At 29.2% G+C, this 72,089-nt stretch overlaps 4 protein-coding genes across 4 annotated transcripts; 1 reads left to right on the plus strand and 3 right to left on the minus strand.

Annotated features, from left to right (window-relative positions):
* Positions 1–5,006: 5,006 nt before the first annotated feature.
* LOC124946292 (early nodulin-like protein 1) lies at positions 5,007–5,734 on the minus strand. The gene is made up of 2 exons (XM_047486855.1): positions 5,563–5,734; positions 5,007–5,482 (listed from the first exon to the last, which is right to left on the minus strand). The coding sequence occupies exons 1-2, from the start codon at positions 5,732–5,734 to the stop codon at positions 5,007–5,009; spliced, it is 648 nt and encodes a 215-aa protein (XP_047342811.1).
* A 21,479-nt stretch (positions 5,735–27,213) lies between these two features.
* On the minus strand, positions 27,214–30,442 carry LOC124946293 (early nodulin-like protein 1). Its single transcript, XM_047486856.1, has 3 exons — positions 30,271–30,442; positions 29,754–30,190; positions 27,214–27,291 (listed from the first exon to the last, which is right to left on the minus strand). The coding sequence occupies exons 1-3, from the start codon at positions 30,440–30,442 to the stop codon at positions 27,214–27,216; spliced, it is 687 nt and encodes a 228-aa protein (XP_047342812.1).
* A 9,986-nt stretch (positions 30,443–40,428) lies between these two features.
* Positions 40,429–42,726, minus strand: LOC124945220 (probable 3-hydroxybutyryl-CoA dehydrogenase). The gene is made up of 4 exons (XM_047485610.1): positions 42,488–42,726; positions 42,097–42,318; positions 41,916–42,028; positions 40,429–40,878 (listed from the first exon to the last, which is right to left on the minus strand). The coding sequence occupies exons 1-4, from the start codon at positions 42,671–42,673 to the stop codon at positions 40,509–40,511; spliced, it is 891 nt and encodes a 296-aa protein (XP_047341566.1). The 5' UTR covers positions 42,674–42,726; the 3' UTR covers positions 40,429–40,508.
* Positions 42,727–53,898: 11,172 nt separating this feature from the next.
* Positions 53,899–54,354, plus strand: LOC124946294 (S-protein homolog 3-like). Its single transcript, XM_047486858.1, has one exon. It carries the CDS (start codon positions 53,899–53,901, stop codon positions 54,352–54,354), a length of 456 nt encoding a protein of 151 aa, XP_047342814.1.
* Positions 54,355–72,089: the final 17,735 nt, after the last annotated feature.

A 72,089-nucleotide genomic window follows, 5' to 3' on the forward strand; every position in this document is an offset into this window, starting at 1 on the left:
AATTTATTATTATTATTAACATATGATATATAAATACTTTTTTTAAAATAAATGTGTTTGTTATGTCCATAACATCTAATTTTTAAATATTTTGTCATTTTTTCACAAATTTTATCATTTTAGGAAACCATAACAACATTCTATCTTTTGAATTCCATCTTGGTTAAAGTGAGTAATAATTAAAATATATTAACATTAATTTCTCTATCAACATCATTATTTCATTCAATAATTAAATTGGTAATATGTTATGTTTCACCAATCTATTGTTCATTGTTTTTTTTCCAGGAATTTGATCATTTTAGGCCGTTGCAACAATGTCCTATCTTTTGATTAAATTTTATGACTAATTAATAAAATAAAAAATTTAAATACATATAATCTCTTTATTCTTAGCATAATATTTTTTTTTCTATTTTCTATTTTTTTTTTAAATATTATTATTACTTATTATAACGTTTAATTAATTTATTTATTATTCATATTATTTTATAATATTTGTCATATTTAATATATTTATATTATATTAATAATCTTTTTATTATTATTCAATCTAAATATTTTTAAAATTACTTTAGTTTAGTTGAAGTTATCCAATATAATATTCATCCTTCTTTTGAGTCAAAGTAAGAGTAATGACTATATTTTATGATTTAATAAAATAAAAATAATTTTTTAGGTTAAAGATATTTAATTTTTTTTAAATACATATTGTTTTATTAGTTGAAAAAATATGATCTCTATCTTTTGAGTATAAGATTTTTTTTCTATTCCAAACAATTTCACATGATAAAGTTTAATGTATTTAATAATATTTATTTTTAATCACAAAAGAAATAAATAATTTTTTTTGAAATATTATTATAACATTCAATTAATTATTTATTATTTCCCATTATTTTTCAATATTTATCTTTATTCTCATTTTTAATATATTCATATTATATTAATAATTTATTATTATTATTAACATATGATATATAAATACTTTTTTTTATAATAAATGTGTTTGTTATGTTCATAACATCTAATTTTTAACTATTTTTTCACATATATTTTCGTTAATTATAACAATCCAATTATTCACTTAAATATTTTTAATGTTTTTATATAAAAAATGTTTTGCATAATATATTAAATTTTCATAAAAATAAATAACTATTTTTACAGAAGATGGTAAATTTATTAAAAGCTAATACAAGATATTTATTTTTAATCATAAAAGAATTTTTTTAAATATATTATATTTATTATTTCTCATTATTTTATAATATTTGTCTTTATTCTCATATTTAATATATTATATTATTTAATTTTTTATTATTATTCAATCTATATTTACATATAAATATTTTTAAAGTTTTTTATTTTTACTTTTTTTATTTTAAATTTTATTTTTATGTTAATATTTTATACTAACTATTATAATGTCAATTCATATCAAAATATCAGAAAATGGACACACAAGCCTCCATTGGATTGGAATTCTAGATTTGACTACGGATGACAACTACAAACATTTAGTTGCAAGAGTTATGTACATGTGGGATGCAATAAATACTAAAAAAAATAATGAATTGCTAAGTGTTGATTTCTTATTAATAGACAAGGAGGTAAGTGTGTTTAATATTTTGTTATATATTAATGTATGTTAGTGCAAACTAACATGTAATTTATAGGGTGCGGTTATTCACGTCAGCATCGATCGTCAATTTGTTCCAAGACATCAAAACTTATTAAAGGAGGGTAACATGTACATATTTCAAAATTATCGAGTTGTCAAGTCAAACGCTCAGTACAAACCAGTTCCAAACTCTTTGAAAATTTTGTTTAGCTACTTTCTGAGATTCTAAATATTCCGAGATATAAATTTAATTTTTCTGATTACAAGGAGGTTATTTCTAGAAGTGACAATTGCTCACAACTAACAGGTAGTGTTTTGATTAACTATTGTCTTTCATTTAAATTTTAACTTACATTTTCCTTTTTTATGTTATAGTTATTATAGCTCGTCTTATCAGTTTGGGCTCTAAAACTTTTAGCAAAACTGGATATAACACAGTTGCAAAACGTGGTTTAAACCTTCAATTTGATAGGTTGGTCATTTATAAATCTATAAGTTAAATGAGTTCTTTTGTTTTTTTACTCTATTAAATATTTTAATTTATTAAATATTTTAATTTTTACCTTTTCTATGTGTTATTTTATAGTGGAGAAGATATTAATCTAATTTTATGGGGAAACATAGCCGAAAAATTTAAATTTGTTGAAGGATCTAACAACCAAGATCCTATCGTAATAGTTGTGACCGACTTTCTTGTCAAGTTATACCAATGTATGAATTGTAAAAAAAATATGTTTATGTCTTAATATGTTTGTGTTAACCATTTTTATGTGCTTTCAATAGGTCATCATGTCCTTTCTTCAACAACGGCCACACAAGTTTTTCAAAATCTAATGATTCCAGAGGTGGTGACTATGCGAGAAAGGTTGACTATTATTTTGTGCCACCTTCACACAATACTCTTTGTTTAAATATTTGTTGTTTTAATGACTATTATTTTTGTGCCACCTTTACTCAACTAATTGTAGATTTGCTGTCCATCCATCTCAAGTACGTTTGTTGGATGATACTGTTGAAAGTTCGATGTCTTTACAAGATGAGATGATGAAAGATCGACACACAATTGAGGAATTATACAACCTATTGTCAAATGAGGAAAGCAAGGTTGGTAAAATTGGTATTTCAATATTCTTATAGTTATCTTACTGGTTTATTGGTTAACAGGAATGTATACGTACCGTTGAAGCGACAATCAATAATGTATGCAACTACAATGGTTGGTTTTACTACTCTTGTGATGATTGTCGCAGAAAAGTAACGCTCGAAGGCGATGTTTTTTTTTGCAACTCATGTGTTAAAGTTACAAAAAATCCTACTCCGATGTGTTTATTTTTGTCTCTTTGATCATTAACAAACTATATTCATATATTTAATTATAACTATTTTGTTTTTTCATTAATTATTTTGTATCTATTTTAGATATAAATTAAAGATTGAGGTTGGTGACGAGTCATGAGCTGCACTATTTGTGCTTTTTGATAGAGTTGTAAATAAGTTAGTTAATCTAACTGTTTCAGATTTGTTACAATTACATCCGAGTTGTGACAAAGATTTACCATTGCCGTTATCATCAATGTCATCGAGAAAACTTGTGTTCCAAGTTAAAATTACTGATTAAACCTCAAGAAAAAATCACACAATTTTACAATTATAAAAGTGTTTGATCCAAGTCAATCACTCATTACTCAACAGGTAAACATATTTTGGATATTTTTATGCTCAACTTTGAAACGTGTTTTATATATTAAATTAAATTTTGTTAAGGGATGAGCATCAATTTCAGACAAAATTGTTAAAGAGGTACCTTTTCAATTTTTTTATCAAATAAATTGTTTTTTTAATCTATTTTAATGTCTTATTTAGATATTTGAAAAGTTTATATATATTTAATTAAATTTTATTAGGGAGGATCATTCATTTCAAACAAAGTTGTTAAAGAGGTACTTTTTCAATTTTTTGTGATCAAATAAATTGTTTTTTTATTATCTATTTTAATGTTTTATTTAAGTTTTTGAAATGTGTTTTATATGTTAATTAAATTTTATTAGGGAGGAGCAACAGACAAAGTTGTTGAAGAGATAGAACAAAAAGACAAAAAATTTAGTTTTTATTTTTTATTTTACAATTTTTTAATTTCATTTTATGGAAGTTGTTTTTTTTATTAGTATACATTATTAACTATTATTATAATATAGGATATCTTAAATTATACTAGAGTTATACATTTATTTTTTTTATGAATGTTTGTTTAATATTGTTATAACTTAAATTTAATTTTGCTTTCAATAGTTTAAATTAAATCAAGCCTTTTGGTTTGTATTGTATTATTATTATTTTCAGTTTTAATCAATCATTCTTTTTTCTCACATCATGTATATATTTCATAATTAATTTTATATAAATATATTTTTCCTTATATAATTTTTCCACAATTATTTATATATTATTTGTTTATTATTTATTTTTATACAATTTACTTATATTATGAAACAATTAATAATAATTATTTTTTCTATTTTTTTCTCTAATTATATATATATATATATATATATATTATATTTTCTCTTCATATAAATATATTCTCTTTTATTAAATTAAATATTTTATAAAAATTTTGTTTATATTTTTCCCGTACAACAACGTAGGTTTCATACTAATTTGAATAAAGTTACTTTTACCATAATAGTGGTTTTTTAAAACTCATATATTAGTTGCGTTTAAAGATATTTGTTAGTCACTTCTTTTTAACCATTTTTTCTATACACATGTTTTTCTTTTATATAAAAACAAAATAATTATTATTATTTGGTTTGAAATCATATTTAATCTTACTAACAATATTTTACCGCTATCATTACTCCTTTAATTTAAGAGATTCTTAGTATCACTCAAATCAAATATTTTTTGATTAATTAAAAAACAGTTTTTTTTTTTTTTAATTTGTAAATAGGATACAAAACAAATTTTATCTATGAATGATAGATAAATAGGTAGAAACTATTACCCTCTTATAGATTAGTACAAATATAAATTTGATTTCTAACCCAACAAAAAAAGTTTAAAAAAAATATGATTTAAAAAAAATACTAACCAAAACATAACAAAAAAGTTGTAAGAAAGGTCAAACATTTATTACACCTTTTTAAAAAAATGAAAAACATTCATTAACAAACATTTAATATCTATAACTGAATAATTAATTAAATTATACTATTAAAAACTAATCATCCAAGCATAATATATATATATATATATATATATATATATATATATATATATATATATATATATATATATATATATATATGATTATCACCACTAATTAACCCAATCAACTAAACAAATAATTAATTAATTAATATATCTTAAGAATAAAAAAAGATTAATAAACATTAATTATCGATATAATCATCCACATCACCACCACCCATTGACGTCCGCTCACTCCACTTGCTGCAGATTTATGTGCCGGCGGAACTGAAATAGTTGCCGGAACCGGTCTTGAATCATCCCCACCCCGAGTCGCCGGAGCCGGTGATGAAGTCTGATCCCCTCCCTCATCTGCCGGTGCTGGAGCAGGTGTTGTTGTCTCACCGCCGGAAGGCGCAGGAGCATGATGAGGAAATGACGGCGGCGGCGGATACTTGGTTCTGACGGCCAAAACAACGATGATTAGTTTTTGTCCCTTCTGACAGTTATCATTATGGCCGCTGATAAAATAGAAAGGGCCTGATCGGTAAAACTTGAAGACGGAATGGCCGCCGTCGATTTTCTCGATAGGGTTGTTTATGTTACAGCTATCATAATCTCTTCTGTTAACGATCAAAACATTGTCTTCTTTGTTCTTATACTTGAAAACTACATAAATCAAATATCAAACCGATCAAGAACAAAAAAAAAACATATTTTTTGTGTTGAAAACATAGATTTCTTATTACCTAAAGTGTCGTTGACTTGAAACCTAGTCCTCTCAGCCCAGTGATTGTAATTCTCAGATGGGTTTATGATCCAACCGGATTTACCTCCAACGACGAATTGGTGAGCAGTTGATGAGCCGATTATGGCGGCGAGAAATGCAGTAAAAACGTACAGAGATGATTGTGAAGCCATTAGAGAAAAATGGAAGCTTTTTTAGAGAGAGAGAGAGAGAAATGGAGAAGTAAGGTGTGGAAAGGAAGAAGGGATTAGTGGTGTTTATATACTGAATTATTTGGAGACTGTTACCGTTGAGTTTAGGGTTTATAAGGTCTTCTTGCTTGCTTGGGATAAAGTTTAATTAATTTTAAATTATTTATGTTATCTTTATCTTAATTATTTGGGATTGGGTTTGATTCAATTTATACTTATACTTTAATATCTTAATTACAATTCAGATAATTCACATTTTATTATTAGTTAATTGTGATAGTAATTGAATCAAAAGCAAAAAAAAAAATCACTAGAAAACGGTTTAATTCATGTTATTTAGAATTATCTAATCATTCAAACGATAGTAAAGTATTAACAATTACAACTAATTAAGATGAATAAAAAACACGCATCTACTTAAAATTTAAAATTACTATTCAAAATTATCAAAGTAAAAAAGTACTAACTTTTTTTATTTGGTAAGAATTATAATTAATTTTTAAATCTGTCAAAGTAAAAAAAAGTGAAAGCGACAGTTATTATAATTATATTTGTTGACAAAATTATGATTCAAAAATAGATAATATATATATATATATTTTATAAATTTTGAAAATTTTATTGATAATATTTATTAAATATCGAGAACATAAATTCATATTCTCGTGCAAAAGGTAACTCTCATTAATTGACCTTTCAAGAAAATTTTAATTTGTTATGAATATACTTTTTTAAGGTACCCATGTATTGTTCAATTGAATACATTTATCGATACTGGACAGATCCCTAGCAAAGTCTCAAATGTCAAGTGCACAGAAAAATGTACCATTATATCAAAGAATGAAGGTGAAAATATATTTTCCAATTTACAAAGGATCAAAACAATATCATCCTACAACTCTTCCAAATAATCTCGATTTAAGAATTTTTGACACAACAATTGGAAGAACCTAGACAAGTGTACTAAAGCATCATACACATCATCTTGAAATATAGCACGCGTGACAAGTGGAATCAAATATATTGTAAGAGGATATGTCAATCGTGGATCTTAAGTTCAAAAAAGTTTTCAAGTAAAAGGATCAAAACAATATCATCCTGCAACTCTTCCAATTCATCTCGATTTAAGGATTTTTGGCACAGCAATTAGAAGAACTTAGACAAGTGTACTAAAGCATCGTACACATCATCCGAAAGTATAACACACTTAGCAAGTGGAATCAAATACTTTAAGAGGATATGACAACTGTGGCTCTTAAATCCAAAAAAATTTATATCATTGACATTTACACACCCTCCAATATTGGAGCAAAACCCTTTAGAAATTTCTACATCTTTAAGAAATATACATAAACTTTTTTTTTTCTGATCCGAGGAAAGTGTGTATGTGGCTGTCGGACATTAAAGAACACAATCGACCTCAACGGGATGCAATGAATGCTTTATGTTCAATAATTCCAAATCATTACGAGCTTTGAGTCCAACTTTCATTTTTTAAATCCATTATAATGCCCAACACGCTATCATAAATGTTTTTCACAATATGCATCACATCCAAATTATGCATCAACAACAACGTTTTCTAGTATGATAGTTCGAAAAATGTGTTAAGTTTATTCTAATTATCACCTTGAGATTGATGGGAAATTTTAATTTTTTTTGAGATGATATTTAGTCAAACAAATGCCTTTTAAATCTCTTGCATGCATTATCATTTCAGTTCCAAATAAAAGATCAGGTGCTAGTCTTAACTCAATATTATTGTAAAAAAATCTATTTTCCCAGGCCATCGATGAATAGGTGGAAGAAACCTTCGATGACTCATGTAATAATCTTTCTAGGAGTGTATTAATCTGAGCGAAGTTGTATTCTTATTACAACACGAACATGCAAGTTTTTCCTTCGTACTCCATTGAAATAAATTTGAATATGCCGGAAAATTATTAATTGTCCATAACATAGTTATCCGCATATTAAAATATTCTTTACGGCTCGCATCATAAGTCATCACACCGGTATGTCACAACTCATTTAACTCGTCAATCAATGGCTCGAGAAACACGTCAATCAAATTCTCGGGCCTTTTTGGCCTAGGGATTAATATTGAAAGAATGAAGTTACTTTTATCCATATATATTGTAGGAGGGACGTTGTAAGGAATAATAATAACAAGTCAAATTCTATAAGATGTCTTTCCATTTGCAAATGGTTGGAACCCGTCACTTGCGAGAGAAAGTCTTACATTCTGAGGCTCGGAGGAGAACTCTTTAAACTTTTAATCGAAGGATCTCCATGTCACTGAATGAGTTGGATGCCTTAAGACTTCATCGTCAACATTAATACTATATTTATGCCAAGTCATTTGAGGAGCAGTTTTGGAGCACATGTACAACCTTTGCAACCTTGGTGCAAGTGGAAAATATCGTAACACCTTATTTGGAATTAACTTCCCATTCACCTTTGTCCGAAGTGTGCCACTTGATTAGTTGATTTTCCATCTAGACACACCACAAACTTTACACTCTTAAAAATCTTTATATTTTTTACGAAAATACATACATCATTCTTACAAGCATCAATTTTATCATAAATTAACCGATGTCTGTAATAAATTTCTTACACTCATAGTATAAACTTGGCAACTCAGAATTAACTCATAAATTTTTCACTTTGGGCAACTTTAACAATAAGTCAAATGATGTGTTGGTCCATTGACCAACATTTTTTACGTGAAGTAATTGAAGTAAGGTTGATGCTTTTGAAATTCAGAATCCTTCGTACAAGGGATGTTTTGAATCACACAACAATCAGTAGAATGCCTTAACACCGTCAACATCACATTCACTATTTGAGGCTCAAACGGTTGGATACAATCTTTGATAATATCTTCCATAAATTGATCATATTGATCATTTTCTTTGTTAATTTCATTATTAACATCATTCTCTCCTGCACCCTGATTTTCATTTATAAGGTCTTCTAATTCATCATCCTCATCAACAGTACCTACATTAATATTGTCCCTATTATTTGAAGATCTCGTTTCCCCATGAAAGTACCAAAAATTATAATTTTGATAAATCCCAAATACAATTATATGATCTCTAACCACTATTTTATTCTCAAAAGTTTGATTTCCATACTTCACACACGGACAAGAATCAAATCTCTATTAATAGACCTAATCGCGAAGTCTATGAAAATTTCAACCCTTGAATATAATTTGTATCATTTCGGCATATAGTCATCCAACTTTATCGAAGATTTTCATTTTAACTAGTAATTAACAAAAATTGTTGAGATGTCTTGAATTGATGATGCAAGAAAAGGGAATATTGAACAAAAGGAAAATATATTTTTTTGGTATGTAATCTTGATTTAAGAAAATAAGATTAACACAAAAAGAAATATGATATTTTGTTATGATAATATAACTAGGAAAGTATTGTGATAATATTTTGGAAATTATTTGTCAAAATATTAGTGTTGACCAAGTTGAAGTTTATTTAAAGGTGTAGTCGGATACTTTAAAAAGTGGAAGTCTTTACCTTAAGAGCATCGTTTCTAGTCCCCAATTTTGTATCTGTTAGGATTTCGGAGGACCGAGTGTTATATAAACTCGTGTCATAACCTTAACTTGTCTTGATGTAATCTCTATTCCGTTCTCCTAATAATATTCTCTCTTTCTGGTGGATGTAGCCAAGTTTTATCTTGGTGAACCACATTAAATCTATGTTTGTTCTTTATTGCTTACATCATCTCACGCATTCCGTTATAATAAACTAGTATCAGTGCTTTAAGTTATTCGATTATTTGTTCTTTCATTTGAGATGGCAGTAGCAAACATTAAGACGACAAGTTCTAAAGGAGAAGGCAATGTGGCAAATCAAGATACGGGCTCTACTAAAACAACAAGGCTTATGGGATTTCTGAAGTTATCAGTATGAGAAAAACAACCGTTGAGATTGTCATTCTGGAGGAGAATATAATGTGGCAGATCAAGATGCAGGCTTTACTAAAATGAAATGACTTATGGGGTTACTGAAGTTATCGGTAGGAGTAGAAAAACCGTTGAGATTGTCATTCTAGAGGAGTATATAATGTGGCAGATCAAGATGCGGGCTCTACTAAAATGATAGGGCTCATGGGGTTGCTGAAGTTATCAATAGGAGCATAACAACCGTTGAGATTGTCATTTTAGAGGAGAAGATAATGTGGCAGATCAAGATGTGGGCTCTACTAAAACAACATGGGGTCGTTGACGTTGTCGATATGAGCAGAAATAACCGCTGAAATGGTCATTCTGGAGGTGAAGATGAATCATACATTTTTTGAGAGAATGATGTGCATGTTCTATAATATAAAGCTCGATGAAAGGTTTTGGGAAGCGACAATCATTACAACATGTTATTTGCTAAATTATCGAGATTAAATACAAACACTTAACGGGGTGTGGTCGGACAAGTTTGCGGATAGCTCAGGTCTGAAAGTTTTTTGTTTCATAGTTTATTGTCATATTAATGAGGGTAAACTAGAGTAAATAGATAAGATTGAAATATTTGTGGGCTACAGAGATAGTATCAAAAGAGACAGACTCTATTATGAGGTCTGTAGCAGAAAGTGGTAGTGTTGATAAATAGGTGGAGTTGGAGTTTTTACTACAAGAAGAGAAGAACACCACGTTGAGGCTGAGTTGCCAAAGCCTGAACTATTAGATTCTCAACCACTAAAGCTATTCATCAAAGTGTAGTTGAATGTTGTTAAAAAGAATTGGAATTAGACCACATTAGAGATACAGTTATGAGGATATGGTTGATTATGCACTACATGTTACTATGGAGGAGGTGGATACATCAAAACCATCCACATACAAAGAACTGTATTTGATTATGAAGTTGCGCAATGGTTTGTAACAATGGGAGTATTCAAGTCAAGGTGGATATTTGTTGAGTAGACTTGAATATTTTGGTTAACAAAGGAGTTGTTAAGTTATCTTGGAGACAACTCTAAATCTAGAAGAGAGAGACGGTAGATCATATGGGCCACCACTAGCATTGACTAATGCATTCGGGCTACCTCTAACATTGACTAATGTATTTGGGACATTTTTAGCAATGACGAATGCATTTAGGCCAAATTTGACATTGACTAATGTATCTAGGTCATCTCTGGCATTGAAAAATGCATCAGGTCCATCTCTAGCATTGACGAATGCATCTGGTTAATCATTGGCATTGACTAATGTATCTAGGCCACCTCTAGCATTGCCGAACGCATTTGGGCCACCACTAGCATTGATGAATGCATCTAGGTCATCCTTAACATTGACTAATGCATATGGGCCACCTCTAGCATTGACTAATGTGTCTGGGCTACCTTTAGCATTGACTAACGCATTTAGGACCACATTTGGAATTGACTAATGCATATGGGCCACATCTAGCACCGCGAGTGCATATGGGCTATCCAACACCGATGAGTGCATTTGGGTCATTCGACACAACATCTGGGCCATCCGACACAGCGTGTACATTTAGGTCATCTAGCACCGGTGAGTGCATCTGAGTCATCTAGCACGACAAGTACATATGGGCCATCCTTGACATTGACTAATGCATCTAGGCCACCTCTAGCATTTGCTATTACGTCTGGTCCACCACTAACATTGAATATTTCGTCTAAGATCACATCTATCATTGACAAATGCATATGGACTACATCCTACACTACGAGTGCATTTTGGCCATCCAACACCGACGAGTGCATCTAGGTCATCTGATACTAGCGAATTCATTTGGGTCATCCGACACGACGAGTGCATCTAGGTCATCCAACACTAGTGAGTGCATCTGGTCATCAGGCACCCGCGACTACATCTAGGCCATCCGACACCGGGAAGTGCATATGGGCCATTCGACACTAGCGAGTGCATTTAGGCCATCTAACATCGACGAGTACATTTGGGCCATCCAACATAGTGCATGCATTTGGGTCATCTAAGATGGTGAGTGCATTTGGGCCATCCGGCACCGGCGAGTGCATTTGGGCCATCCGACAATAATGAGTGCATCTGGGCCATCCGACACCCACAAGTGCATTTGGGTCATCTAGCACCAGTGAGTACATCTAGGCCATCCGACATAGCGCATGCATCTGGGTCATCTGGCACCAGCGAGTGCATTTGGGTCATTTAGCACCGACGAGTGCATCTGGGCCATCTGACACCGACGAGTGCATTTGGGCCATCCAACACCGGTGAGTGTATCTGGGCCATCCGGCACAACGCGTGCATTTGGGTCATTCGTCACCGATGAGTGCATCTAAGTAATTTGACACGGCGAGTGCATTTGGGCCATCCGATACTCGTGAGTTAATACGGGCCATTCAACACCCGCAAGTGCATCCGAGACATCTTGCAATGGCTAGTGCATCTGAGTCATCTGGCACCGGCGTGTGCATCTAGGCCATCTAGAACTGGCGAGAGCATCTAGGCCATCTGGCACTAACAAATGCATTTGTTAAGTTGTCTTATGACAACTCTGGATTAGAGAGAGGAGATAAAATATTTGGGCATTGATTAAACATTTGGGGTATTTGAGGGAATTCAAGTCAAGGTGGAGATTTGTTGAGATGTCTTGAATTGATGATGCAAGGAAAGAGAATATTGAACAAAAGGAAATTATATATTTTTGGTGTGTAATCTTGATTTAAGGAAATAAGATTAACACAAAAGAAAATGTGAACTTTCGTTATTAAGTATTGTGATATTATTTTAGAGATTATTTGCCAAAATATTAGTGTTGATCTAGTTGAAGCTTATTTAAAGGTGCATTCAAGCACTTTAGAAAGTTGAAGTCTTTGCTTTGAGAGCATCATTTCTAGTCCCAGTTCTGTATCTATTAGAGTTTTAGGGGACCGAGTGTTATATAAACTCGTGTCATAACCCTAGTTTGTCTTGATGTAATCTCTGTTCTTATCTCCTAATAATATCATCTCTTTTGGGTGGATGTAGCCAAGTTTTATCTTGGTGAACCACGCTAAATCTGTGTTTGTTCTTTATTGTTTACATCATCTAACATATAATGAAATTAACATATACTATTTAATTACTATCAACATATAATCAATTAATCAACATACTAACCAATTAATGAAATCGTTACTTATGATACATATCAACTAACACCAAAACACATTGAAGAAACCTAACATGTTAATCCAAATAAGTCATTTCTCTAAACATGCAACACTAATAATTCAAGTAATTCATTTATCTAAATATGCAACCCTAATAATAAAAAACATAGGAAAATTATCACTAGTAAAAAATGTGTATTAGTGGCAAAATTTAACGGCGGTTTATAAAATTGTAGTTAATACCTTACATGTAACTGCGTTATATATAACCGTAGTTAATATCTTACTTTTAACTGCGATATATAAACCGCAGTTAATAGTCTTATTTTTAATTACGGTACATAAAAACCGCAATTAAAAGTCTTAATTTTAACTGCGGTATATAAAACCGCAGTTAAAAGTTTTACAATTAACTGCGGTATATAAAACTACAGTTAAAAGTCTTACCTTTAACTATTTTTAACTACGGTATATAAAACCACAGTTAAAAGTCTTACATTTAACTGCGGTATATAAAACCGTAGTTAAAAATCTTACCTTTAACTGCGTTATTATATACCGTATTTAAAAATTTTACCTGGTATATAAAACTAGAGTTAAACATCTTATTAAGATTATCAAACATAAAAAAATCTTATTAATAAATTTTAATTTGTATTATTTTAGAAATTAATTGGGATACCTAGATTTCTTCATTTCTATTATTTTAAAAATTAATTATGATATATGTATATAAATATTTGTAAAGATAAAATTATAAAAGTTTAATAATAAAGAATTTATCATCAATCAAATCATATCATGTATAATAAATATTATTATTAATATTATATATATATATATATATATATATATATATATATATATATATATATATATATATATATATATATATATATGGATATTTTTATTAAGTTATTAGAAATATATATTATTAATATTATTTATAAATATGTTATATTATTTAAAAGGTATATAAATTATTTATTAATGTGATTAAATTGTTTTAATGATTATATAAATATAAAACTAATATAATTGAGTTAAATCTTTAATAAAAAATTTGTTACAGAATTGTTCAATTTTTTTTTTTTATATAATTGTAATGGTAAGTTTTAATTTTTTAGAATATGTATTATATATAAATATGAATTATGTAAATATACTAAAATTTTAAAATTTGGAGATACTTTATTAATGAATAATCTTATGTATATATATAATTTATTTACTAATAATTATTCTAAAATCAAGTTTAAAAATAACCTTCCAAATAAAATATATTTATAATATATATAAAAACATATTATTTGTACTTAATAATATATATAAATTACTTACTGTTTAATATTTATATAAAACATATATTATTTTAACTATTATATATAAAATCGCAATTAAAATATTTGATACCATCGTACAAATTATATAGAGTATAAGGTGTATAAAAATATAAATTATAATTAAGTATAAATAAAATAGGGTAATATAAGTTATATAGGTTAGTGATGTTTGTAGACTCGGACAATTAGGGGTCTCAAATTTTTAATTTTTAGTATATATAATATTATTATCTATTTTACCCGTATAATATCATTTTCCTTTATATTTATTTCCTTTTAATATTTTATTTATTTCTCTCTTTATATTATATATAAAGTAATAATATATTAAAATTTTTTCCTCTCCATATTATATAATGGAATATAATAATATATTAATTTTTCCTCTCTATTTGTAAATGATTTTATTATTTTTTTATATAATTTTTATATCCTTAATATTAGTAGGCCCATTTTTTATCCATCAAGATCTTTATTGTATTTATTGTAATTCTTTTATATCACTAACCATAACTATATTATTTATATTGTAGTCGATTTTCCATCTCTAATATTTTAATTTTTTTTATCATAAATCCAACATAACTTAAAATTCATTTTTGAGGTTACATTTTAATACTCTTAAATTTATTTATTTTTTCTTATTCTTATGTTTATCTTTATAATCTCTTCTTATTTAAAATATTTATCAAAAATTTTCATTATAGAGACATCATAAATAATATATCACTAATATTATTAAAGGAGGTTTCAAAATCACCAAAAGCACATCAATACTTACTACCATAAATATATTTTCCTATTTTGAAATCAATGATCTAATTATATATTTTATAAATTTAATATATTTTTGATCAAATGTACAATTATTATATTTATTTTAATTTTGGGCCACAAAATTTGAATTTTCATTATTATTATAATTCTATATTTATTTATATTATAAATAATATTATTTATTATTATAAATTACTGTACAGTTATTATTTAATAATTAATTTAATTTTAATTAAAATATATATTTTAATTTTAATTATAATATAAATTGTAAATTATATTTATTTAATGGAAATATTATCAATAATTGTAATAAAATAAAAAAAAATAAAATTTATATATAAAATATAAAAAATATTCTTTATAATATAAGTAAATATAAAAAATAATAATTAATAAAATTATCGTTATAAAATAAATAAACATTTTCTAATTAAAATATTAAATTATTTAAAAATATATATATATTAAAAATGATTATATATAATAATAATAAAACTAAATAAAATATATTTTATACAATAATAAGTTATATATAAAAGTAAGTTGAAAATAAATTTTAACTTATAATATACATGATTTTAATAGGTTTTAAATTCTTAATTTTAACTATTTTATAATTTATTTAACATATAAGTTGAAAATAGTGTATATAAAATGATAAAGAGATTATTTTCAATCAAAATATATGAATATTATTATTAATATTATATATATATATATAATATATATATATATATAATATATATATATATATATATATATATATATATATATATATATAAAATATCCTTAAAAACAAAGTAATTTGTTACATTAATAACAACTATATAAATATTTTATTTTTTATTATTAAAAATTATATTATTATAATTATAAATAATTTATTCACTGAATATATTTGATTATTCGATTGCACTACGTTTAATAATCTTTTTTTTCCAATGTATCCCATTCCAAAAATACGACCATTTACAAGACCTCCTACCGTCTCCATCCATAATTCATTTTCAGTCTTTTTTTTTTTTGCATTCCTGTAAATACTTCCTACATAAACAAAATATTTAAAACAACATAAAATGGTTTTAGTATATTATAAATAATTTTGAAAACTTACCACCATTTTCTTTGCCCTCTTCCCGCTCCACTGTCTATCATTTCTCGTACTTGTACGTGTTCTAGTAAAAACTTCCATAACTGTAGGTGGTCTTTGTAGGTGGTCTTTGAAGTTTCTTTTTTTTTTATAAAAATAACAGATTAATTACATGAAAATAACCATTACCAATTTTAAAGAGTTCAATTTCATATATTAATTTTAAAAAAAGGGACTAACCATTCTTTTCCTATGTTCGTTTGTAGTGATGAAACCCCCACATTATGATGCTCCTCCATCTTCTGTGTATTTTTTTCCCGATACATTTGTGCCTTCTTGCATTTGTTGATGTATGTATTGTCTCCAAACTTTGTTTTCATGATGGACCAATCATCAATAGTCACATGTGAGGGCTTCTATAGTTGTTGTTTCGCTCAAGTGACAAAATTTCAAATCTTTACACTCCTTTTTTTTTAAGTTTGTTTACATCGTTTTCCAGTGTGGGTTCCCATTGGAAATTGTCCTACAAAACATTCATACTAGTTAATTACGAAGGTACATGTAACAATTTAAAAATATAATATATTGTTAACCTATAAATTAAACTTACCGCAAATTATGCCCACCAAAGATCCTTTATGTCTTGTGGAACTTGGTGTTAGTTCAAGTAATGACCCCTCCAATACCCAATTATTATTTCGTTAATCTCTTTTGTAATGTCTGGCTCAAAACTGTATTTCAAATGTAAAATGTATAAATTAAAAATTAAATTTTGTTTAGATCTATGGATTCTGTAAATTTACAAATATTAAATACTCGTTTTGCATCATCGATAGAAATGTATGCCTTGAAGTTGATAGTTTGTTGTTCATTGACCTTTATGTCTTTCTCTTGAAGATCACCCATTTCAAGTCTTGATGGAGGTTGTGTTAGATCTGAGTCTTATATTAAGAGTTTAGATGTTGTGTGTGGGGTATGTGGTTAGTTATACTTGCTGTCTCAAAACCTTCCGAGGTTATGAGACAAAAGCTGGGTTGAACTAAGGTGGATGGTTGTTTAGACGATTGATTGTGGTTAACCATTGAAGTAGGTTTGGATTTCTTTTGAGAAGGTGGTTTGGGGTTATCCTTTAAGGGTTGTTTGGTGTTAATCCTTGTAGGCGACTTGTGGATTTGGTTGACTAGAGATTGAATGTTAATGGTGATAGGTTGATTGGATTCGATGGTTGAACGTCGTTTGAGATTAATGTCTACATGTAGATTCTTCTTTCTCTTGGTTAATAAGTTGTCAGTAGTAGTAGTTGAAGATTTTATATGACCCTTCTTTTTCGAATTATTCATTCTTTTTGAAAACTTTTTTTTGTACAGCCTCAATCATAAGTTCATCCTACAACAATTATACATTTAATAAACAATAGTTTTATTAAATTAATTAATGAGTTCTTAATATATGTTAAATACAAAAATATAACTTACCTCTTCATATTTTGTTTCTGATTCAAACTCAGATTCCCATTCTGATTCAGACTCCTCCTCGACAATGACATGTCATTTTCTGTTAGCAATCTTTTGCATCTTCATTCTAATTATTGAATTCAAAACATATAATTAATAACAAATTAAAGGTTGTGATAGAAACACATAACAAAATATTGTGAACATAACCTTCAAACATCTAAAATAAAGAACAGTATTAATTTTATCAAATGTAAAATTTTCACATTTCAAATGGACATCCAATGTAAAATTTTATTTAAAAAACACTATTAATCACTTAACTAAAACATATTTTAGCATATTTCAATGAGGTGGAACAACGATTATAACCTAACGACATATCAATTTACTAGCAACAACAACCATAACAATACTGCAAACAAAGAAGCTAAAATAAAGAACAATATTGACGGTGAACCCATGTATTTAAATGTCTACATTTTAAAGTTCTAGTTATATTTAAACATCAAAAACAACAACATAAACCTATTGTAAAAGAGGATAAAGAGGTAATTGATGTTTTATTTACTACATGATTGTATTCCCTTTTTAGAACTAAGACTTTGATGAAGATTGAAGAAAAGACATTAGTTTCGTTCAAAATGATTCAAGGATTCAACTTCTGGCAAAATGATTGAAGAAATAATTTTTAGGGTTTTCAAAATGAACAACAATCCTTTAATACTTTCACTACTGACGAAACAAAATAAAAATAAAGTAGATAGTTGAATGAAATAAACTTAATTAGTGACTCACCTCATTGTTGAAGAAGAACATAATATGTTATCGACCACGAACAAAAAAGGATTTCGTCAAGAAAGAGATGTTGTCGGTCAGGAATGGAAAAGGGTTTTGGCAAGAGAGATATAGAATTTTTACTAATTTGGAGGGAAAATAAGTATGTATTGGAGGGAATGCAAATAAATTATATGGGGATGCAAATTACTTTATAAAAAAGGAAAAAGAATTAGCTAGTAAACATAGTACCTATTTTATTTTATTTTATTTTATTTTATATTTTTCCAAACAAATAAAAATAGCATGTTTTCTTAAATTAAACTAACAAATTTATACCTTTCAAATAGACATTCAATGTTTGTTTTTAAATAATTAAAAAGATTAAAACTCTTTTAAGACATCTTGATAAGTTATACCTGGAAAAGAATAAAATCAGACATGAAATCTTACTCTATTTTGCTTCCATAACCAGAATGACCTGATCAAATACTCAAAATAAATGTATAAGAAATCTCAACAATATCTTCTTGACATACATCAAATTTTCTTAGCAAGCTAAAAAAGACAAAATAAAAGATTTTTTAATACATACATAACATATAGTTAATGACATAAGATAATTCATTACAACATAACTAATTATATATATATGATTAAAATATATCATCATCTTGTCCAGATTCTTATTGATTTCCAACATCTTCAATATTTGGATCAGATTCACTGTCTCCAACTTCACTTTCATCTGATTCAATTTCTTCAAATTGACTCTCATTATATTGATTTTCATCAGATTCATCTTCAAACTCATAAATTATACCATTAGGATCACTCAAATCATTGACATCATATAAGGGGATAGTTGTATAGATATTAGTGATCGACTCTTCTTGTTGATACACTAAATTATCATCTATCCATCTTTCCTCAATCTTTCCCCTAGATTTTGTTTTACAAACATGTATCTAATTACTGGTCTGATTTGTTCTAGTCGGATATGTAGCATAATAGACATGTATCTCTTGTTGTGCAAGAATGAATGTGTCATACTTTGAATACATCATTTTTATGTTTACTTCAATAATTCTATAAGTTTCATCAACTCGTGTACCTCATGTAGGATCAAACCACACGCACTTAAATAATACAACACGTAGACACGACCCGGGATATTCGAGTTGTATTATTTCATCAACCAATCCATAGTAATCTGTATCACGGGCATGTACACAAATACCGTTGTTCATTGTTGATTTATTTGATCCATAATCTTTAGGCTGCCACACAAATGCATTCACGAAGTATATTGACAAGGAAGATGCAAGTGTTTTGGGCCCAAAAGACAAATAATACAATAATTTATTTGGTTCATTACAGCCTTGACTATATTCCTAGACAATTTGAAATGTACAAATTATAATATGTGAATATAAATATTAATTAAATTTAAATGGAAAATAGTCACAATTATACACCTTAGATCGGAACCAAGAAGCAAATTGACGATCTATTTCGGCTACTGGAAATCCTTGGTTCAAATCACAAAATAATATGTACATACATAGAGATAAAATTTGGAATTATTATAGAAATAGCATAAGAGAATTAGTGTTTACTTTTTTTTTTATACTTACTTATAATATGGATCCATCTCTAGACAGTTCAATAAGACATACGTGTGAGCTACCAACGCTTCTTGACTGTCTAAAAATCTTTTAGTTGAAGTCTCACTACTACGTCCAAGATAATTGAATATGGAGATTGAAGGTTCTTTATTGTTGAGTGACCCTTCTGTATTCGTTTGTGGTATTCGTCGTTTGCATTGAACATTAGATTCAAAATAATAAGATGCAAACGTTGAAATTTCTTGTAGAATATATGCATTGCAAATTGATGCCTCTACTCGAGCTTTGTTTTTGACCTTTCTCTTAATAGATTGAAGAAACTTGCATAAAAATATGAATATTATACATGCATCTTCATTAAAGTTACATATTACACCGAAGATAATAAATTGTTATAAAAATAATTTGTATGTACCTCTCAAAAGGATACATTCATTTGTATTGTACAGGGCCTCTTACTTTTGCTTCATATGGTAAATGTGTCAAAAGGTGCTCCATTGAATCAAAAAATGAGGGGAGAGGGGAATTTCAAATTCCAAATTCTGCATTTTAGAGATATTCAACGTCATAGAACTTAAGTCATGCATAAAATTACTAAGATTAATCAATATTCCCCAAACAAATTTAAGAATTAATTTCTTAAAGGCGATTGGCACCAGTCTTTCTAAAAAAACATAACAGTCATGACTTTTCAACCCAACTAACTTACACTCGTTTCTATCAATGCATCTTGATAAGTTGGATGCATAACCATCTGAAAATTTCAAATCCTTCAACCATTCACAAATAGCTTGATTTTCATTCCTCGCCAATGTGTAACTAGCCTTATTAGTCAGTTTAGAAGAACTTTCTAGATCAACATGAAGCTCCGGACGATTATAAATAAGGAACATATATTTTTTAGCATTAAGGTTATCCTTTGTCTTTCCCTTGGCATTCATAATAGTATTTATTAAGTTTTCAAATACATTTTTCTCCACATGCATAAAATCGAGTTTATGTCGAATAAGGAGTTTTTCCCAATATGGCAGCTCCCAGAAGATATATTCTTTGTCCATTTATAAGAATCCCCAAAACTAAGTGGATATCCATGAGGATTCTCACTAACAAAATAAAATTGTGAAATTTCATCCCAGATCTCGTTGTCATTTAGCCTATGCGGTGGATGCATCATTTCAGCCCTATTTTTAAGAAAATATAGTTTGTAGGGATGATCTTAGGGCAAAAATTATCGATGAGAATCAAAATAGCATGGCTTTCGACCGTATTTCAAGCAAAATAATTTAGATTTTTTCATACAAATTGGACAACCATCTATTCCATGAGTACTCCATCCAGACAACATACCATAAGTCAGGAAGTCACTAATAGTCCATAACACAATTGCTCTCATATTAAATGTGTCACCTCAAGATACATCATAGGTAGGCACGCCTTGACTCCATAGAATTTTCAACTCTATCACTAGTGGTTGAAGGTAAATATCTATATTTTTATAGACTTTTAGGCCACGAGACAATGAGTGAAATAAACATATAAGGTGTTTTCATGCACATACCTGGTGGAAAATTGTAGGCTTCCCAAATTGATCAAATAGAGCAAATCCATTAGAACAAAGACCCAACCGAATATTACGTTCCTCTCTTGAAAAATCTGGATAGTGGTGGTCGAACGTCTTCCACGCCTCTCCATCTGAAGGATGACACATTATCCCGTCTTTAGTAGAATGATGAGCATGCCATGTCACATGAGCGTCTGTCATGTGTGATGCATATAACCTTTGCAATCTTGGAGCCAATGGAAGATAAAAAAAAAGTTGTTTATATGACTTACACTTATCACCATTTCCCTTATACCTTGGAAGATTAATAAACGTACATGATTCGTCATCACTTCTGGTCTTCCAAAATAGCATGCACCCGTCTCTACAAACATCAATTCTTTCTACGGGTAAGTCCAAATCTTCAACCAACTTCTTCATGCCATAAAAGCTATCTAATAAAACATTTTCTTGTGGCAACAAAGATTTAATAAAGTCTAAATTTTTGTTCACAGTCCTCTCAAACCAATTATTATCAGATTTGATATTAAGAAGTTTAATAGTTGCTGATAATTTACTCTCAATAGGATGACCTGGCCAAATTGGTTGATGTGCGACATTCAATGCTTTCCAAAATCTTTTAGACAAAATATGTATGTCATTTGAATTGGAAGTCGTACTTTCATTTTCTGTATTGGCATGATAACTAGATGCAATATCAAACATTATCGACTCATATGCATTTGAACCTCCAATTTGTTGATCATTCCATTCATTCATGACACGTGATGGTCATTTCCTTAGATATTGGTACACTTTTGAATTTTGAATTGGTTCCCCGTGAGCGATCCATGTGTAGTAATTATCTATGAATCCAAACTTAATCAAGTGTGTTTGACACAAATTAGGTGGAATAAATTTTTAGTACGACATTCAGTACAAGGACACCGAATCTTGTCACCATCCATGTAAGCAAATTGACTCGTAGCAAATGATATAAAATCTTGTAAACCATTTAAAAATTGATCCACGAATTCTCGTTGATTTGATGATGGTTTATAATTATTCATCCAAATACGATCCGACCTCATTATTTCTGTAATTGAAAATTTATAATTAATAGAAAATTTTATATACATAGATCAGTATATGTATATATATAAATCAGTTTATTAATTTGGATCAGTGGTAGTTTTAACCTCTATATAAATCTTAACCGATTACATGTACGTGTGGATTCAAAAATCTTTTAATGAGATGTGTTTAGGAATTTTATTTTATGACAGTTTCTATTCTAAATTCAATTTAAAAAATAAAAATATTTTCAAATACATTATCTTCAATATTACCCTAAAAGCAGAATGTATTTTAAATTAGTTCCATATTAATGACAACAAATATACTCTGATTAATTTGTTCTGTTTTTAATACAACATGTTCTGTTGTTTAAAATATGAATTGCTCATAAATATATAAATAAATGTTGATATTAATGATCTGATATATAAATAGATTTAACTTGTATGTGGATATAATCATATATAAATATCAAAATATATATATATAAATATCAAAATATATATATATATATATATATATATATATATATATGAAACCAGGTTAAGAATAGATCTATTTACTTGATATGCTCTGCTCATTTGGAAATACTGTTTGAAGAGATGCAGTGTGTTTTGCATACAAGAGGTTAGAGTAAAAGAAAAAGAGGAAGTGTAAATCTAAAGAAAAAGAAGTAGTTTTGTTATTAATAACAGAGTACATGTTGGTTATTGGTAGTTGGTAAAGAGGTAAAACTCAATTGAATGTTGTTGGAACTAATTTCACAATTATTTTATTATTTAATATGAAAAGAATTGGGCCCACCACATAATTGACTTAATTTATCTAGTTTAAAAGGGAAATTTGACGAAATGACACTGAGGATCCTTAATTGCATATGTGGTCACCACATAATTTTTAATGCGTTAATGCGCTGATGACCACTTTATTTTTTTTGACGAAAATATCTTCATCGCGAAACGCGATGGGCTTTCACGTTTCGCGAAGGGAAAATGTTTTTATATAAATACTCAATATTTTTCATTTCGTTATTTTCTTTCTCTCTCTTCTCTCTCTACTCCACACTCTCTCTCTCACGATGGCGACGGAACCCTAAACGAATACATCATACAGATTGACGACCAAAACCCGTTCTAATCCATTATTGTTCAACATATATATCGATTTATGTTCTTATTTTCATTAGGTTCATCTTCAAACCCTAAACCATGAGGTTGTTCTTATTGTTCATATTTAATTTTGTTCATATTTTGTTCATCTTGTTCATATTAGTTGTTCATCTTGTCGATGATGATATTTGGAGATGATGCTCTGAATTGGTTACGTTTTAAGGAAGATTCTTGTGATCTCGCAAAGCGGCACGATGGTCACACAAAGCGGCACGGTGGTCACGTAAAGCGGCACGATGGTCACGCGAAGCGGCACTGTGGTCACACGAGAGCCCAACGCATTACGCGAAGCAATACAGTTGTCACGCGAAGGCCCATCGCGTTACACGAAGCGGCACGGTCGTCACGCGAAGGCCCATCGCATTACGCAAAGTGACACGGTGGTCACGCGAAGCGACACAATCATCACACGAAGGCTCATCGCGTTACGCGAAGCGTCATGGTCATCACGCGAAGGCCCATTGTGTTATGCGAAACGACACGGTGGTCACTTGAATTGGCACGATCGTCACGCGGCAGACGTACGTGCTATGGAGGAGTTGTACTTAGATTTGTGTAAAACACCAAATTCGATTTCTATTGTTTTTCAATTGAATGAAGAATGGTTTTCTTTGTTTTATTTAATTAAAAAAATTTCATCTACTCATATTCAGGCCTATTTGTCTATGTTTCCTTATTAGTTAAGTTCCTAATTATGGTTGAGACTTTTGCTAGGGTTTACTTAGTATTAAGGACTTTAATTTGGATAGATTTAGGGTTATGTTGAATATTATGAACAAACATTGTCTCCTCAACTCTATCAATCTTTTCTCTACTATGTTTTCGTCTTAGTCTATAAGTGTAAATCTCAATCGATTTGAGATTAATTTCAAATAAACTCATTTTTGAATTAAGAATCTATACCTTACAGTAATTAAGTTTATTTGAATTAACAAGGCCTTATAAATTTCTCAAAAAACAATTGTCACAAAGAACCAAATTTAAGATAATCCAACAATTGGATAATCATCCACTAAAACCTGTGAAAAAGATACAACAGAAACAAGTGTATTATTAATCACCTTAAATAGTTACCTTTCTAGGCAATCTTAGAACATAAAAAAATACAAAGAACATTGAACAAAGAAAACTTCCAACAAAATCTGAGTCAGAAGGTAAAACAAAACGCTCAAGGGATGGCCCTTCGCAACAAGGAATGGTTCTTTACGTGACGATCGTGCTGCTTCGCGTGACGACCATGCCGCTTCGCGTGATGGACATTCGCGCGAAGATCGTGTCCCTTCGCGTAACGCGATGGGCCTTCACGTGACGACCGTGCCGCTTCGCGTGACCATTGTGATGCTTTGCGTAACGCGTTGGGCCTTCGCGTGACCAATGTGCCGCTTCGCGTGACCACCGTGCTGCTTCGCGAGATCACATGAATCTTCTCTGAAATGGAACCGATTTAGAGCATCATCTGCAAATATCATCATCGATAAGATGAACAACCAATATGAACAAGATGAACAAAATATGAACAAAACTAAATATGAACACGATGAACAATAAGAACAACATAATGGTTTAGGATTTGAAGATGAACATAATGGAAATAAGAACATAAATCGATACGTATGACGAACAATAATGGATTAGAACGGGTTTTGGTCGTCGATCTGTATGATGTGTTCGTTTAGAGTTCCGTCGCCGTCGCCGTCGCAAGAGAGGGCGCAAAGTAGAGAGAGAAAGAAAATAACGAAATGAAATTTTTTTGAGTATTATATAAAAACATTTTTCCTTCGTGAAACGTGAAGGCTCATCGCGTTCGCGAAGAGAGTATTTTCGTCAAAAAAAGTGGTCCTTAACGCATTAAAAATTATGCGGTGACCACATATACAATTAAGGGGATATTTAGGGCCATTTCATTAAATTTCCCACTTAAAATTGCTATTTCTATTACTCTATACTATTTGTAAAACAAAAAACAAATTTAGTTGCATAATAAAAAATATTAATTAATAATTCTTATGAAATATCATAAAAATTGCTAAAATTATTATTTATAGACGCTACAAAAGATACAAACAAAAATAAGTTGCATAACATCTTAGAAATAAGCTGAGATGCTTCCATCAATAATATTTGCAACTTGAAAATAGTAAAAATTTCAAATAAAGCTGAAATTTAAATTTTAAATATTATTAAGAGATTTTTAACATATTTAGGTATAGAATTGCAATTAAACTCGAAAATTATTAGATTAATACCAAATTTAAAGAAATGGATAATTGTAAGCGATTTAAATTACATTGATTTTTAAAAATTTTGTTTCTATAATTATTGTCATATTTAATTCCTATAAATTGTGATAACATATACATCATAGAATTTATTTTTAAATATTACTCACTTTTTTAGAAATAATTTTATTAAACTTTTAAAAATTATAATCCATAAACAATTAGTTGATAAATTTATTGAAATATTTTCAAATTTACTTTTATTTGCTTTATTAGTTGCATTTTACAAAATTTTAGCAATATTGTTATTTTGGTTGAAAAAATTAGTTGCTATTTAGACTTTTTTTTTTTGTAACGAGTTATATTATTTTGTATTTTATTTATAAAAAGTATTACTGAAATAAATTTTAAAAATTACTTACTCTTTAAATAACGTTTTTACTAAAATTTCAAATTTTCAGATTTTTATCATTTGTGTTGAGAAATAAATTACAATATTTCCAATATTTTACTTATAAATTATAAAAATATGCATTAAATCCATTTTAGTGACAAAATTGGTTGCTTTTTATTTTTATTTTTTTTAGTGTAAAGATTGAATCCGAATCAGCAGAGGGGGAAGATCAAGTAGGAAAAAGCTTGGACAAGGGGAAGGTGATTGTGAGTCAACTCGGAGCGGACTCGAAAGAAATCAAAAGGGGATATTTTACTCTAATATTTTGTGTATTTATGTTTATATAAATATATAATTTACCTTAATTTCTCTACTCTTATGACTTAGTTTTAACATCATCAAAAAAGAGAAATTGTTAGATTAAGTTAAAGAAAGAAAAAAGAGAAAATTAATTAAATTAAGATTAAAGAATAAATTTTTAATAAAGTTGAATTAAGAAAAACACTTTAATTGATTAAAATGAACTTAAGATAATTAAAATAATACGACGTAGTTTTGATGATACGTTGATAATTGAATAAAACTAAGTTCTGCAAATATTTAATGCGCAGGTAAAGCTGAAGAGGCGCGGGCATCAGAGTTGATATCAGCAGAGCTGAAGAGGCATTGACAACAGGGTTGCTAACAACAGAGTTGTCTTCAGCACACTGACACCAGGCTTGCTTCAACAGCAAGGTTGAAGAAGCGCTGTAAGTCGGTTTGCGTCATTAGCAGTTTGAAGAAGCGCTGACAGTAGCCTTATTTCAGCAGCAGTCTAAAGAGGCGCTGATAGTAGCCTTGCTTCAGTAGCAGTCTAAAGAAGCGCTAACAGCAACCTTGTTTCAGCAATAGTCTGAAGAAGTGCTAGCAACAACCTTCTTTCAGCAGCAGTCTGAAGAAACCAACAACAATGTTATGTCAACAACTGTGTTGCGCTAACAATAGACTGCCACCTGACATACAACCATTAGAATGTTGACACGTATCTACGAATGAGATTCGACTATTGCTACGTTTCAATATAAAAGGACATCAAAGTACAACGGTGAATCCTCTCGAACAATTCACGATCCCTGAATATCTGGACTTTCGGTCAATTCACGGTCCCTAAATATCTGGACTTTCGGTCAATTCACGATTCCTGAATATCTGGCCTCACGGTCAATTCACGTATCCAAAAATTAGTTTCGACCATTGCTACGCGTCAATATATAAAGGCTCCATAGTACAACGACGAAAAACAACAAGCTTAAAAAAAAAAGTTTCTGGAACTCTCAATCCTCTGAACTCTTGATCAATTTACTCTCTCTAGCTCATCTTTCATAAGTGCATTCTGTTTTTCATTTACACCAAGCTGAGACTTAATTTATTGTACTATCTGAGAGTATATTCAGTGTTGTAAGTTGAACAGAACGTTGTCAATTTAACAGAGTGTGATAGCTAGAAGTTCAGAACAGGCAAATGTTTAAATCCTGAGTTCTGGCTGGATTTGTGTAAACGTTATACAAATCAAAGTCTTCTAGTGGAATATTTTTGGAAACAGAAAAAGGTGACGTAGGAGTTTTATCTCCGAATATTCATAAAATCCTGTGTTATTTCCTTACCATTGTATTCAGTCTTGCATTTACCGCTTCAAATCTAGCAAGCAATTTCCGTACTTGAAACCGTTCAAAAGTTTGTTACGATTTGCCGAAGAATAGAAACAGATTTTAATCTCTAGCATGATTAAAATCGCTTTGAAAGTGAAAATTAGTACAACAATATTCAACCTCCTTCTATTATTGGCACCGATCCTAACATAATCCTTGTATTCAATAATATTGCATTAAGCCCATTTTGGATTGTAAGGATTGAATCTGAATTCTTGTCTTCAATAATATTGCATATAAAAAAAATAAACTCTAAAGTTTCAATCAGGATATTTGTTTATGATTATTGCATTTTATCACTAACTTAAACTAGTCAATATATAATCTCAAAATAATGCATGAAAGTTGTTTGACAGATCATTCAAATACACACATTATTATGTTAGATTACTTATATTTTGCAATTTATTAAGATAAACAAGAACTTTAATGAGATTGTTCCTTCAAGTATAAAAATTGAAAATGAGGAGTGTTAATTGCGATGTTATAAACCAGTTGAAATGTAACAACAAAAATTACGACATAAATTGTGACGAATATAACATTTATATCATAAATATTATATGTTGTAGAAAATATTGTCGGCAAATATTTCAACGCCTCCGAAAATAGAATTAATTTGTCTGTAACATTGGTGGAACTTTTCAACGAATATTTAGTTCGTCGACAAGTGTAAATATTTTCGATAAAGGCGTCTTTTAATTTTTGTGATGCATTGTGTTTAAAATTGATTCTATAAGAATTTGATTATCCAATTTGATTACCCTATTAAAATAAAATAATGTGTAAGATGGCTCATAATTTAAATTCAATTAGATGAAATAACTATTTCCTTAAGAGACTAGCACAACCTTTCATTTAAATTAGTATAGATGAAAATTGAATTGGAGACATTTATTTTTATCAATGAATTTCATTATTTTCAATATATTGTATATATATATTATTGATGTAGTTTCATCTATTTATAGAAGCATGTATTTGTATCAAAATAGCCTAACAACATGTTCAAATATGAAAAATTACTCAAATTTGAATAAAGTTACTTTTACCATAATAGTGGGTTTTTTAAAACTCATATTAGTTGCATTTAAAGATATTTGTTAGTCACTTCTTTTTAACCATTTTTTCTATACACATGTTTTTTTTTTTTATGTAAAAACAAAATAATTATTATTATTTGGTTTGAAATCATATTTAATCTTACTAACAATATTTTACTCCTTCAATTTAAGAGATTCTTAGTATCACTCAAATCAAATATTTTTTGATTAATTAAAAAATAGTCTTTTTTTTTATTTGTAAACAGGATACAAAACAAATTTTATCTATGAATGATAGAAAATTAGGTAGAAACTATTACCCTCTTATAGATTAGTATAAATATAAATTTGATTTCTAACCCAAAAAAAAAAATGATTTAAAAAATATACTAACCAAAACATAACAAAAAAGTTGTAAGAAAGGTCAAACATTTACTACACCTTTTTAAAAAAATGAAAAAAATTCATTAACAAACATTTAATATCTATAACTGAATAATTAATTAACTTATATTATTAAAAACTAATCATCCAAGCATAATATATATGATTATCACCACTAATTAACCCAATCAACTAAACAAATAATTAATTAATTAATATATCTTAAGAATAAAAAAAGATTAATAAACATTAATTATCAATATAATCATCCACATCACCACCACCCATTGACGTCCGCTCACTCCACTTGCTGCAGATTTATGTGCCGGCGGAACCGAAATAGTTGCCGGAACCGGTCTTGAATCATCCCCACCCCGAGTCGCCGGAGCCGGTGATGATGTCTGATCCCCTCCCTCATCTGCCGGTGCTGGAGCAGGTGATGTTGTCTCACCGCCGGAAGGCGCCGGAGCATGATGAGGAAATGACGGCGGCGGCGGATACTTGGTTCTGACGGCCAAAACAACGATGATTAGTTTTTGTCCCTTCTGACAGTTATCATTATGGCCGCTGATAAAATAGAAAGGGCCTGATCGGTAAAACTTGAAGACGGAATGGCCGCCGTCGATTTTCTCGATAGGGTTGTTTATGTTACAGCTATCATAATCTCTTCTGTTAACGATCAAAACATTGTCTTCTCTGTTCTTATACTTGAAAACTACATAAATCAAATATCAAATCGATCAAGAACAAAAAAAAAACATATTTTTTGTGTTGAAAACATAGATTTCTTATTACCTAAAGTGTCGTTGACTTGAAACCTAGTCCTCTCAGCCCAGTGATTGTAATTCTCAGATGGGTTTATGATCCAACCGGATTTACCTCCGACGACGAATTGGTGAGCAGTTGATGAGCCGATTATGGCGGCGAGAAATGCAGTAAAAACGTACAGAGATGATTGTGAAGCCATTAGAGAAAAATGGAAGCTTTTTTAGAGAGAGAGAGATAGAGAAATGGAGAAGTAAGGTGTGGAAAGGAAGAAGGGATTAGTGGTGTTTATATACTGAATTATTTGGAGACTGTTACCGTTGAGTTTAGGGTTTATAAGGTCTTGCTTGCTTGCTTGGGATAAAGTTTAATTAATTTTAAATTATTTATGTTATCTTTATCTATGACTATGAATATCATTATTTGGGATTGGGTTTGATTTAATTTATTCTTATACTTTAATATCTTAATTAGAATTCAGATAATTCACATTTTATTAGTTAATCAAAAGCAAAAAAATTCACCAGAAAACGGTTTATTTCATGTTACTTACAATTATTTAATCATTCAAAGAGATAGTAAAGTATTAAGATGAATAAAAAACACGCATCTACTTAAAATTGAAAATCACTCTTGAAAATTATCTAAGTAAAAAAAGTGCTAACATCTTTTTATTTGGTAAGAATCATAATTAATTTTTAAATTTGTCAGTAAAAAAAAGTGAAAGTGACCGTTATTATAATTATATTTGTTGACAAAATTATGATTCAAAAATATATATATATTATTTTTATAAATTTTGAAAATTTTATTGAAAATATTTATTTTTTAATAAGAAATAATAATTTTTTTTTAAGAAAAGGAAAGTTAATTAATATTATAATAAAAATATAACTGCAAAACCAATAAAGAACGTAATATTGGATTCAGGCAATTTCTTAAAAGGTGATTTGAAAAAAAAAAATGTAATGATATGAAAGAAACTTTGAATTGTTTGAGTTTTAATCTATATATTATTCAAATTAGTCATTGATTTAATTATATCATTTCAATTAAAATAAAACTTTTAATATATTAAATATTTTTTTAAAACTTTTGATTTAAAATAATTAAAATGTTTAATTCTATCGAGCCAAACATCACCTAATGACAACTGTAGCCGTTTGGTTCTCTTTATAGTCTTCTGCATTTAAATGACACGTGGCTAAATATATAAGACTTTAACGGTAAATAATATAATTAATATCAAAATCCCAATTAATTCAGACCAAAACGTAATTATTAAGGAAATTTGTCAACAAGAGCATTTTTTTTTATTCAAAAGTTTTTTTAGTAATTTTTTTAAATTAAAAAGTTTGAGTTTTTAAATATCTTCTCTTATTATTTTTAATATTATGAATCTTAAAAGTGATTTTATAAGGTATTGTTGATCTATGATTATTTGAATAATTAAGTCATTATTTAAAAATAATTTTTTTCACATAAACTATTAAATAAAAATATTTTTAATCATAAATTCATCAACTAAATAATATTATTTTAATTTAATTTTAAATATAAAATTATATTATAATAATTAAACTGATTAAAATTTCAAATAATTAACCTATAAATTAATATTAATATATATTTTTAAATTAATACAAATTTCAAATAACCAATATCTCACCATAATAAATAAGATTATTTTTGAATATATAAGACTTATAATAGGATAGACTAACAGGATAAGTCAATATATTTAAATACAATATATTCATCAAAAGAAGTTATCAATTAAATTTGGACAATATATTTTTTCTTTCAATTATCATTAAATAAAATTGTCAAAATAAAAACTGGGAGTGATGCTGTTTAAATTTAATATAAAAACTGTTATTATATTGGATAAAACTTTTTGTGAAAAATAAATAATAAATGGTTTTTTAATAAATTTGTAGACCACTTTATTAAGATTTGATTTACAATTTACAATTTTAGTTGGTATATTAAAAGACTTGCACTGTTTGATTATATTAATTTTTAATTTGAAAAGTTAATACAAATAACATGATTATCGTGAATATAAATAAAAAATTCTATTAAAAAATTTAAATAAAATTAATATCATTCAAACTTAATTAATTTAAAATTAATTTTATTTGTAAAAAATAATTTAAATCTAAAATTTAATATTAATATATATCTTAAAATTCATTACACTTAAAAATACTAATTTTATGAGTTTAAAAAAAATTATTCTTATTAAGAATTAAGTCAATATCATTTATCTTTTTAATTAAAGTTGTCTCATACATCTTGCTCTTATCTAAAGTAATGTTAGACGTACTTTACATCATTAGACCTCTTATCTATTACCACGACTTTTTTTACCACCACTTTGACCAAACAACCACCAATCACACAATTCGCATCTCATATCGTGACCTCACACACTTTCACACACCTATTATATCTCGTCAAATCAACTATCATTCTCAATCGACCTCTCATATCATAACCTCACATTTTTCACATGCATCTTATCACACTCGACAAACTAACCACAAATCTTAATCGATCTCTAGTATCGTGAGCTCACACATTTTCACATTTCGGTCAATCAAAATTTCATTCATATTATTTTTAAACACTAATATCTCCTTTATTATCGGTCTCTTATCCCCACAAATTCCACCTCTCATCTCATGATTTTAAACCTAATCGCGACCTCTTTTACCACCAATCGACATCTTATCTTGTAACGCAAACTTTTTCATATTCCTCTTTATCTATTCGAAAAATCACCCACAAATTCCAATCAACCTTTAATTTCATTACCTCAAACACTTTTACAATTCGATTAATTAACATCTCATTCATATATTTTAACCACTAATATCTACCGTGACCTCTTTTTTTACCCCCACTTTGGTAAACCTACCATCAAATCTCAATCGACATCTTATCTCGTGGCCTTACATACTTTCACACACCTCGTATCCTCGTCAAAACCAAAATCAATCCCTCATTCGACCTCTCATCTTGTGACTCACACTGTTTTATATGTCTCTTTGTCCCCTCGACAGATAACTCACCAATCATAATCAACCTCTAATATCGTGACCTCACACTTTTATATTTTGGTCAATCAACATCTCATTCATATGTGTTTAACCAATAATATCTTATTTGTTACCAATCTCTTAAATTATTCCACACTTCCGGCAAACTAGCCACTAAATCTTAACCGACATCTCATCTCATGACCTTACACACACTTTCACACACCTCTTATCATTCATCAAACCAAACATCAATATCTTCAATCGACCTCTCATCTTGTGACTCACACTTTTTCATATGCCTCTTTATCCCCTTGGTAAATCACTCACGAATCCTAATTTCGACCTCTAATCGCATGACCACACACATTTTTATACTCCGGTCACTCAACATCTCATTTATATATTTTTAACCTCTAATATCTCCTTTTATAATTGGATTTTTATCCGATAAATCAGCAACAAATCCCCACCTCACATCTCATCATATTTACTCTTATCGCGACTTTTTTTACCCCCACTTCAACAAATCAACAACCAATTCCCCAATCGACCACTTCGGCCAATCAACATCTCATTCATATATTTTTAACCAGAAATATTTAATTTGTTAAAAAGACCTATTATATTTACCCTCACTTTGGTAAACCAACCATCAAATCCCAATTGACATTTCATCTATGTGACCTCACACACTTTCATACATATCTTATCCTTTCGACAAACCACACACCAATCTTAGTCGACCTCTTGTGACTCATACTTTTTCATATGCCTATTTTTTTAATCGGAAAACCACTCACCAAATTTTAGTTGACCTCTTGTGACTCACAATTTTTTATATGTTCTTTATCCCCTCGTTAAACCACTCACCAATCTTAGTCGACCTCTTTTACCCCCACTTCAATTAATCAACAATCAATTTCAATCGATCACACACCTTTATCCCTCGACAAACCAACTATTAATCCCCAAATTAATCCTCATTTTGTGACTCACACTTTTTTATATGTCTCTTTATCCCTCATATGCCTCTTTACTCCCTCGACAAAAACCCATCAATCTTAGACGGTCTATTTTACCCCACTTCAACAAATCAATATTCAATACCAATTGATCACACACCTCTTAAACCTATCCTTTAACCCTCCAATTAATCATCATCTTATGATTCACATTTTTTATATGCCTCTTTATCCCATCGGCTGACAAATCACCCATCACCCAACCTTCATCTCTTGACCTCACACTTTTACATGCCTTTTTTCCCTTGTTTAAAAGTTGTGTTACCATATATTATACTAAAACTGCAATTTTTTAACATTGATCTCTCAATTATTTATAATAATCACTTTTAAATTTTTAGTTTTGGGGATTTTAACACTAGTCTTAAACATGAAATATGAACACCTTAACCGCTAGACCACTTGAGATTGTTGAAATAATTTTATAATTTTGTGTATGTATATATATTTTTTGTATTTAATATGTATTATCAATTAGGTAATTAGTCGACATCTTATGACTCACACTTTTTCATGTTTCTTTATAAAATTGAAAAATAATTTTATTTTTTATTTTTGAATAAATAAAATCAAAATAAATAAAACCAATGCCAAAATCTAATTAAATGGTTAATTGAGTTAATTATCGTGATAATCAAACCTTAATTAATTAAAAGATAATGGAAAAAATAAATAAATAAAATAATTTGAAATATATATTATACTCATTTTATCTCAAATTAATTTTAAAAAAAAATCAAAAGAGATTAAAATAAATAATTTATAATAAATGTTTTATTCATTTTATCCCAAACAAATTATTTATTAAACCCAAAAATATAGAAAAAAAATATTGACAAAATATATGTCATATTTATTAAAAATATTTTGTATATTTTTAAAATTAAAAATAAAGCCAAAGGTTGAAGAAAAATCGATTTTAAAACAAACCCTTAAGGCTAAAAATGGTCTGAGATCCGGCGTGGTCGAAACTCAGAAGAGTCGCTACAATAGAAGTCACAACCTTCGGATAGGCGTCGGAGATCATCTAAGGCCAAGAGTCATATGTGTCGCCCGCTGCAGCGGAGCAAATATGCATGCGCGAAGCAATGGATCACCAAACGGATGCTCCAACGTTGTCTCCTCCAACGATGACGAATCGCCCGCGCACTAACGAAACACGGACGTAAGGCTCAACAACCGCGCGCACACCCAAAAATGACATCGTTTTGGCTCTCCTTTGATGCTCAAACGCAAAAGCCCAAAACAATGTTGTTTCACCCTACGTCTTCATCTTCCTTGCGACGTCGAATGGATAAGAACAACAACCATTTTTGGGAGGATATAAATAGTCTCCATTGATCAATCTGAAGGCAAGAGATTCACTTTTAAGCCTCCAATCAAAAAATTTCAAAAATCCACCATTAAAGCTTCAAGCTTCTGGATTTTCGAAAATTCAGTGTATTGCCTTAAAGATCGCATTCATGTATCCTCAAAGCTTCCACAAGAGTTAAGGATGAGTGTTCTCGAACTCTCAATAAGCTTCCAATCATAATTTAATTAAATCTTTCAGTTTAAAATTGAAATTTTTACATTTCAATTTTCACAGTTTCATATACTATCTGGTTGTTGGATTTTTTTGATTGGAAAACGATCATAAGATGATGTTCATAATGATCTGGGGAGTTTGTGAACCTTATTATTTCCTCGGATCAAAGGATCCAGGCCTTAAACAAAACTGTAAAACCTGTAGTTTTGGTGCTCTTGAAGACCAAGAAACTTAGCTCGGGTCCAACTAGGACCGTGTGTTCTTCATGCCTAGGACCGAGAAAAGTTAGTCCATGGCTGACCTAGGACCGAGGGATGTCAACATCCACGATCGAGAATTCCATAACCTGGGACCGATTGTTCTTCATAGTTAGAACCGACAAAGTTAGCTATGGCTAACCCCAAACTAAGAGTTCCTACACCCAAGACCGAGGAATCCCGCACCCGATTGTGGATTTCAGCACCCCGATCGAGTATTCTAGCCTCAAGACTAGGAGGTTTCAACACCCCTACCGATAATCCCAAACTAGAACCGAGAGGGTCCCAACCCTAGGACTGAGGGTTTTAGCCTCGACCGATAAAAATCACACCTAGGAATGAGGACACCGGTCTTTGGGTTTGTTTGGCTACAACTTTAATTTCCAAAATTATTTTTGTAACTTTGAGATCCTAAACCATTTTCTAAAAATCTCAAAAAAATAAAAAACGATTTCAAAATATTTTTAAAATATTTTTATAAAATAATTTTGATAAGGGCTCGTTTGAGATTTATTTTTAAACTCTAATGCTTTTAAAACTGATGTTTTGGTATTAGTCATTATCTTCAACTTCAGATAACAACATTTAAATATTGTTGTTACAATTTTAAATACGCAAAACAAAAATCTGTTAATGCCTAAAACCGAAAAAATAATTTGTTAAAATAAAACGTTATACAAACAATTTTTAAAAGTCAATATTTTATAAAATAAATACAACTTTTAAAAAGAGTATGGAGGATGAAGTGCGAAAACTCTTTCCCAAGTATCACCAAACTATGAAACAAAAGAAATCTAGTTAAAAATACGTTTGTATACATATATTATTTTTATTGATTTTAAATTAAAAATTAATTTTTGACACTTTATCAAATTAATAATATGTTAAATTAATTATTTTTAATTAATTTAAACACATATTTCTAAAAAATCAAATTTTAATTTTATTATTTCAAATCTAAAAGTTTATTTTAAATTTTATATGAAATTAAATATTTTATAAATAATTTCAAAAGGTCAGAATATTTTCGTAAAATTATTTAAATAATGTTCTATTTAAAAGATTTCTAGCACACAAACTAAGGTCAAAATTTTCGAACGTCGAGTTTTTCCAGGACAAGGGTTTTCAGGGGTTACACACACATATATATATCATTTTTAATTTTATTTTTAATCGTTTCATATTTATGGGCGAGTCAACCCACGATCAGACCCAAATATTCATCACTCTCACATATATATCCAAATTAAACACAGCTCTCGACCCGACAAACCAAACAAATTCAAATTAAGCATTAATATATATATATATATATATTAGTTCTTACATTTTATTTTTTATATAAATTAGTTAGTTAAAAAGTTGAACTTATATTGTGAGGAATGCCGCATGTTTGATGTTGAATTTAAAATATAAAGTCTTATTAGGTTAGTTGAATTTAAAATAAATTCTTGTTAGTTTGGTTGGTTAAAGAGTTGCATTTATTTTGGTTAGGTTGCAAGTTCGAAACATATATATTACATTTTTTATTTTATTTTTAACCGTTTATGGGCGGATCAACTCACGATCCTACCCAAATATCTATTTACTCTCACATATATATCCAAATTAACCACAACTAGCTCTCGACCTAGTCAACCAAACAAATTTAAATTAAGCATTATTATTATATATATATATATTAAAGTAGTTGTCTTTACTTTATTTAAAAACCCTTTTAAGCGAAAATTAAACAAATATTAAATATGAGAGAGCACTAGAATAAACCTTATTTTAATATGTATCAAAATATGAAATTAAGAAACTTTTTGTTTAAAATAAAATCAATACTAAAAGGAAGATATAGATAGGGGTGAGCATAATTTGGGTTTACCCAAACCCAACCCTAACCCAAACCCAAACCCAAAATATTAATTTGGGTTGGTTAATATGGGTTGGGTTGAGTATGGGTTGAGTTGAGTATGGGTTTGGTTTAATTTGGGTTGGGTTTAATTTGGGTTGGGTTAGGGTTACCCATATTACTCAAATTATATAAATTTAATTTAATTCTCTATTATTAATCCAATATAAACTAATCATCTTCCAACTTTAAGTCGAACACGTTTTTAAAATGTTTAACATGTTTTTCACACATTTAACACGTTTTTCACACGTTTAAGACGTTTTAAATATTTTTAACACGTTTTCACATTTATAACACGTTTTTCACACGTTTAACACGTTTTTAATATTTAAAACACATTTTCACACTTATAACACGTTTTCACACGTTTAACACGTTTTTACGTTTTGGCACGTTTAACACGTTTTTGACATGTTTAACACGTTTTCACACTAATAACACGTTTTTCACGTTTTTGTCACGTTTAACACGTTTTTGACATGTTTAATACGTTTAACATGTTTTTGACAAGTTTAACACGTTTTTTACATTTTTGGCACGTTTAACACGTTTTTAACATATTCAATACGTTAACACGTTTTTGATAAGTTTAACACGGTTTTCATATTTCTGGCACGTTTAACACGTTTTTGACATTTTAATACATTTTTGATATGTTTTACACGTTTTTCACTCGTTTAACACATTTTCACACGTTTTCACACGTTTAACATGTTTTTCACGTTTTTTGCATGTTTAACACGTTTTTGACATGTTTGACATGTTTTTCACATTTTTGGCATGTTTAACACGTTTTTGACATGTTGAACACGTTTAACACGTTTTTGGCTCATTTAACACATTTTTAGCACATTTAACATGTTTTGGTATGTTTAACATGTTTTTCATGTTTTTGACACGTTTTCACATTTTTGGCATGTTTAACACGTTTTTGACATTTTAACACGTTTAACACGTTTTAGCACATTTATGTATTTAACATATTTTTGACATATATAACATGTTTTTTTACACGTTAACATGTTTTGATAAGTTTTAACACGTTTTTGGCATGTTTAACACGTTTTTCACGTTTTTGGTACGTTTAATACATTTTTCACGTTTTGGCACGTCAAACATGTGAAAAACGTATTAAACGTGCCAAAACGTGAAAAATGTGTCAAAACGTGTTAAACGTGTCAAAATGTGAAAAACGTGTCAAAACGTGTTAAACGTGTCAAAACGTGGAAAACGTGTTAAAACGTGTTAAACGTGCCAAAACGTGTTAAACGTACCTAAAATGTGTCAAAAAGGTAGAAAATGTGTCAAAATGTGTCAAACGTGCCAAAAAGGTGAAAAACGTGTTAAACGTGTCATAAATGTGAAAAACTTGTTAAATGTGTCAAAACGTGTTAAACGTGTCAAAAACGTGAAAAATATGTCAAAATGTGTTAAATGTGTCATGATCGTAAAAAACGTGTCAAACGTGTTAAACATGTCAAAACATGAAAATAGTATTCAGCATGTCAAAATGTGTTAAACGTGCCAAAAATATGTTAAACGTGTAAAAAACGCATTAAACGTGTCAAAATGTGTTAAACGTGTCAAAAATGTTAAACGTGCCAAAAACGTGAAAAACGTGTCAAAATGTGTTAAATGTGTCATAATCGTGAAAAATCTGTCAAACGTGTCAAAAACATTTAAACGTATTAAAAACGTGTTAAAATGCCAAAAATATAAAAAAACGTGTTCAACTTATCAAAATGTGTTAAACATGCCAAAAACGTGTTAAACGTGTGAAAAATGTATTAAACATGTCAAAAACGTGAAAAACATGTTAAACATTTCAAAACGTGTCAAAAACGTGTAAAATGTGGAAAACGTGTTAAATGAATAAAAATGTGTTAAATAAGTCAAATACATGTTAAATGAAAAAATAAAAATAAAATAATTTGGGTTACCCAACCCATACCTAACCCATATTAGTAAATAATATGGGTTGAATTATGGGTTGGATAAATTTAATTTGGGTTGAATATGGGTTGGGTTTACCCGTTTGCTCACCCCTAGATATAGAAGCCTAGATATACCATAAATAAAATGAACATAATAATTTGTCTGTCAAAATAATATAATTCACCATATATCAATTACAATTTTACTTAATTATTTCTAAAAATCTTTGACCGAGTATCTCACGTTGAACCGGGTTAAAAACCTTTGACCGAGTATCTCACGTTGAACCGGGTCATAACGTAAATAAATGCAAGTCGAACAAGGGCGACAAGTCTCTTTGATAAATAAGGTAAAGAAAATTTATGAGTCTTGTTAGCAGATTGCTTTTTACCTTATATCATTACAATAAAAGTGCTCTCAATTAGAATTGAACAAGAAGCTTCAATATTAAGTCATTTCTAGCCTTAAGAGTTTTTGTCTTTATTTCATGCCCATATACAATAAGAAGTTACTTTCATCATACATGACTTGTAAGTTGTAACCCAACAGTAAAAACTACTCATACAAGTATTAGTTTCAGATTCTAGGGGAAGGTTTGTTTTCAAGATTTTCCGAATTATAATTGTATACGCCGACACCTCTTTTCTTTCCTAGTCGACCTGCATCAACGTACTGCACCAGAAGTGGGCACGGAGCATATCGGTTATCTCCAAGACCAGTTTGAAGTACTTTCAGTATAGACAAACAAACATCCAGTCCTATAAAATCTGCTAGCTCTAAAGGACCCATTGGCTGGTTCGTTCCCAGTTTCATCCCTGCATCTATATCCTCTTTCGATGCAACATTAGTATAGAGAACGTAAAATGCTTCATTTATCATAGGCATCAGGATTCGGTTCACAATGAAGCCAGGATAATCATTAGAGCAAATCACAGTTTTGCCTAACCTGAAAATTTTGACAACCATAAACAAACAATGTATCCATTTCAAAATAAAATCAATATGTTGGATTTAGGAATGATTTCATTGAAAAAGAGACGGGACCCATATATGAAAACAAGAAAGACTTAAGAATGCTATATATTGAATTTTAAGTGTGAATGAGTTAACAGTTTAAAAGATAAATGATGAATAAACCAAATGAATATATCTAAATCTTACATTCTAAAGAGGTAAGTTAATTTGATAAATTTATTTTTATTTCTCTTTTTCATTAAACAATAATCCCGTGAAGATTACAGTTACCATGAACAAACATTGTCAACCATTACAAACCAAGTTATGACAAAAATTGTCACAAATTCAACACAATAAAACTACACTGAAGATAGTACAACATAAAAAATTCAAATCATAGGCACTAAAATCGATGTCAATCTTAGCCCTCTTAGTATCCAAAATCGTAGAACTAATAAATGACCGAACTAATGCCTGAAAAGTCATAAAGACTATTTTACCCTTACTGTGACGTAATTTGATTGATTTTCTGGGGTAAAAGTTTATTTGGACGATTTTACTATATTAACGAATTAAGTCATCCATAGCTTCTCGAATTAAGCCACCAAATATTTTAGCTTATTTGAGTTGAATATAAATAATAGTTATCAAATTAACCTAATCCAAATAAACACTATAATCATTTAGATTAAGTGATCAGTAATCACCACCTAAGAATGATAAAAGCACGGAATTCAAAGGAATTGCTTTCAAAGTTTGCATGATTTCAAAGGAATTCAATGATTTTGGTGATTATTTGATGAGATTAGGGATTCAGTTAAGGAATTCAAAGGTTTGGCCCATGATCTTCTTTGTTATTGGGCAAACTGTTTATCTTTTGAAGGCAGTGTTGCAGGTAAAAAAGTTCCAACATGCTTGTAACACCTTATTTTCATTCATCTAAGTTCTTCTCTTAGCCTTCACTTTCACTTATCCAAACAATTACAAGAAAGAAGGAAAAAACCGAAGAAATTTAAGCAAGAGTACCTCTCAGCCAAGGCTTTTGTGATGTTATAAGTATCATCTGATGTATCTGCACCTCTAATGATTTCAACTAGTTTCATTATAGGAGGAGGATTCATAAAATGCATACCAATCACCTGCAAAATGGTTTGACAAGAATAACAACACAAGATCAATTGACATTTGACAAAGTTGAATGAATTACCTGTTGGGGTCGGTTTGTGGCAGATGCTAGTCGAGATATGGAGATGGAACTCGTATTAGTAGCCAAGATTGCAGAACTTTTTACAATCTTATCCAAATCAGAAAACAATTTTTTCTTAACATCTTCAGATTCAACAATGGCTTCAATGATGATATCAGAAGATTCAAGATCTTCTAGGTTTGAACTAAATCGTATGCCTTTCTCTGCACAGGCTCCTGAAGCCTGCACAAACAGCATGTAAATTGAAGTTCAATTCAAACAACTGAAACCCTTTAATTAAAATTCTGCAACAATGGTAGCAAGAGATCATAAAACATGAAACATCTGATTCAACTGAAGACTAAAAAATTGATCATTTTGTATGATTCGATGAAGAAAGTGAAGTGAAAACCTGTGAAATCTTCCCTTTCCTGACAAGGGATTCGATGGAAGTGGAAATTGATTGTTTGGCTCTGTTAAGAGCGTTAGGGTCGGTGTCATGAAGGAAGACATCGATTCCGTTTGCAGCGGCGATGAGGGCGATTCCTGATCCCATTTGACCGCTTCCTACTACTCCAATCGCCGTGATAATCGACATATCGCCGTCGTCAACCGGTGGTTCTGATTATCAGTAGCTCAAATCGCTAAACTCTATTAGGTTCTATATTGTTACACCAAACTTTTATATTTCCGTGTAAATCCAGTTTTTGTGATTTATTTTTTATTTATTTTGTTTATTTTAAAATAATATTTATCAGTTTAAGAGACAAAAATGTCAGGTAACAAGGTAACATGATCGTCGAGTGTCATGTTAATTCTTCTTTTATTAAAAAAAAAAATTTTTATTTTTTTTTATAATTTTATAGTGCTTAAATTATTATATTTTTCTTATAAAACTAATTTTTAAGTCAAATCTACTTTAAATTTGAAAAGGGAACAAACTAAAATTTTAATATATTTATAGTTAAATTATGTTTTAAAATATTTGAATAGATACTTAACTAAATAAGACTAGTTTGACCCTAGTTTGACCCTATTCCTAAATTCCTTATTTTCATCTTCCATGTTCTTGAATAGGAAGGAGTAGCTTGAAAATAATTTGTAGAAGGCTTAAAGAAAATAAAATAGAAATTAGAGATGAAAGGGGTGATCTCCATCTACTTTTTTGATATAGAGAAAATAAGTAGAGAATTAATTTAAAAAACTAAGGATTTTGTCACATTTTTATAATAATTTTTTCGGGTCGAATTATCAAATTAAGGTTCTTTATTATTGATTATTTGTGATTTTGGATTTCTTCTTTCAAACAAAACAATTTGGGACTCCGTAGGATTAAAGTTATATAAAACGAAGTTTTTTTTAACGATTTCAAATGTCGTTAATTTATTATTTACGTGACATTTATAAAATAAATAAAATAATACATCAATGTCGCTCATTTAAATATTAAATTTTAACAAATTAATGATTTTTATTATCGAATTTCAAAGAATCGGAAATCATTCATTCGGTAGTTAAATTGGTGAAATAAATATATTATCTATTTATTTATTTATAAATTATGCATAAATAATAAGTTAACGACACTTTTAAAATTGTTAAAAAAAATCTCGTTTTGTTTTAACAATAAGGAGTTCTATATTGTAAGGTTTAAAAAAAGATAACTGAAATTCCAATTAATTCAAATAAATAAGAAGCCATAATTGTTGGGTCATTTTTCTATCAGCCTTAAGCACAATCCTAATGTGTCCCGCCATGATCCAATTATTTATGGATAAAAATTATAAACCGTCCGAAAATTTTTCACCCGAATTACCCTAGGAAGGACGATTTTTTAGTTTTGACATTTAGTTTATCCAGAATAATATTTAGTTTTGACATTTAGTTTATCGAGAATAATATTTATGTTTCTCGTCTCGACTCCACTTCGATTCTGTCCCGAATAATATAAAAACAATTAAATATACAACATATACCAGTATATTTATTTATTCTTAATATTTTATAAAGATTTTAATTATATTTTTTATAATTATTTAAATATTTTAATATATTTTATATATTACAATATATATATATATAATATTAAAATGTTCGTTTATATATTTTTATAAAAGATTTTGAAAAAAAATGATATAACAGTGTCTGCAGGATTCCCAAAACAGATCAAAATAAGAATAATAAATGTATTCTCCGCTTCATTACCCTTCCTATTTTCAATCATGGAAACAAACAACCAGGCTCAGATCTACTGTGTAATAAGTGAGGTAATTGCCTCAGGCCTAAATATTTTTGGGGCACCAAAATCTTAAAAAAATAAATTATAATGATATGTTAATGGGCTTATTTTTAAAAATCCCATAAATAATAATTGATAACCTATCAATGATAAACCCTAACTTAATTTGTATCCAAAAAAATAAAAATAAAAAACAATATCTTACTTGGAGAAAAGAATCGCACGATTCCCATTTATCAACAAAATCAAGGAAAAAAGAAAAAAAAAATAAGAACAAGCATTCTGGAAAAAGAAAATGAAACATTTCCCCCAAACGGGCCAAACCCCAAGCCCGTCGTTGATCCTCCAGCTTGTCAGAATCGGAGCAGAAAACTCGGTCGTCTCCTTCCCCGAGCTCTTGGGCCTTTTTCGCTCGTTCTAGCTGTTAGTATTCTTGTCTTGAAATAACATAAGATATATATAAAATGGTGTTACAAATAAATAAAAATAAATAAGATATACAGAGAACGAAATCACCGATTGAGATGTTGATTCGAGGCATGTGCTTAGCACATTTCCCTTAAAACAGTTTCATCGTCTCCTGTTTGTGCTGGAGCTTATCGTAGATGGCTGTCTCCCAGGGTACAACGGATCTAGTAGTGATTCAGCACCAGAATCACTACACAACGAACTTGACCAACGTACCTGAACTATCACCGGGATCAAAGCAGAATTGTGTGAAGCCACAATTAAAATGATCGATGGAAGGTTTTTCTGAAAAACTAAGAAGTAGCTAGCTTCTTGTGATGTTGAAAATAAAAACTAATAAAATTCATTTAGGGTGATTGAAGGAAAAAAACTATGTAATTCTACAATTGTTATATCTCTTCTTCACAACGTGTGATCAATTGAGATATATAAAGATAAATTAGTCAATCAACATAATGACTAATTTTTTAACGTAGGAATAAAATCAATTAATGCAATCAATTGCATTTTCATCAATGTCATGTGAAAGGTTTCAAACGTATGCATTTATCATTGCATTTGATTGAAAATTTCTCATTAGCACATTGATATTAATACCCATTTAACTGACTCATTCAATTAATATTTAATCCAAATATATTATTTATTTTTATGCAATAAAATTAAACCCACTTGGATTAATGGAAAAATACTACATTTTACTATTTTTCCAATGTGGACAAATCCACTAACTCGATTTTATTCTTGTGACTCACCCAATCTCAGAATTGTTTTTGAATTCTCATTTCCATTCATATAATGGAAATAATCTACATAGTCTAAATTCCAACAATCCCCCACATGAATGGAAATTGAAAGATTAACCCGGTGAAAGGTTCAACAGTTGAATTCTACATAGGATAGGTAGGTGTAACCCTTTGAACCTTCCCTTGTGAAAGCATATAACTTTACTAGCTGATTAGTAGACTCGATGTCCTTGAACTATTCTGCCTTTTGTGTAAACGATTACACACTTTCACATAGAATTCTCCCTGATACATGTCAAGCTCTCATGGTTGTGTCCGTTTTGGCCATGGAACATGTGCCTGGTTCTGTGAGAGGGTCTAGAATTGAGCCGTGCAATTCTTTCGAAGCGGCCCCACTTCTCCCTCACATAGGTGATCTCTTTTCTCACAAATAATCATTAAAAGCGATATGCTTATCCTCGTCAAAATATATATTGTTCCGTTATAGGATTAATCCTTACAATAACTTTCCAAGTCAGTACAATTAGGTTGTCCCATTGAACATAGTTCTTGGGATCTCCAGTCTGCATAGGTTGGGTTTTCCTTCATACCAACTTATAGTAGGCTAATGTCTCAAAAGACTTCAAATTATCTCTCTATTCAATAATCTGATTAGTGGATCCACAATGTTATCTTTGACTTACATAGTCAAATTTGATAACTCCATTAGAGAGTATAGTCTAATGACATTATGTCTAAGATGTGTATGTCTAGACTTGTCATTGACTCTAAGCTTGTCCAATTTCAAATTACTATTACAATAATTAGAAATTTTTGTTGGTACATTCTTAGTTAACCTTGGAACATCTTCTAATGAGAAGCATAATCATTTGTACATGCTTATCATTTAATTTTTTTTTATGAAAATATTGTTTACTTGGCTAACTAGTAGACAAAATGTCTTTGAACTATTCTGCCTTCGTGTAAACGATTATATATTTTACATAAAAATATTTTATTTTTCGACATAAGTCAAAAATATAGATTATAACGTTTAATCTATCCATCATAAGTTTCTTAGAAGATTTCCATACGTAGATTGCACTTTTAAGTGTAAACATATTCACTTTAAGACGTAAAGTCTTTCATTTAATAATATCAATATATCATTTGATAACAACATGATATTTCGTTTAGTGCAATTCATATCCTTTATGGATTTAATCATTTTTATCGTAATTTTCAACGATAAAAATATCGTACAAAAGACACGTAATGAAATAATTTTTATTGTCTTCATGATATATATAATTGTCACATCCACTTTTTAATAAAAGTATGATCAAATTTTCATATCATTATTATAAAATTTGTTATAAGTCATATCAAAACTTTATAAACTTCATTTTCATTTATTTCATAAAATCCTTTTAAAGACATTGGTTCTTCATAGTTTTATGAAAATAATGTCAAAATATGACACGTTTCTTGATTTCAAAATCCTCAAATCTAAAATATCGATTTGAACACCAACTCAGCAAATATAAACAAGACATTTTCTTGTTATTTTCTTTCTTTTTGTAAAGTTGCGCAACTTTATCTTTTATAGAGAATATATTTCTCTAACAATAAATTATCTTTTTATTTATCATAATATACACAATTATTTTTGTGTTATAATCAATAAAAATATTTGCCCCCACATTCGTGTTGGTATCATTTTTTAAATCACACACTTATATGATTTAAATCAATGATTTTCTAATCAAGAAATTGTCACACAATTCTTTTACAAATTTCTTTTGTTATACTTATCATACAATGAATAAGATAACTATATCATAAATATTTAATTGAATAAAATATAATTTCTATACAAGAGATTAGAATGTTTATTCATATATAAATCATTCTTCACATAATCTCTACATAGGAAATTAAAATATTTAATCAATTAAAATATTTATTTCAACACTTAATTTCCATAAAAGAAATTAGAATATTTAATCAAATAAATATTCACCATATCACATGATTTCTACAAAAGAAATCATAATGCTTCAAGCATCTTTGACCGAAGTCGCTTAAATATTTATTTCCGGTTGCACGTTTGCATCCCGTAATATCGGCACATTTGCCACATTATTCTCAAATCAAACAATACTTTGCTTGTAATTATTTGATTTCAAAATTATCAAATATATTATATTAAATCAAAATTAATATATCCATATATATATATATGATATTATATATTATTCTTCCTTCATTTTAGTCACCACGATGACAAAACAACTATAATATATATAGTCAATAAATCAGATACATAATATGTCATATATATTCTTAAACAAATATATATACAACTTCGTTTATCATTAAAAATACCGTTTAAAAATTATATAATAATTAATTAGAATATTAATTATTACACTTAATTAGAATGTTGCTCATTTATTTAATCGAATATAAAACTAACTAATTATAAAAATAAATATTCATGTCATCAATTATTCGTTTCTTAATTAATTAGATGACCTTTAACATTCTATAAAAAATCTTTGTCAATCAAAGAACACATAATTTGTGACAAATTTTAAAATTATCTATTAAAATAAAAATAGATAGAAAACAAATCTTAATTTATATATATATATATATATATATATATATATATATATATAAATTTCTAGATAATCATACTTATTATGAATAACATGAATCATCTTTATATTAGCTAATATGCATGATTTATATTAATAATCAATTAGCACATAATTAAATTAAATATAACTACAAATATATTTCATATCTTAATCGAAGCACTTACATTGCCATGTTTTGAACAATAATCGACGTTAAACGACTATGCATGCTCAGAATACATCTGAGTAGATTATTTTCATCAAGGCAATTTTTGCGAAGACAATTTCGACTAACATAGTCGTGTCTTTTTAAATGCATGATTATAATAAGTTCTAAAACAAATAACTTATTTAATCTCATTATACATATGACCTTCATTTTCTGTCATTATGAATCACATAATTTCTATAAAAGAAATTATTAGGATACCCAATTCATTTCATAATTTCTACATAAGAAATTATAATGATTTCAACCTTCATGATTAATGTCATTTAGACAAATCATATTATATATTTATATATATATTTTATAAAAATCATTATGAACCCATTAATCTCATAATTTTTTACACAAGAAAATTATAATGATTTTCACATCAAGACTCAAGTCTGAATTTTATAAAGAAATCATTAACTACACCATTCATCTCCAACAAGTTTAAGGAGTCTGATTTCTACCAAGAAATCATTGACTATCCATTCATCTCATAATTTCTACAAGAAATTGGAATCGTTTCAACATCAATACCTTTAACAAGTCTGATTTCTACAAAGAAATCATTGACTATCCCATTCATCTCATAATTTCTACACAAGAAATTTGAATGGTTTCAATATCAATGACGACTAAAGTCATTTTAGCTAGTCCGATTTCTATAAAGAAATCATTGACTACCCCCATTCAACTCATAATTTCTACACAAGAAATTAAAATGGTTTTTAACATCAATGACCACTGTCATTTTAACAAATCTGATTTCTACAAAAGAAATCATCTCATCAGCTGGATTCGAACACATGACCTCTTTTCCTCCACGCATCATTGCGTCTAAACTTTGAACCACTGCACAAATGCACCATTTCAATGTTATATTACTGTTTACGACATTTTGTCTTCTTTTTAGAGAAACTTAATTTTCTCTTCTTTTTGACTTAAACTCTGTCAAACAATGAATATATACACATTTAAAACCATAACTTATTAGAAATAAAGATATCATCTCTCTTTATTTATTAAATCATCCTACCATATTCTTATTAATTATATTGTTTAATTAAAAAGAAGGTATATATTATAATTAATTATTTTAAAACTGAAACCATATGTTTCAATTATAATTAATTTTAACACCATAAATTTTATAAAAATTGAAAGTTAACATATTAGTTACTTTCTTATTTTTATTCATTATTATTAATAATTTTAATAACCAAACAAATCTTTAAATAAGACTAGAACAAATTAAATTATTGTGTTCTAATTTATTTTCTATATAACATTTGTATAATGAATATACAAATTAATGTTTCTTGAGAAAATTTTCATATCAAAATATATTAGCTTATAAAACTAAGCTTTAAGCATAAGAACATATGTGTTAATAATCAAACATATTTATATGCAATAAAGACTTATCTTTATTTGTTGATTCCTTAAGATGAATCTTTTTCATTTTTTCGAAATGAACATCATCTCTTCCGCAACACCGCGACTCGTATTTCTGAAACATCAAAGACAAAAAATATATTCGATGGTGCAAGCTCTTAAGTAGCTTAGCACAAAGAAACTGTTTTAAGATTGTTAGTATTCTTGTCTTGAAATAACAGAAGATATATATAAAATGGTGTTACAAATAAATAAAAATAAATAAGATATACAGAGAACGAAATCACCGATTGAGATGTTGATTCGAGGCATGTGCTTAGCACATTTCCCTTAAAACAGTTTCATCGTCTCCTGTTTGCGCTGGAGCTTATCGTAGATGGCTGTCTTCCAGGGTACAACGGATCTAGTAGTGATTCAGCACCAGAATCACTACACAACGAACTTGACCAACGTACCTGAACTATCACCGGGATCAAAGCAGAATTGTGTGAAGCTACAATTAAAATGATCAATGGAAGGTTTTTCTGAAAAACTAAGAAGTAGCTAGCTTCTTGTGATGTTGAAAATAAAAACTAATAAAATTCATTTAGGGTGATTGAAGGAAAAAAACTATGTAATTCTGCAATTGTTATATCTCTTCTTCACAACGTGTGATCAATTGAGATATATAAAGATAAATTAGTCAATCAACATAATGACTAATTTTTTAACGTAGGAATAAAATCAATTAATGCAATCAATTGCATTTTCATCAATGTTATGTGAAAGGTTTCAAACGTATGCATTTATCATTGCATTTGATTGAAAATTTTTCATTAGCACATTGATATTAATACCCATTTAACTGACTCATTCAATTAATATTTAATCCAAATATATTATTTATTTTTATGCAATAAAATTAAACCCCACTTGGATTAATGGAAAAATACTACATTTTGCTATTTTTCCAATGTGGACAAATCCACTAACTCGATTTTATTCTTGGGACTCATCCAATCTCAGAATTGTTTTTGAATTCTCATTTCCATTCATATAATGGAAATAATCTACATAGTCTAAATTCCAACACTAGCTTTGTTTCTCGCCACTACGTCACTGCCCACTAGAGTTCTTCCTCCGATTTCGGTGAAATTTTGGTTTGATTTACTTGATTATTTTTTGTTGTTGAGGACTTGTTTGGTGGAATGGTGGATTCACAATCTGTATCTTGCATTATTGCATAACGGAAGTGCAACATTATGGTTAATCATAGATTCATAGAATGTTAGTTAATCTATAAATTTTTAATGCAGATTAGCATTTAGAGTTTTATCAAACATGCCTCTTATAAGAAAACAATTGTCTGGGTAGAAAAAAGAAAGAAAAAATTAAAAGGAATATGCTTTAATTCAAAGCCAAGTAGGAATGCTTAATAAGTATTTCACAAGCGATAAAACAGTAGAGCAAGTGAACCAGAATGACATCGATGATAAGTTGAATGATCGGGAACATGGTGAATTGAATGAACTTCGTAATGAAGACCCAAAACAGTCTGAAAATGAGAACGATGTAAGTATGCCTAAAAGTGACACTGATGGAGATATAAAAGATTTTATTTCCTTTAAATGTTGATGATCTAGGAAATTTGAACAAAATGCAAAATATTAGGGACTTTTTGGTTGAAAGAGGTCCTAAAAAATATGATGATATTTTGTTTCCTCTTGATAACACTGAAAGACATTTCAATCCATCACATTATAAGAGACAATTGACAAATGGTGAGAAAAGTGACAGAAGATGGTTAGTGTACTCTATCTCTATGGACAAGATCTTCTGTTTTTATTGCAAGTTATTCAAAACTCAGATAACCATGGCGAAACTTGGTTATCTGGCTGACGAAGGATACAAAGATTGGAAGAATATCAGCTGATGCCTCAATTTTCATGAAACTAGTAAAGATCATATTGATTGTATGACTAGTTGGATTGAATTAGAAAGAAGACTTCAAAAGAAAAAGACAATTGATGAAAGTGTGCAAATAGAAATTAACAAAGAGAGAACATTGGAAACAAGTATTGAAGAGAATAATTGAGATTTTCCAAATTGAAGTTGATTAAAACTTATCTTCGATCAACTATGTTGCAAGAAAGACTAAATGGGTTAGCTATGTTATCTATTGAGAAAGTTGATTATGCAAACTTGATCAATACTTTCGCTTCAAAAAATACGAGACGAGTAATACCCAAGTGACTATGTACTAGTTCAGAACATGAATTTTATATTTTGTTTAGATCTTCTTTATTTTTTTAGTATTTACTTATGACATATTGTTTTGATGATATTTTATTTTTAAAATTAATGTTACAAATACTATTATATTTAAATCGATAAAAAATATATGTATGAATATTAAGTTTTGAGGGCACCAAGTTTTGTGTTCGTCTCAGGCCTCGAAATCTCAGGTCGGGTTCGACACTGCAGACAACAAATGAAAATCATATTTAACTAAATGTTATACCCATCTAATTCAAAAACATATATAGTTTTATTTAAAAATATATAAAACTTTTGGACAAGCCTGAGAAAAAAAAATGTATTGAATTCCATTTTTATTAAACAATTAAACACCTAAAGTTAAAAATAAATAAATTTGATATACTTTCATATGTTATGTTAACCCTTTACTGAGTCTTAAACGTGTAAGTGTTACAACTTGCCACCTGCCGTTTCTATCCACCGGCACAGCCGCGTTTCGATCTAACAGAGCTGCATGTGGATGTGGTCATTTACTTCCTTATTCATTTACTTACGCCCAACTTCAACAAGAGAGAAGACAAGACAATCGATTAATAATGAGAGGAGTACTAGGAAACAGAGCAGCCCAGTTTTGCAGAAACACCCAATCATCCTCCTTATCCTCAACCTCAAATCCAAAGTATTCTCAAACAGAGGTTGTCACTTTCTCTTCTCTTCTCTTCTTTCATTTTCAAACAATGTTTTAATTGATGAAGTTTAGGTTAGGATTATCACTGAGGATGAAGATAAAGATAAACATGGAAGGGTTTCTGGAGATAAGAAGGATGGAAGTGGGGTGACTGGTTTTGTGGCGGATAAGGTTAAAGAAGGGGTGGACAAAGCAGTGGATATGGGAGAGAAGGTTAAGGAAGTGGCGGTTGGGGAAGAACAAGAAGAAGAAGATCAAGTAAGAAACGGTCATGTTGAAACCCTAAGGAAGAGAACTGGCCATGGATATGACCTAAAAGACAAACATGGTCACTGATTTAGATGTGGTTAATGTGTTTATGGAGATGACAACTTAATAATAAGTTTAAGTTTGAAGTTAATATATATGTTTTACAAATAATAATATCAAAATAATTTAAGAAGGCCTTGTTTTGATTTTGATGAGTTATTTAATCTTGATTTGTATGACTTATCAAAAGTTGTTATAAAAAAAATAATAATTTAATTAATTAAGAAAAAAAGAAGAAATAGAATTATCTAGTGATCTTCTATTGAATGTAGATTTCTATGATTTTGCTTTGAATGGTAAACAATCAATTGAAATATTTCTTTGATTTTATTGCCATAATTCAAAGATTTATTAGAATTTGCATTGAAGTATCATTCATTAAATATATATATATATATATATATATATTTTAATTAATGCATAAATATAAAAAAATAATCTGAATATTTTGTATTACATCTTCTTTTATAAATCTCTCCTTGATTCGAAAGGTATGTATATAAAATATGATTAGTATACTTTATTTTAATATACTTTATTAAACATAACTATAACATTTTAATATTTTATTAATGATTATGATAATACATAATTATAAATTGTAATACCATAATCCCAAATCCCGCCAAACATTGAGAATTAATTAAAGACATAATCTAGTTTTTTTAATTATGAAATAGCTAAAATCTGCCTAAGATTGAGTATTAACTAATAGACATTGAGAATTAGTATAGATTTAATTACATGACCTTGTTTTAAAAATTATGAAATAGCTAAAATCAGCCTAAGATTGAGTATTAATTATAGACATTTACATACTTCTCCTAAGTTTTGAGTATTTAAATGGATGTGTATATTTCAATGATAAGTGTGAAATTGAGATTATTTATTAATTAGGTGTCATGGAGTCTAAACTAATAGTGAGCTCTATCCAAAATATTCTTCTCTTGTCCATTACTGTCAATCTCCTCTTTCAATTTTCATCAAGTGAAGCCAAAGAAAATGAGATCGAGGAAAGCAAATTTTCACTAGTATCCGAAATCCATATCATTAGCGAAGTGAATACATTGAAGGTAAGATGTAAGTCAAAAGATGACGACTTGGGTAATCGCACATTAACTCAGGGAAATGAATTTATGTGGAAATTCAAGGAAAATGCTTATGGAACCACACTCTTTTTCTGTCATTTTTATTGGAATGCAAAAGAGGCAAGATTTAATGTGTTTGATGGTGCTGTTAAGGATAACTGTTCAATGAGAAAGTTCTTGCCTAACTATCACTGTTTTTGGAAGGTGACTGACAATGCTTTCTATATCAGTAAAAACAACATGAAGTATACTCTATTATATACTTGGTGATGATGTATGTGGGATATTTCACCCTGAATAAGATTATTGTTTACTTAATAAATTATATAAAATCACCATTTTCAAGCTTTTTCATCCATTGTTTGTCAACTATATATTATTACAACTTTTCAATGAAAGATTTGGTGTCTTTTTTAGGGTGAGATGTTTGTTTGGAGTAACAAAATTAGCTTAATTTCTAGCTTCTCTTACTGTTAGGTGTGTGTGGGATTAGTCAATTTTCTATTGAATAAGCAAATTAGATGTATGTGATGTTATTGTGAATTCTTAACTCAGTTGTGCACATAAATGATTCACTATTTGTGTGATAGATTATAACAAAAACCATCTTATGTAATAAGATCACACTTAGGCATAGGTGTTGAATAAGAATATATATATATATATATATATATATATATATATAAAAATAAAAAATAAAAGTATAATTAATAATGATAATAATAAAGATACAAAATCACGTCGATACTATTAAAATATTTATCTTTTTACAATTCAACTACTACTAGACGTACAAACAAATAGAGACAACTGAGTTCTTCGGGTGTTCATTTGTTGAAAATGTTGTAAAATTTGTAAATTTTCAATTGTGTCAAAAATCTCCTTCTCTATGTATACTACCAAACTGTCGTTCATCCACTCATCACTCATTCTATTATGTAAATCACTCTTGATAATTTTCATCGCAGAAAAGATCATTTCAACAAAAGTATACAAATGTCTATGTTTCCCAGTTTCAACCATCATAGAAAATTCATTTCGTACATTTTGAATGTAAGGCTGAAGCTGGTTCTCAAGTACTATATTCAATAAGGTAGAATATCTTACCGAAATCAAATTGAGAAAATGAGTCATTTGGATCTAAACAAGCAATGCAAATAAGTACCTCCGTTGTTGATTCCGAAAAATGATTGTTCATCTCTTGAATCATCGTATCAAGAACCTATTATTATAAAAAAAAACGAATAAAAAATGTTATTAGAAAACAATAAAATTCAATAGATTCAAGTGATGAAAATTAATACATCACAAAAATTTCCAACACGATAGTGATGAAAATTAGTAATAATTTTCCCAATAGTCTACTTCGACCACGAGTTCTCATATTTTCTTCCATATTCGGTATTGGGATCATATGCTGACTAAAAAGCGTGTTGACGTCGTCCAAATGTTTCTTACATCCTTTGTCTCTAAATTTCTATAACCTATCTTTCAGCGTCTTGATCAAACTGACAGCTAGTACCATGTTTTGATCCTTTTGTTGTAAAGAAAATGACAATTCATTTGTGATCCCTAACAAATATTTCATGAAATGCATCACAAATACAAATTCCTAATTTTCCATCTTATCAATCAAACTTCCTGCCATACCACTACTATCATCATTACTACCATCATCATACACATTTTCTAGCACTTTTAAAACAGAAATTCACGAAGACATCAAACGAATAATAGGGATATAATGTGAACCCCAACGAGTATCTCTTGGTCGTGTTAGATTGATTTACTGGTTCTTTCCTTTTTCACTAACAATATATCCTTTCTCTAAACCTTCTAAGAGTCTATCATGTTCAACTTGTCTGAATTTATCCTTTCTTTTACATGAAGCACCAACAATATTCACAACTAGAGTAATATACTGAAAAAAATCACTCATAATTCGATTAATTTTAGCAACCTACAAACAGATTTTGAGTTAAGATTTTCCTTATAGCCTTGTGGGATAGACTTATATACTTCTTCTTGCATATCCCCTTGAAGAAAATCATTTTTTTACATCCATTTGATGTAAATTCTAATTTTAATTCGCAGTAATAGATAATAATATCTTTATAGTGCTCATTTTTGCTATGGGTGCAAGAGTTTCCTCATAATCTAATCCATAAGTTTGGGTGTATCCTTTGGTAACAAGTCGGGACTTTATATATTTCAATTTTTCCTAAGCTATAATAATAATTTTGTATATCCATTTACAACCAACCACTTTCTTACCTTTAGGAAGAGGACAAGTGTCCATGTATTATTTTTTTTCTAGAGCCTCTAATTCGTTATTCATGGAAACACACCAATTAGGGCTGGAATATTTTCAGCTCTATTTGATCAAAAGATGTGATAAAAGCATGATATTCATTAGAGACATTTTCATAAGATAAATATTTTTGAATAGGATACTTTACCGAATAAAGATGACAATCTTTAAGATTTTTCGATGGTTGAACAACCCTTGAGGATCTTCGAACATTATCATCCCTTGTAGTTATTTCTGAAATGTCTTCAGAGATATATCCATTATTACCTTCTCCCCCTGAAGGTGTACTTAGTGTCTCAAGAATAGTGTCTGGATTATCACTTTGACTTTCATAGTAATTATTTATGATTGAATCATTGTGACTTTCTTCTTGTGGGATATCACATGGTGTCCATTTTTCTACTTCTTTATCTAGAGCAATATTTGAATCGATATCAGAATAAATATTCCTGCAAGAACAATTCATATCCAGGGGCAATACATGATCATGCCAACCAAACTCATTGAGATAATCACTATTATCCTCCTTATTTTTGTAGTAAAATTCATCTTCATTAAAAATGACATTAGGAGAAATATAGAGTTTTTTAGAAATAAAATCATAACATTTATATCCCTTTTGGGTAGTAGAATAACCAAGAAAAATAGCTTTAACTGATTGAGGACTTAATTTATCAGTATGGTTTATATGCACATAACATACACAACCAAAGACACAAAGATGATAAGGTCACTTCTCTTGTTTTTTAATTTTTCTAAAGGACTCAAATTATTAACAACGCTACTAAGAATACGATTAATGATATGAGTAGCGGTAAGTAAAGCACCAGACCAAAATCTTTTTGGGACTTTAAATTGAAATAATAGAGAGCGAGTAACCTCAAGAAGATGACGATTTTTTCTTCCTGTCGTACCATTCTGGGCTGGGGTATGGACACAAGAGGTTTGATGCATTATACCTTTTGTTTTGAGAAAAGAGGAAAAAATATTATTGACATATTCAGTCCCGTTGTCAGTTCTAAATAATTTTATTGAAGCTTGAAATTTGTTTTCAATAAAGGAAACAAACTCTTAAATTTTTGAAAATACTTCTGATTTATCGTGGAGTAAAAAAATCTAGGTGGTTCTTGAAAAATTATCGATGAATGAAACATAATATTTAAAATTATTCTATGAAGTAGTAGGTACTAGATCCCAAACATCAGAATGAATTAATTCAAAAGGAGCTTTAGATAAACTATTTGAATCGTGAAACGGAAATATGGCTTGTTTAGCAAAATGACATACATCACAATCTAAAAACTCAAACTTCGATTGAAATAATTTTCTGAGCACATGCTTTGATGGATGTCCTAAACGACGATGCCATAGAAAATTAGAATTATTCTTGGAATGTAAAGCATAACTAGAAAGTTTAATAATGTAAAAGTTATTTTCAAGTCTTACTTTACCAATCGTGATCCCGCTCGACCTTTCCTGAAACACAACATCAACGTTAGAAAAAAGAACTAAGCAATTAAGGTCCGTTGTGATTTTATTAACCGAGATTAGATTTGGTAATAATTCAGCAACATACAAGAGATTATCAAGTTGTTTTGAGAAAAGTTTAATTTATCAAATTCCATGAATGGGAATACTATAATCATTAGCTACTTTAACATTTTGATTAAGCTTTTCTAAATTTAAATTTTTAAAAAATTCTTTATTTTTAGTCATGTGATCAGTGACACCGGAATCAACAATCCAATAGTTTGAAAAGAAATTGAAATTAAAAGAATGAGCAGATATACCTGGGTCCACTTGATTAGTGGACTTCTCTTATTGGGTTTTCATGAAATTAAAGAATTGGAGAAAGAGCTTGAAGGTGTCTATATCCACACCACACACTTCATTATGATTGAGCTTTGGAGTATTCCTTTCAGCTTAGGCATGCATTTTGAAGGAAGATCCTAATCTAAAGAACTATCCACCTTAAAGACATTAGAAGTCCTAGCTTCATTTGACCCAACTGGACTCTAGTCTCTCATCGTACTTCATTTTCCGTCTTCATGGGAGAGAAATCCTCTCCGACCATTTCCCCTTTGTTGACTCTTTACCGACCATCTTCTCTATGCATATGTGGATTGAGATGGGGGTGGAGGTGGTAGCACTAATCTTTGATATGACCAATTTTATCACAATGATCACACTTGAGGTTCAGATTTGGCCCTTTGCCTCGATTCGAGAGAGTTCACCGACTAGAGAAGTAAGCTTGATTATCTCTGGTGTCTCCGAGACCTTTAGAGTTATCCCGACGAGTATCCTCTTCCTCAAGTCTTACAATTACATCTATGAGCGAGGGAAGCTCTGGTGCGAGAAAAATTTGGAACTTTACATTGTTCCAGATCGAATCCAATCCAGCCAAAATTTGGTAAATCTTTTTCTGTTCATTTCTTTGGGCTATGGTGATTGGGTCTGTTGTTGTTGGGAGATAAATTTCTTACTCAGCCCACCTTCTGGTAAGTTCTCTAATGAAGTCTGTGATGCTTGATCTTTTCTTGAGATGGAAGAAATATCTTTTTTCAGTTAAAATATATGAGAGAAATTTTTGGACTTACCGTAGAGTATTTGTGCATAGTCCCATAAGTCTTTGGAAGTTTCGGTATTGATGAAAATGGAAGCAATTGTTGGTTCAATAGAATGAAGGAGCCAAGACATGATTTGACTATCTTGGGTTTCTCATTCTTCTACTTTCTAAATATCTTCTTCTGTGCTTTTGCCTAATTATGAGATTTTAGGTTTGCCATTATTGGTAATAAATTTTGTTTTGGTCCTTAACTTGAGAAACAAAGTTGCAGATCTTGCTCAGTGATAATTTTTTCCATTTAGGAGGACAGAGGTAATCCTCTGGGTAGGTTGTACTTGGTAAGAGTAGCCCCCGATGGCCATTGCTGGTCCTCTCCAATCCGATGAAGAAAGAAAAAACACTTAGGTTTGGAGTAAATAGAAGAAATAATCCGAGGAGTCTCGAGAGAATAGAATGAGTCGGATCAACCGCGCTTTAATACCATGTTCAAAAGAGAATACAGAAAGATCTTTGTATTATTGTAGCAAAAGATATCTTATTGTATTTATATATAAGAGTCAATTAATAGACAATTAAGATTTAGTCGTTAGACATAAACCTTTGACCTTCCTAACTATTAAACTTATCTATGAGCTTCCTAACTTAAACTTATTTATAATACAAAGACTAATAAATATAAACTCATATATTACATTTTTTAACAATTTTTTGTTTGGATAAAAAAGCTATAGTACCTGAGATCTGCAACCAATTTCATATTAAAGAACCCATGTAAAAGGTTATTGGCTGACTGGTTGAACATTAATAATGTACATTTATTCTTTATTTGATAGGTTGATTTACATGCCTCAGTTCCATGAATAGTTATTTATCTTAGGTTAGTTATTGTATGTGTTGTTGGCTAAAGTTTTAATATTTGTTTCATATGGAGCTTGTTTGTGTTGTTGGTTGAAGTTTTAATATTTGTTTCATATGGAGCTTGTCTGAGATTGACAGATATTCTAAAGGAAATGCTCACTGCCTTGAATCCAATGAATCATCAGGTGGGATCTCCTTAAAAAGCATGCATTTTGTATCTAATGTAAACACTTTATGCCAATTGTTCTCTAGTTTTTTTTTTGCTTTCTTTCAGTATAGAAGATTAGAAGAGTCCATTTATGTATATTTTTTTTAGTATATTTGTTGCAAGGTACCAAATATATTTTTATTTTCGAAGTTACATGTTTTATTCCTTAGTAGTTGTTCTTATAATCGAAGTTGTGAAATTGATGAAAAAGAAGGGTACATGATTGCTTAGTAGTTGTTCATGTCATCTAGGTTGTGAAATTGATGAAAAAGAAAGGTACAAACACGGTTCTTATTGATATATGCATAAGTGTGACCAGGTTAAGACATAATAATATGACAAATGTGGAGATATTACATGATTTTTACAAAGAGAGAAATTATAAAGACGACAATGGGTGAATCTAATAAGGTATATATGATCGAATTGATAGATTAATTCTCCATTTCTTAGTTAGTTTTTTCAATTTTTTATATTCTCGGTTGGAAATGAATCAATTGAGTGAAAATTAATAAATATGAGGAAGAATCAAGAAGAAGAAGAGCTATAATATTGTCCTAGCTGTTAGAAGTCATAATGTCAAATTTCATATCATTTACAATCATTTGCAAAAGTAATATCACCTAATATTATTCTTTTAAAGAAATTATTTGTTATATTAGGTGAATGAAATCTAATGTATTTTAACTAGTAAAATAGTTGTCAATAGCGACGAAATTAACGACAGTTGTGTTGTTACCGTCGTTGTTGATCATATAATACTGAATAATACCATATATATATATATATTTATTAATAGTCAATTTTTATCTAAATCCTAAATATTAAAACTTAAATTAAATAACATAAATTGTTTCTTAAATTCATTATCTAGCTAACAAATGTGATAGTTAGAGAGAGTACTCCAACAGGTAGCCATCCACTCTCTTAACCTCTCCATTTCCATTTCACTTATTTTTCACAGTTCTCATCGATTTCTTCTACTTATCTCTCTCCTTCAAGATCAACTTCTCCATTCATTTTGATTCCATTCCCAATCGTCTCAACTTGCTGACTATTCATTTTCTTCAGCCAAGGTAAATAATATATTCGATTTCAGTTTTTTCTCAAATCCATCTCTATTAGGTCAAATTATTAGATTTACATTTGTCTTTGATTCGAGCTATCAAACCTTGTATATGACAACGATTGTGAGTTTTATTTTGTGCATCCTTCGTATTAACTTAATTTTGCGGAAACATAAGTACTTTTTGTTCATATGAAGCTAGTAGTGATATTTCATAGTGAGAAAAGTAGAGAGTTAATTGCAGTTTTCGTTAACGAGGTTTTATTTCTGGTTCAATTATAGACTGTGAAACTTATGGACTTGTTCTAGTGACGCTGAAGCAGATCCGTAAAACTTCTCAATCTGATGATAAATCAAATTTTCTTAGTATGTCTATGTTTGGTGCTCTGTTTCTCTTAATAAAGTATGATCAATTCTGGATATTAATTTTGTTGAGGTTATATTCATTATCTTATTTTTGTTTGTTTCTATTGATGATTCTTCACCTCTTCAAATGTTAGTCTACAAGGTGTTCGACGAAATGCTCACAAGAACATCTTCTTTTTCTTCAGATGGATATGCAACATTCAATTTTGTGAGAATCTCTACTATTCTCTATACGTTTTCTTCTTCTTAGTATTACCTCTGTTTAGTTTTCTATTGACTTTTTTCTATTTTCTTTCATTTGTGTAAATTATATAAGTTTATCTAGATAAACAAATATTCATTTTGTCCTAGGTGTTTATCTCATATTACTCAGGTTTCTTACCTTGAACTCCTTAATTGTTTATGCAAATAAGATCTAATTAAATTCATTCCTTCATCTATTTTTCTAAAGAAATGAAAACTATCAAGAACCCATCTTAGTAGAATTTATGCAGGTCCTTGCTACCACCTTATGCATGTAAATTCACCTTGTCTTAATGAGATCATATGGACATGAAAAAGTATAAATTTAATGAAGTTCAACTAGGATTGATGTTCAACTAACTAGTTTGAATTAACTTAATTTGTCAATATTGTTCTGTTTTTGGACCAATTTAATGAGAAAAATGGAAACTCTAAGTTCAACTAATCCCTCTTAATTGATGACTATTTTTATATATTTTTGTGAATCCCATAAATCTAAAGAGGAACAAACAGATTGTATGGATATTTATTAGACCAATAAATCGATCCTTGCTAATTAGAATATTTTTGAAACTAGGAGTATACTGGATGTAGCATTTGATTTCAATGATCAAGATTCATCCTTGATACCTCAAAGAAAAGCCACTAGCTAGATAATATATATATTATGAGATTGTGAGATTGTTAAATATGTGTGTTTATTTTCATTCATACAAATAATTGGCTGTCCAAAATATCTTTACGTTAGTTTGAGTATGAGAAACTAATATGTTGTTTTGAGTATTAAGTGAAACAATATTGATAATTTTTTCTTATTAGTCTGACAATATTGAATTTTTATTATTATCTTATCTTTTGTTTCAGAATATAAGATTGAGCTTGAAGATCTAGTGGAATATGTTGAAATCAAGTTAGTGAGATTAGTTGGAGCAAACAAAATGATCTTACAGGTATGGCTTTACAACTTTAGTAATTGCAAAATGTTTAATTTGACAAAGTGTGAATGTGAAGAAGAATGCTAATCATTTTCATTTGATTAAATTAATTATCTTCAAGCTTCAATCTAAATTATGAAGAAAATTATGATCATTATGTCATATTGTGGTATTGCGATTGCTGACAATAATCCTGTTAAAATTTTATGAGGGCATAGCCCATATTTCCGAACTCAAGCTGTCAATATAGGTAAAAATTTCACTTTGTGTGATAATGTATTTTTTAAGGGTAATTTTTTTTTATTAATCTACAATTTACATGCTCTTTCTAATTGAAAGTTTTTTTACGTTATCGAAACCAAGTGAAACTGTCATTGCTATACAATATAATAAAATTTTTAATTTGCTTGAAACTGACAATCTTGAAATAAATGGAGGGTATGAGTTATGACATAGTTTATGCATGTATATCTTAGATATGTGTTCAACCTTAATGAAAACTAGTTCTTTTTACAGGTTCTAAGATCTTAACTGGTCTGAACTAGGTTTAGTTCATCCATATTCTCTAGTTAAGCAAACAAAGAAGAAGAAAATGGTATCTCATGTTTTTAGATCTTAATATAAATACGAGAGGCGTGAAGGTAACAAAGTTTGTCCCGAATGTAAGGTACGAATTAATTGTTTGTTTCTTAATTGAATTTGTTTTCATAGTTATCAACTAAATGCAATGTATATAGATTTAAGAACACTGTTCTTTGATTGAAATTGCATTTACAATGTTTGTGGATTTACTTTGATAATCTTTGTGAATTTTGTTACAATTCTTTATTCAATTGTTGAAAATATATATTCTATTTTTCTTTGTCTTAAAAAAGTAATTGAATCTGATAAAATAAAGAGAGGACAATATCAAGTGAATTGTCTATATTTCTAATCTGATCACAATATTTGTAAAGAAATCATACTTTAATTACATGATTCTGCAAGGTCTATTAAGATACACATATTTTTGTTAATTACATTATTATACTTTAATTTAGACTCTTAAGAAATATATTCTAGGAGAATGTTAAATTCTTAGTATGTATATTGGGACAAATTAAATTATTTGATCATTGGATTAAAAAGACTTTATTATTTTAGATTGACTTAACTTTTATCAGATGATGATCGTATTAATTTTATTGATTTTTGGCAGGGATTACTTTGATGACTATGGATTACAATAAGAAAAGAAGAATAAAAAAACGAAGATTATTGAGAACCGAATTGAATGTAACATGTTACAAGAGTTCAAATATAGATTTTAAATAAAATTTGTACTATAATATTTTGTTTGGGAAATATAAATATTTAATTTTAGTATTAGAAAATTGCATTTCAAGATCATTTTAATATTTATTTATTTTTTATTAATAATAGATATAGTAGTTGATGATAATTTTAAATTTTTGTATTTACAATTTTAGCGACAGATAGCCATCCATTTAGTGACGGTATATTACACCCATAGCGACTTTTTAGCGACAGTATTCCTGTAACCATATTTTAGCTACTGAAGCAATAGCGTCGGTTGGCAACAGGTATATTTACTGTGATTAATAGCTACAGTAATTCCCGTCGATATTGACATATTTATCACTAGTTTGTTCTTTAGATTACTTAATAATAATATTGTCTATTATTAATTAATTTAATTTGATAATACATTTTTATAGTTTTAAAAAGATTAATAATGTATAGTAATATAAAAATATAACAATTAAAATACAGATAAATGGCACATTCAATGACATTATATTATTCCTGTCGCCAAAATTAGCCACGGTATTTGAATCCTGTTGCCAAATGTTAGCTACGAAAACAATGGTGGCCAGTGGAATTGATCAATAGCGACGGTGATTTACAGTCGTTGTTTCTTTCTTTTTTTAATGTTGTTTGTTGTTTTGATTTTGGTGTGATTTCAATTTAATTGGTTAAATATTTAGTTAATTCACATGTATTTAATGGTTTTTATGTGTCTAAGTGAATATATTTACAATTTATGTAAGTACCACATATATTTATTTTTTTTATAAAAAAATAAAATTCGGTCCAACCAGTTTGACCGGAAATCAGCCAAAAGACGAGTCAATGTTTAAAATAATTTTAACACCTTGATCTTAAGAGTTGAGTCTCGAATCTATTCAAATAAATGTACCTAGATTAGATAAAAAAAATTCATTAAATGGAGTTGAACTTCAAATTTATTTAGAAAAGGAAAATAATCTTGTAAGATAAGAGAAGAAAAGATAAATATGTCATGAATCTCAAATATATTTCAAGAAAGAAATAAATAAATTTATTAAAAATGCATAATTTAATTTTAAAAAATAAAAATGAAGACTTAATTATTTATAATTTAATTAGTCATAATTTATTTACTTATAAATATTATATATCTTTTAATTAATAAATATTATTATTTTAGTATTTCTGTATATATCACTATACAGTTTTTAAAAAACTCATACTGATATATAATATCGATAATTTTGGTATTAGGCAATGCCCCTTATCTATTTTTTCGGTATAACAAAAAATCGATAATTTTAATATTTTACGATAAGGTATTTTTGATATACCAAAAATATCGGTAATTTTATGTTATAATCAAATTGATTTAATATACTTTAGTATGTATTTGCAATATTAAATGTTTTTTATTTACTTTATTAATTGTTTAATATATTTTAGTCACGCAATTATTGCATTTGTAAATAATTTAATTCACTTTATTAATTTACCTTTTATATATTTAAGAGATTAAATCTCTTATATATTATCATTAAAAGATATTTAAATTAAAAAGAGGATCATGACTATAAAACTTTGTCCCATCATTTTAAATTAAATAAAGAAAAAATAATCTTGCCTAATTAGAATTAGTATAGATTTACATAACCTTGTTTTATCAATTATGGAATAGCTAAAATCTGCCTAAGATTGTGTTTTAATTATAGACATTTACATAACATTGTTTGTTTAGGAAATGACCTTTTCCTAAGTTTTGAGTATTTAAATGGATGTGTATATTTCAATGTTCAGTGAGAAATTGAGATTATTTATTAATTAGGTGTCATGGAGTCTAAACTAATAGTGAGCTCTATCCAAAATATTCTTCTCTTGTCCATTACTGTCATTCTCCTCTTTCAATTTTCATCAAGTGAAGCCAAAGAAAATGAGATCGAGGAAAGCAAATTTTCACTAGTATCCGAAATCCATATCATTAGCGAAGTGAATACATTGAAGGTAAGATGTAAGTCAAAAGACGATGACTTGGGTAATCGCACATTAACTCAGGGAAATGAATTTATGTGGAAATTCAAGGAAAATGCGTATGGAACCACACTCTTTTTCTGTCATTTTTATTGGAATGCAAAAGAGGCAAGATTTAATGTGTTTGATGGTGCTGTTAAAGATACCTGTTCAATGAGAAAGTTCTTGCCCAACTATCACTGTTTTTGGAAGGTGACTGACAATGCTTTCTATATCAGTAAAAACAATATGAAGTATACTCTATTATATACTTGGTGATGATGTATGTGGGATATTTCACCCTGAATAAGATTATTGTTTACTTAATAAATTATATAAAATCACCATTTTCAAGCTTTTTCATCCATTGTTTGTCAACTATATATTATTACAACTTTTCAATGAAAGATTTGGTGTCTTTTTTAGGGTGAGATGTTTGTTTGGATTAACAAAAATAGCTTAATTCCTAGCTTCTCTTTTTTTTAGAACGGCTTAATGTCATTCATTAAAGAAATCCAAAAGTGGTGGAGAATCCAAAATGAGATCAAAGTTAAACAAACTCTAAATTTGATTAAACCAAATGAGCAAAAGACTTAAAGAATACAAAACCTACAACATTAACACTTTGATTCAAATGAGAAATTTCATCTTTGACTAAGTTCCATTGCCTTCAAATGTTGTTATTCATTTTCTTCAATGTAATTTTCTCTTTCTTCTGTGAATATATTGTCAACGTCAATTTTTCTTTAATGTTCATTTGAAACTCTATTTTGCCTTTATTTTTTCTATGTTTTCAAGTAATGAGTACAATTTGAACACTCTTCTTCTCCTCCTGTTTAGCATTTTTTTTTCCGATGGGTGATTGTACTGTTTCATGTTTATGAGCAATGATTACCTCGTTTCTTGTGACTTTCCTACAAAGTTTCATAACTTCTCTTATTGTATCTTATTGTGGTGTGTATAGAATTAGTCAATTTTCTTGTGAATAAGCAATTTAGATGTATGTGATGTTATTTGTGAACTCTTAACTCAAGTGTGCACATTAATGAATCACTATTTGTGTGATAAATTATAATAAAAAAAATCACACCTATCTTTTTCAATGGTGAGATATTAGATTGATAAATTGTATCACTTTTAGTATTGTTAGTCATCACTTAATGATAAAAAAAAAAATAGACCATTTTTTTAAACTGTCCATATATTATAAAAAAAAAAAGTCATTTAAACATAATGAAACTAAACAATGAAAATTTGACATCAAAATAGGGGTGAGGATAGGTTGTTCCTAGGATGAGTCATCCTTCATAATTAGATAGTTTATTTAAAAATTTTGTATGGGTCACCTCCATATTTTAAGTGGGTTTTTTCAAATTTTAAAATATGGAACACCGCACATCTCAGGGTAGATCAGATCTCTCCCATCAAAATGGGGTAAGAGATGAGTGAGGATCTTCTTTATCCTAGCATTAGCCTCACCTTATACCATTCTTCAAATTAAAAAAACAAGCATAAGAACGTGAACCCCACATAAAATTTTAAATTAAACCTAATCTAAATAATGGAATAGGATCGGGTTCATGCTAGGATAAAGCAGATCCTTCCCTGTAAGAGATAAAGAGGAGGGATTAGTTGTTCCCAGTCTGTGTTCCTCCCTGTATCACTTGAATTTTTTTATAAATAAATATAAAAGAAGATTAATAATTCAAAACTACAACGTTTTATAAAAAGGTAATCCATCCCACAAGAGATAAAAGATAAGAAGGTAATAGCTTTATATACATTCCACATGTTAGATTAATTTATAACTAAATACTCGTTTTATAATTATTAAATAATAAACTATATATATAAACAAACTTTGTCTATGACTATATAAACTTTGTCAAGAAAAGATAAATGTATTGTATGAATTCTGAAAATCTTTATTATTATTTTATTATTTTCAAAATGTCTATTTATATTTAAAATGAAAAAAAAATAATCACAGCGATAAAGAATGTCATGAAAAGGAAAAAAGAAAAAGAAAAGAAAAAACGTTACACAGAAAAAACGGTAATTTTTCGAGAATAACGATTAACTCCATGACAGACTCGATCTACTGTCTTTCCTGAACGAATATCAGAAAACTTCATAATAATAGTATTATGAATAATATGCATCGAATGACTATGATCATTGAAAATTCGATAATTTCTTCAACTAGATAGTTCACCAAAAAATAATGTAGGTCTACTATATGAGCTGCATCAATCCAAACCTCACTGCAACTACCCAAACACTTGGGCATCACCCAATGAATTCCACTAATACTTCACAAAAGACTTCAAATACTAGTCACATTTCGACAATGCAAAAGTAAGTGAGTTGTTAATTCAACATCTTCGTAAGACATACGAAAACAACTAGTCATAATACAACTTTTTTTATATACATATCATTCGTTTGAATATTGTGAATAACGCTACATCCAAAAAACGAGATCTTAGATGGAATATTTGACTCCCAAAGTTTTTCCAACAAAAATGATATGGAATAATCTTAGCAAACAACTAGTAGTAATGTCTCGCATGAAAAACTATTCATATATTGTTAATGCATAACGTCTTGTTCAGAAGGGGACACTTGTTTACATCCTACCAAAAGTAAAACTCTATTATGTGACGAAGTCTCTGTAATGTTTAATCTGATGGGAAAATGTATTCTTCAAAACAGAACACTTTCTCAATTAACTTATCAATTCTGTAACTAGAAAACAGATCTTCACCGTTTAGAACGTAACTCCAAAAATAACCAACAAGTTGTCAACATTTGAAGTCGATCAAATAGTGTAAACTCCGACAAACATAAATCTTCTTCAGCTGCTACCTCAAACCCTTGAATCTGTTTTTGCTCTAATCTATCTCTTGTTGTTCTTAAAACCCAATTAACCTAAAGTGGAAAAATAATGTTCCTTCACATTATATATCGTGGGCCTAAATAAATCTCACATCAAGTTGGGTCTCTCCAACTATGAGGACAAAACCCAACAAACTCCCCTGACCGACTAGTTGGAGGGTAATGTCAACCCGGCAACCGAGCGATATAACTTGAACTTGTTTCTTGACAACACCTTTGTCAACATATTTGATCCATTATCATCTATATGAATCTTTTAAGGTTCTAACATCTTCTCATCCAACGCATCACGAATCTAGTGATAACGAACTTCAATGTGTTTCGACTTTGAATGAAATGAAAAATTCTTGGCAAAATGAATTGCACTTTGATTATCATAAAATAAGACGTACCTTTCTTGTTTTAACTCAAGTTCCATTGTGAATTTTTCAACCACAATAACTCTTTTGTTGCCTCAACTGCAACTATAAACTCGACTTCAGTAGTAGAAAGAGCAACAAACTTTTGCAATTTAGATTGTCAAGCCACAACTCCCCCAGCAAAAGTCACCATATATCCTAAAGTAGATTTTTGATTATCTAAATTTCCGGCCATATCTGAATTAGTATATCCAATTAACATAGGCTTCTCACATCCCAAAGTTAGTTGAAGATTCGTCGTTCCTCGGAGATATTTCATAATCCATTTCACGGCTTCCTAGTGATGTCTTCCCGGATTTGATAAATAATACTCACCAAACCAATAATGTGTGCTATATCAAGTCTAGTACAAATCATAGCGTACATAAGTCTACGAACTATTGAAGAATATGGAATGTTCTTCATAAAAAAATTCTCATCATCAAAGGACAACCAGTATGACTAAGCTTAAAGTGAGAAGCTACATGAATATTCACCACTTTAGCTTTGTCCATATTGAATCATCGAAGAACTTTCTTAATGTACATCTCTTATGACAAATGCAACTTTCTGTTATCCCGATCACGGATAATTCGAAACCCAAGAATTTGACGTGTTGGTCTCAAATCTTTCATGGCAAACGACTTACTCAAAGTCTCTTTTAACTCACTGATTTTAGAAATATTTCTTCCAATAATCAGCATATCATCTACATAGAACAGAAGAATAATAAAATCATCAGCAGAGAATTTTCGCACAAAAACGCAATGGTCAGTCTTGTTCATCTTGTACCCATGTTCAATCGTTACTGAACTAAACTTTCAATACTTTCTTGTTTCAAACCGTAAAGACTCTTCACTAACTTGCAAACATAGTCTTCTTTCACTTTGTCTTGAAAACTCTCTGATTTCTCCATATATATCTCTTCTTCAAAATTTCCATGAAGAAATTTTGTTTTCACATCCATTTGTTCAACCTCTAGATTAAGATTATCGGCTAAATCAAGAACCACGCGAATATATTGCATTTTCACCAAAGGAGCAAAGATATCACCAAATTCAATACATTTTCTTTGCGATAAGTATTTTACAACCAACCGAGCTTATATCTAGACTGTGAAGTATGCTCATCCTACTTTAACCGATAAAGCCATCGATTTTTCAAAGCCTTCTTGCTCTTAGGTAGCTTTGTTAGCTCAAAAGTGTTATTCAAACGAAGAGATTGCATCTCATCCTCCATGGCATCCATCCATTCCTTTTTATTTTCACTTTCCAAAGCTTCTTGAAAACTCTCAAGTTCTTCAGCATTAGTGAAAAATACATACGCATTTGTTGGGTATCTTACTGAAGGACGTCTCTGTTGAGTAGACTGTCTTGGTTCATTAGAAGGTATGGACTCCTCAACATTTTCATTTCCTTTCTCATTTTAATTTCCAGCATTAGATTCACTACTAGAGTCAACATCAACAAAATTATTATTATTTAAAGGATTACCAGAATATAAACACATACCTTGATTTTCAGTTTGATCGTTGTTGGTGTTTATCAAGTTAGGAGTAACTAGAATTGAATTTACTTCAACCATCTCCTCAATTACTTGAGTAGGAACAACCTCGTTTACCTTGTTGATATCTTCAATGGTATAATCCTCCATAAATACAACATCACGACTACGAATAAGCTACTTATTAACCGGATCAAAAAATCGATATCCAAACTCATCTAGTCCATAGATGACAAACACACACTTTTTGGTCTTGTCTTCCAACTTTGACATCTAATCTTTGGGAACATGAACATAAGCCATACATCCAAATACTCTAAGATGATCATAAGAGATATTTTTACCTCTCCAAACATGATTTGGCATATCAAAGTTCAAAGGAACACATGGTGTGAGATTTAACACATGTACTATTGTACTCAATGCTTCACCCCAAAAATATTTTGGCAACTTTTCTTGTGAAAGCACACATCTCACCCTTTCCACCAGTGTTCTATTCATTCTTTCAGCCAACCCATTTAACTATGGTATTTTCGGAGGCGATTTTTGGTGACGAATACCCTACTGTCGACAATACTCATCAAAAGGTCCAATGTACTCTCCCCCGTTATCTATTTGAATACATTTCACCTTTTTTCCAGTTTCCCTCTCAACTGAGGCTTGAAACACTTTGAATATGTTTAGCACTTGATCTTTTGTCTTTAATGTATAGGCCTAAAACTTTCGGTATTATTCATCAATAAAGGTTACAAAGTAGTATGCACCACTAAGTGATCATAACTTCATTGTCCCACATACATCAGAATGCACAAAGTCTAGTTATTCTGACTTTCTTTTCGATTCAGATGATCTAAATGACACTTGTCTCTATTTTCCATCCAAATAATTTGGACATCTATTCAAGTGAACATTTGAAACCCCGCATAACACATTCTTCTTAGCCAACATAGTTAAATATTTCTCGCTAACATGAGCCAAACGTTTGTGCCACAACTCAGAAGAAGAATCAGCCTTACAAGTGTTGATGTAACATTTAGACATTCCGGAACGAACAATATATAAATTCGAAAGTCTCTTACCTTTAATAACAACCATTGATCCCTTTTTAAGCTTCCATTCACCGCTAGAAAAATAATTACAGAAGCTTTCATCATCCAATCTTCCAACCGATAAAAGATTGAAGTGAATATCAAGAATATGCTTAACCTATTTTAGAACAAGAGTAGTGGCATTGACCATCTCCACACAAACATTACACTTTCTAACCACTTGAGCTTGACCAGTATTGCCCATACGAGTAATACCAAAATCATCAGCCTCATATGTTGAGAAAAAATCTCGTCGTGATTTAAAATG

This window comes from Impatiens glandulifera, chromosome 7 (genome assembly GCF_907164915.1).
Source record: "Impatiens glandulifera chromosome 7, dImpGla2.1, whole genome shotgun sequence".
Lineage (NCBI taxonomy): Eukaryota > Viridiplantae > Streptophyta > Magnoliopsida > Ericales > Balsaminaceae > Impatiens > Impatiens glandulifera.

Bases quoted from the DNA above. Each gene is read 5' to 3' on its own strand.
- LOC124946294 (XM_047486858.1), top strand. From the start codon at position 53,899: ATGGAGTCTAAACTAATAGTGAGCTCTATCCAAAATATTCTTCTCTTG.
- LOC124945220 (XM_047485610.1), bottom strand. From the start codon at position 42,673: ATGTCGATTATCACGGCGATTGGAGTAGTAGGAAGCGGTCAAATGGGA. The intron at 42,029-42,096 runs GTAATTCATTCA...ACCATTTTGCAG, and splicing joins CCACAAACCGACCCCAACAG to GTGATTGGTATGCATTTTAT. The intron at 40,879-41,915 runs GTACTCTTGCTT...CAAAATTTTCAG, and splicing joins ACAAAAGCCTTGGCTGAGAG to GTTAGGCAAAACTGTGATTT.
- LOC124946292 (XM_047486855.1), bottom strand. From the start codon at position 5,734: ATGGCTTCACAATCATCTCTGTACGTTTTTACTGCATTTCTCGCCGCC. The intron at 5,483-5,562 runs GTAATAAGAAAT...TGATTTATGTAG, and splicing joins TCAAGTCAACGACACTTTAG to TTTTCAAGTATAAGAACAAA.
- LOC124946293 (XM_047486856.1), bottom strand. From the start codon at position 30,442: ATGGCTTCACAATCATCTCTGTACGTTTTTACTGCATTTCTCGCCGCC. The intron at 30,191-30,270 runs GTAATAAGAAAT...TGATTTATGTAG, and splicing joins TCAAGTCAACGACACTTTAG to TTTTCAAGTATAAGAACAGA. The intron at 27,292-29,753 runs GTGATGTGGATG...TGGTTTCTTCAG, and splicing joins GCGGACGTCAATGGGTGGTG to ACTGCTGCTGAAAGAAGGTT.